General features: G+C 42.6%; 1 protein-coding gene across 1 annotated transcript; it reads right to left on the bottom strand.

The window, feature by feature from the left end:
- Positions 1–19,480: 19,480 nt before the first annotated feature.
- On the bottom strand, positions 19,481–27,344 carry LOC123396463. The gene is made up of 8 exons (XM_045091395.1): positions 26,788–27,344; positions 26,321–26,377; positions 21,400–21,486; positions 21,042–21,119; positions 20,870–20,926; positions 20,077–20,369; positions 19,895–19,994; positions 19,481–19,778 (listed from the first exon to the last, which is right to left on the bottom strand). The coding sequence occupies exons 1-6, from the start codon at positions 27,040–27,042 to the stop codon at positions 20,226–20,228; spliced, it is 678 nt and encodes a 225-aa protein (XP_044947330.1). The 5' UTR covers positions 27,043–27,344; the 3' UTR covers positions 19,481–19,778; positions 19,895–19,994; positions 20,077–20,225.
- Positions 27,345–72,089: the final 44,745 nt, after the last annotated feature.

The following is a 72,089-nucleotide window of genomic DNA, read 5'->3' on the forward strand; positions in this document are numbered from 1 at the left end:
TCGGCTAGTCGTGGAGTGTGATTGATCGGTGGTGGGGGACTCAAAACTTTACTTTTCTGTTTGGGAACCTCCTATAGCATGTGTAGCGTGGAAGATGGTGAAAACTCTTGGTCATTGCGTTGACAATGAAAGCATGCCACCCAAAATTATTATCCTTGTTTTCAAAAGCTTGAGCTCTGGCACCTCTGCAAATCAATGCTTCCCCCTGCGAAGGGCCTGTCTATTTATGTTGCTATTGAGTCATCCTCTTCTTATAAAAGCACCAATTAGAGAGCACCTCTGTCATTTTTATGCTTTGCTTTTGACTGATATTGAGTATGACTGTGACTGGATCTTCTTTGCCATGAATTACAATGTTTAGTCAGTCCTTGGTCTTTGAAGGTGCTCTGCATTTATGTTTTGCAGTCTCAGAAAGAGCTAGCGAGATACCATCTGTTCGTACTGCTTCATGATTGTTTTGATTGAAGTGTTGACATTTGAAACTTATTATTATTGCTCGCTAGTTGATTATGCCATTGATATGAGTTTCCCGTGAGACCTAGATGTCATTTGCTTATGTGGTTTGCTTGTGATCTTGCTAAAATTCTGGTTATGAGTTAGACATAGTTGCAACACCAAGATCAAACAGAGTTTGTAAAAGTTTTTCTTTTGTCTCTTTCAGTTTGTCAACTGAATTGCTTGAGGACAAGCAAGGTTTTAAGCTTGGGGGAGTTGATACGTCTCCGTCGTATCTACTTTTCCAAACTCTTTTGCCCTTGTTTTCGACTCTAATTTGCATGATTTGAATGGAACTAACCCGGACTAACGCTGTTTTCAGCAGAATTGCCATGGTGTTGTTTTTGCACAGAAATAAAAGTTCTCGGAATGACCTAGAAATTTAAGGGGATTTTTTGTGGAATATATAAAAAATACTGGCGCAAGAATCAACCGAAGAAGTGGAGCATGGAGCCCACAAGCCCACCAGGCGCCCCCCTGGTTGCGCCTGGCAGGCTTATGGGGCCCACGTTGCTCCATCGCCTCCAAATCCGGCTCTATTTAGTCCCTTTCATCCGGAAAATATAAAGGAGAAGAGTTCATCGCGTTTTACGATACGGAGGCGCCGCCACCTCCTGTTCTTCCTTTGGAGGGCAGATCTGGAGTCCGTTCTGGGCTCCGGAGAGGGGAGATTGTCGCCATCGTCATCACCAACCTTCCTTCATCGCCAATCCCATGATGCTCTTCACCGTTCGTGAGTAATCTCATCGTAGGCTTTCTGGACGGTGATGGGTTGGATGAGATCTATCATGTAATTGAGTTAGTTTTCACGGGGATTGATCCCTAGTATCCACTATGTTCTGAGATTGATGTTGCTACTACTTTGGCATGCTTAATGCTTGTCACTAGGGCCCGAGTGCCATGATTTCAGATCTGAACCTATTATGTTGTCGCCAATATATGTGTGTTCTTGATCCTATCTTGCAAGTTGTAGTCACCTATTATCTGTTATGACCCGGCAACCCCGGAGTGACAATAGCCGGAACCACTCCCGGAGATGACCATAGTATGAGGAGTTCATGTATTCACCAAGTGTTAATGCGTTGGTCCGTTTCTTTATTAAAAGGAGAACCTTAATATCCCATAGTTTCCATTAGGACCCTGCTGCCACGGGAGGGATGGACAATAGATGTCATGCAAGTTCTTTTCCCTAAGCACGTATGACTACATACGGAATACATGCCTACATTACATTGACGAACTGGAGCTAGTTACTTATCTCTCCGTGTTATAACTGTTGCATGATGAATACCATCCGGCATAATCATCCATCACCGATCCAATGCCTACGAGTCTTTTACTACTAGTCCTTGCTACGTTACTTTGTCGCTACTGCTGCTACTGTTACTCTGCTCCTACTGCTGTTACAGCTGCTGCTGTTACTTTGTTGCTACTGTTGTCACTTTGCTGCTACTGATGTCACTTTGCAGATACTGGTTACTGCTACTACTGTTGCTATCACACTACCTTGCTACTGATACTTTGCTGCAGTTACTAAGTCTTTCAGGTGTGGTTGAATTGACAACTCAACTGCTAATACTTGAGAATATTCTTTGGCTTCCCCTTGTGTCGAATCAATAAATTTGGGTTGAATACTCTACCCTTGAAAATTGTTGCGATCCCCTATACTTGTGGGTTATCAGTTGCCACTTCGATGAAAGAGGATCAGGACGGATTGGCGCGCCAGGGCGAAGGTCATCGTCGAGCCCACGACCGCGTCATGAAGACTGCTTTACGAGGCGAAGACTGTTGGAGGTATGACCTAGAGGCAATCATGTATGATGATATTTCCTATGTTTTTATGAACAGAGATCGTCCTTGGACATTATCAATGATGTGTATTAACAAGTACGTGACTTGTTTGTAAGACTATGCATTATGTGGTGACTGTCCTAAATGGTCCCTAGTCGAAAGGGTTGTGTGGACGTGCAACCAATTAGACTAGCATGTGATACAATGGATGGTCCAGTCTCATTGACCATGTAGAATTGGATGCTAGCAGGATAATATGGACAAAGAAAGATATGGTTGGATTCGACATAGTCGGATCCGAGTTCAGATAAGGTCTGAGTTGTACAGACCCAACTATGAGACGCATCGATATGTCATGTGTGAGTCTCTAGTACAACATATGTTCTATGTCCTAAGGCCTGAGCCGGCGCATGTACTCGGGATGGTGGAGACTTGCTTTGGGCTGACCAAACACTACTCTATGACTGGTTACTTACAAAGGTAGGTTTTGGGCTTGTACAAACCCATGCTGCAAGACGTGGTCGAGCAAGATGGGATTTTCCCCTTCGATCAGGAGAAATATACACTGGGCCCATCGGGTGATCCGACCTAGATAAGCATGGCCATATGATGAGGATTATGAGATAATCTAAAGTGTTGGTCGGATTCACAGATATGAGAAAGAGGTCCTTCTACAACAAGGATGACCATGTCGCCTTGAGCACGACAACATATATCATGTGGCAAAGGGAACAGAAGTGTGAAGTACATGTTCACCTAACCAGCTTCATCAGACACTTGGAGTCGACACGCTTTGCTAGAGACCGCTATCGACTAGCCAAGTCAGATGTGATCTGACTCGCGACCAAGTGAAAGAGAACCTAAGGGGTCGCGCATTCAAAGGAAGGAATATCTGGGCTTTAGGATCCGTGCAAGGCCCAAGAGTTTATCCCGCGATGGATGCCTATATGTAGTGGAGGTGTAGCAACCTTATTCAGTTGATAGCTTTGGTGTCGTCATTAGGGCTTTGCATGTGTTTAACTATCCACCTTCACACGCCGCCAATTGTGTGATCAAACCTAGCAGTCCATTGTACGGTGTTCCTCCTGCACACGCGGATACCATTAGAGGCGCTCCACTTGCGTCGCTCCGGTGAACCTGTACGTGGGATCCGGCGACCGGTTGTCCGAGGGAGATCGGACGAGAAGGAGACGGACCTCGCGGACGCGCTGCCACAACTCTACTTCCACTGCACGACATTGTGCGTCTAGTGATAATGATTTGCGATCCATCTCCATAACATGTTCTTGGTTGTTCTATGCGTAGGAATATTTTAATTTGCATGCTATGCACCTATAGTAGATCCCAACAGTGGTATAAGAGCTGCTATAGGTTTTGGTTTCAGATCTGATGTTTATTGATATGTGGAGGCGGCGGAAGAGATCTGGCGTCGTTCGTGAGATCGTCTATGTGCACGGTTGATGAGATCAACTCCACACGGGGATCATTATGGCTATGTTTTATATCAATCGGGATTGATGAGTCCGTGACACAACCTATCCCTACATGTTTGTTTTCTATCAATCGGGATTAATAATGAAACATAAATACAAATTGGATTCACGATGATGGATGAGATTGGTCAGATCAGAAAATTCGGCGTGATCGAAGTACAGATTCGATGTGTGATTTCTAAAAACGTCGGGTTATGCCCGCACCCGCGAGGGGCGCCGCCCCTTTGAACTGGTAGAATGTGATTCTAAGCATAACTTTGTTTGACAGGTTTGATGTGAATAGTATGTCTCATATGTATGTGATGTATGTGTGTAATTTAACATGACTTGCGTGTCATGATTGACAGCCGATAGGAGCCAAAGTGTTGTCATTATATTGTATAATGACTTGCGTGTCGACTTGTGATTCTCTGTAAAAAAAATCATTACTAGTTGTAGTACTTGGAGGACAGAGATCAAGTTTGAGGCTTTTGCGTCCCGATGGGACGAACGAGATGGAGTTTCGCCCTGGTCATCAGAGTTATAGCTAGCGTGGGAGGACGTCCATGAAGGAGCCATACTATTTCACACCTTTATGTTTATATGTGATTGATATTGCTTCTTATTTCTATGAATGTTATAATGGTAGAAAGATCCCTCATTAATATCAAGAATATTGCCATTCCGGATGTTGCACCTTCACACGTCAAGTACGTGCGGTAGTGGGCTCATAAAGTTGAGGTGCTACTAGGTGTCCTCGAACTGGAGGGTTCTAGTCGGACACGGACATGCACTGCATCAGGTTAACTTGACAAGGCTATAAAAATTGGTTTGTGCCTTGTGGAAAATAAGGTTGGGGCCAGGGTATAAGATACCTACCAGTCCGACAGGAGTCCTATAGAGATACGCTTAGCAAGGAGTTGCTTCCGGATAGGCAAGTTGGCTAACAATGATGCTAAAGCTCACTAATCTCTTGCGCTAGTCGGATCCTGAATCACTCGGAGTTTGCGGAGGGGTGCCGACTTCAGTGGGAGTAGTTATGTTTAAGGCTTGAATTACTCTACATAAACACATTTCTTAGTACTTAGTACGAAGTTTTGGCTAGCAAAAGGTTCTAAACAAGTTCCACATGTTGGAGGATCCATAACAATATAACTTCTATGCAAATATACCCAAACATAACCATTACGTTGTCTTCCTTGTCCAACTTCAACAATTTGATCAAGGTTCAAAATAATTAATGGGTATCCACAATCATAAAATATGTCCAAGATAATATATTTGTATGTCAAAGTTCTCTTTCTTATCCTAATTTTTCATGAATTGCTTATATGACCAATATTGTGATTGTGAAACTTCAATAGATTTTACTTTCTAAATCAAATGTGAAACTACTACTAAGTATAAAGAACATTGATAATTTTAGATTTATGATATTAAATTTATTCACAATTTACTCTTAGGATATAAGAGAAGCACAAGAGTAAACATCAAACTACCTTCAACAGATATAAGTGAAGAACAATGAGAAGTCAAACAATTAAGTAGCTAAGTGAGGACTCTCTCTTAATAAAGATTTTCAGATCTTAGAATTTTATTCAAACAACAAACTAAATAAAAATACACTCTGAGAATAGCACATACCACGTGGACAAATAAAATCATAGCCTCAACATAGGCTAACCGATATTTGTTGGCGAAGATAGGTGGGATGCGTAGCATCCCGAAGCTTAGATAATTGAGACTTCCCGGGTGGGGAGAGAGTCTTCCCCTTGGGATTCCTCCTCCATGGCCTCTACCTATATGGGGAGAGGTTCTTGTTGGGGAACGTCGCATGGGAAACAAAAAAACTCCTACGCGCACGAAGACCTATCATGGTGATGTCCATCTACGAGAGGGGATTTCTGATCTACGTACCCTTGTAGATCGCACAACAGAAGCATTAATAAACGTGTTTGATGTAGTGGAACGTCCTCACGTCCCTCGATCCGCCCCGCGAACTGTCCCACGAACCGTCCCGTGGTCCGTCCCACGATCCGCTTCGATCAAGTGCCGAACGGACGACACCTCCGTGTTCAGCACACGTACAGCTCGATGATGATCTCGGCCTTCTTGATCCAGCAAAAGAGATGGAGAGGTAGATGAGTTCTCCAGCAGCGTGACGAAGCTCCAGAGTTTGGTGGTGATCTATCTTAGCAGGGCTCCGCCCGAGCTCCACAGAAACGCAACCTAGAGGAAAAACCGTGGAGGTATCTGGTCGGGCTGCCCTAATACCTCCGTATATATAGGTGGGAGGGGAGGGGCCTTGCCTTGAGGCTCAAGGAGCCCCAAGGGGGTCGGCCGAAGGGGGGGAGGAGGAATCCTCCTCCAATCCTAGTCCAACTAGGATTGGAAGGTGGAGTCCTTCCCTTCCTTCCCACTTCCCCTTTTTTTCTCTTTGATTTTCCTTTAACATGTGCACGGGCCTTCTTGGGCTTGCCCACCAGCCCACTAAGGGCTGGTGCGGCACCCCTAAGGCCTATGGGCTTCCCCGGGGTGGGCTCCCCCCCCCCCCCAGGTGAACATCCGGAACCCATTCGTCACTCCCGGTACATTCCCGGTAATTCCAAAAACTTTCCTGTAATCAAATGAGGTCATCCTATATATCAATCTTCATCTCCGGACCATTCCGGAAACCCTCGTGACGTCCGTGATCTCATCCGGGACTCCGAACAACATTCGGTAACCAACCATATAACTCAAATATGCATAAAACAACGCTGAACCTTAAGTGTGCAGACCCTGCGGGTTCGAGAACTATGTAGACATGACCCGAGGGACTCCTCGGTCAATATCCAATAGCGGGACCTGAATGCCCATATTGGATCCTACATATTCTACGAAGATCTTATCATTTGAACCTCAGTGCCAAGGATTCATATAATCCCATATGTCATTCCCTTTGTCCTTCGGTATGTTACTTGCCCGAGATTCGATCTTCAGTATCCGCATACCTATTTCAATCTTGTTTACCGGCAAGTCTCTTTACTCGTTCCGTAATACAAGATCACGTGACTTACACTAAGTCACATTGCTTGCAAGGCTTGTGTGTGATGTTGTATTACCGAGTGGGCCCCGAGATACCTCTCCGTCACACGAAGTGACAAATCCCAGTCTTGATCCATACTAACTCAACGGACACCTTCGGAGATACCTGTAGAGCATCTTTATAGTCACCAAGTTATGTTGTCATGTTTGATACACACAAGGCATTCCTCCGGTGTCAGTGAGTTCTATGATCTCATGGTCATAGGAATAAATACTTGACACGCAGAAAAACAGTAGCAACAAAATGACACAATCAACATGCTACGTTCATTAGTTTGGGTCTAGTCCATCACATGATTCTCCTAATGATGTGATCCCGTTATCAAGTGACAACACTTGCCTATGGTCAGGAAACCTTGACCATCTTTGATCAACGAGCTAGTCAACTAGAGGCTTACTAGGGACAGTTTTTGTCTATGTATCCACACAAGTATTGTGTTTCCAATCAACACAATTATGGCATGGATAATAAACGATTATCATGAACAAAGAAATATAATAATAACTAATTTATTATTGCCTCTAGGGCATATTTCCAACAGTCTCCCACTTGTAGTAGAGTCAATAATCTAGTTCACATCACCATGTGATTTCAATGAATCCAACACCCATATAGTTCTGGGGTCTGGTCATGTCTTGCTCGTGAGAGAGGTTTTAGTCAACGGTTCTGAAACTTTTAGATCTGTGTGTCCTTTACAAATATTTATGTCATCTTTATAGATGCTGCTACTACGTGCTATTCGGAAATACTCCAAATATCTACTCTACTATACGAATCCGTTTCACTACTCATAGTTATTCGGATTAGTGTCAGAGCTTGCATGACGTAACCCTTTACGACGAACTCTTTAACCACCTCCATAATCGAGAAAAAAATCCTTAGTCCATTAGTTACTAAGGATAACTTTGACCGATGTTCAGTGATTCAATCCTGGATCACTTTCTGTACCTTTTAACAGACTTGTGGCAAGGCACACATCAGGTGCGGTACACAACATGGCATACTGTAGAGTCTACGGCTAAGGCATAGGGGACAACCTTCATCCTTTCTCTTTCTTCTGCCGTGGTCAAGCTTTTGAGTCTTACTCATATTCACACCTTACAATACAACCAAGAACTCCTTCTTTGTTGATCTATTTTGAACTCCTTCAAAAACTTGTCAAGGCATGCATTTCATTTGAAAGTTCTATTAAGAGTATTGATCTATCTCTATAGATCTTGATGCTCAATGTTCAAATAGCTCTATCCAGGTCTTCCTTTGAAAAACTCCTTTCAAACAACCTTTTATGCTTCACAGAAATTCTACATTACTTCTGATCAACAATATGTCAACCACATATGCTTATCAGAAAATCTATAGTGCTCTCACTCACTTCTTTGGAAATACAAGTTTCTCATAAACCTTGTACAAACCCAAAATCTTTGATCATCTCATCAAAGTATATATTCCAACTCCGAGATGATTGCACCAGTCCATTGAAGGATCGCTGGAGCTTGCATACTTGTTAGTATCCTTAGGATCGACAAAACATTCTGATTGTATCACATACAATCTTTCCTCAAGGAAATCGTCGAGGAAACAATGTTTTGACTTCCTATGTGCAATATTTCACAAATAATGCAGCAACTACTAGCATAATTCCAACAGACTTTTAGCATCGCTACGAGTGAGAAAGTCACATCATAGTCAACTCTTTGATCTTGTCGAAAACATCTTTGCAACAAGTCGAGCTTTTTCTTAATAGTGACTTATCACCATCATCGTCTGTCTTCCTTTTAAAGATCCATCTTTACTTAATAGTCTTACTACCATCAAGCAGTTCTTCCAAAGTCTACACTTTGTTTTATACATGGATACTCTCTCGGATTTTATGGCCTCCTACCATTTGTCGGAATCCGGGCCCACCATTGCTTCTCCATAACTCGTAGGTTCATTGTTGCTCAACAACATGACCTCCCAGACAGGGTTATCGTACCACTCTGTATTAGTACGCAACCTTTGTCGACCTACGAGGTTTGTAGTAACTTGATCCGAAGCTCAATGGTCACCATCATCAGTTTCCACTTCAATTGGTGTAGGCGCCTTACGAACATCTTCCTGCGCCCTGCTACACACTGGTTGAAGTGACGGTTCACTAACCTCATCAAGTTCCACCACCCTCCCACTCAATTATTTCAAGAGAAACCTTTCCTCGAGAAAGGATCCGTTTCTAGCAACAAACACTTGGCTTCTGGATCTGAGATAGGAGATGTATCCAACTATTTTGAATATCCTATGAAGATGCATTTATCTGCTTTGGGTTCGAGCTTATCAGACTGAAACTTTTTCACATAAGTGTCGCAGCCCCAAACTTTAAAGAAACGACAGCTTAGATTTCTCTAAACCTCAATCTATACTGTGTCATCTCAACGGAATTACGCGGTGCCCTATTTAAAGTGAATGCGGTTGTCTCTAATGCATAACCCATAAATGATAGTGGTAATTCAATAAGAGACATCATAGCATGCACCATATCAAATAGGTCACGGCTATGACACCATCACACCATGGTGTTCTTGGTGGCATGAATTGCGAAATAACTTCCACATTGTCTTAACTATGTACCAAAACTCGCAACTCATATATTCATCTCTATGATCATATCGTAGACAATTTATCCTCTTGTTACGACGAACTTCACTCTGAAACAGAATTGAACTTTTCAATATTTCAGACTTGTTATTCATTAAGTAAATACTCCTGTATCTACTCAAATCGTCATTGAATTAAGAACATAATGATATCCACTGCGTGCCTCAGCACCCATTGGACTGCATACATCAAAATGTATTACTTCCAACAAGTTACCATCTTGTCTCATCTCAATGAAAACAAGGCCTTGCTCATGTGGTATGATTTGCATGTCACAAGTGATTCAAAATCAAGTGAGTATAAAGATCCATCAGTATAGAGCCTCTTCATGCAATTTATACCAACACGACTCAAGCGGCAGTGCCACAAGTAAGTGGTACTATCATCATTACCTTGTATCTTTTGGCACCAATATCATGAACATGTGCAACACTACGATCGAGATTCAATAAACCATTGAAGGTGATTATTCAAGCAAATAGAGTAACCATTATTCTCTTTAAATGAATAATCTTATTGCAATAAACATGATCCAATCATGTTCATGCTTAACGCAAGCACCAAATAACAATTATTTAGGTTTAACACCAATCCCGATGGTAGAGGGAGCGTGCGACGTTTGATCATATCAACCTTGGAAACACTTCCAACACGTATCGTCACCTCACCTTTAGCTAGTCTCCGTTTATTCCGTAGCTTTCATTTCGTGTTACTAATCACTTAGCAACCAAACCGGTATCCAATACCCTCGCGCTACTAGGAGTACTAGTAAAGTACACATCAACATCATGTATATCAAATATACTTCTGTCGACTTTGCCAGCCTTCTTATCTACCAATCATCTAGGGTAGCTCCGCCTCAGTGACCGTTCCCCTCATAACAGAAGCACTTAGTCTCGGGTTTGGGTTTAATCTTGGGTCTCTTCATTAGCTCAGCAATTGTTTTGCTGTTTCACGAAGTATCCCTTCTAGCCCTTGCCTTTCTTGAAACTTAGTGGTTTTACTAACCATCAACTATTGATGCTCCTTCTTGATTTCTACTTTCGCAGTGTCAAACATCGCGAATCACTCAAGGATCATTGTATCTATCCTTGATATGTTATAGTTCATCACGAAGCTCTAGCAGCTTAGTGGCAGTGACTTTGGAGAACCATCACTATCTCATCTGGAAGATTAACTCCCACTTGATTCAAGCGATTGTTGTACTCAGACAATCTGAGAACATGCTCAACGATTTTGAGCTTTTCTCCTTTACTTTGTAGGCAAAGAATCTTGTCAGAGGTCTTATATCTCTCAACAAGGGCATGAGCATGAAATCTCAATTTTATCTCCTTGAACATCTCTTATGTTCTGCGACGTTTTTAAAACGTCTTCGGCGCCTTGCTTCTAAGCCATTAAGTATTGCGCACTGAACTATCACCTAGTCATAAAAAACGTGTATGTCAGATGTTCGCAACATCCACAAACGACGCTCGAGGTGCAGCACACCGAGTGGTGCATTAAGGACATAAGCCTTCTGCGCAGCAATGAGGACAATCCTCAGTTTTACGGACTAAGTCCGCAAAGTTGCTACTATGAAATTTCAACTAAATTTTCTCTAGGAACATATAAAAACAGTAGAGCTATAGCGCAAGCTACATCTTAATTCGCAAAGACCATTAGGCTATGTTCATGATAATTAGTTCAATTAATCATATTACTTAAGAACTCCCACTCAAAAAGTACATCTCTCTAGTCATTTGAGTGGTACATGATCCAAATCCACTATCTCAAGTCCGATCATCACGTGAGTCGAGAATAGTTTCAGTGGTAAGTATCTCTATGCTAATCATATCAACTATACGATTCATGCTCGACCTTTCGGTCTCATGTGTTCCGAGACCATGTCTGCACATGCTAGGCTCGTCAAGCTTAACCCGAGTGTTCCACGTGTGCAACTGTTTTACACCCGGTCATCACGTGGTGTCTCGAAACGACGAACTGTCGCAATGGTGCACAGTCGGGGAGAACACAATTTCGTCTTGAAATTTTAGTGAGAGATCACCTCATAATGCTACCGTCGTTCTAAGCAAGATAAGGTGCATAAAGGATTAACATCACATGCAATTCATAAGTGACATGATATGGCCATCATCAAGTGCTCCTTGATCTCCATCACCAAAGCACCGGTATGATGTTCTTGTCACCGGCGCCACACCGTGATCCCCATCATCATGATCTCCATCATTGTGTCGCCATCAAGGTTGTCGTGTATGCTATGCTATTACTACTAAAGCTACGTCCTAGCAATATAGTAAACGCATGTGCAAACACAAACGTTAGTTTAAAGATAACCCTATGGCTCCTACCGGTTGCCGTAGCATCGACGTGCAAGTCGATATTAACTATTACAACATGATCATCTCATACATCCAATATATCACATCACTTCGTTTGACATATCACATCACAAGCATACCCTGCAACAACAAGTTAGGCGTCCTCTAATTGTTGTTGCATGTTTTACGTGGTTGACATGGGTATCTAGTAGGATCGCATATTACTTACGCAAACACCACAACGGAGATGTGTGAATTGCTATTTAACCTCTCTCCAAGGACCTCCTCGGTCAAATACGATTCAACTAAAGTTGGAGAAACCGACACTCGCCAGTCATCTTTGAGCAACGGGGTTGCTCGTAGCGATGAAACCAGTCTCTCGTAAGCGTACGAGTAATGTCAGTCTGAGCCGCTTCGATCCAACAATACCGTGGAATCGAGAAAGGACTAAGGAGGGCAGAAAATCGCATATCACTGCCCACAAAAACATTTGTGTTCTACTCGATATAAAGTCTACGCATGAACCTAGATCTGATACCACTGTTGGGGAATGTCGCATGGGAAACAAAAAATTTCCTACGCGCACGAAGACCTATCATGGTGATGTCCATCTACGAGAGGGGATTTCTGATCTACGTACCCTTGTAGATCGCATAGCAGAAGCGTTAATAAATGTGGTTGATGTAGTGGAACGTCCTCACGTCCCTCGATCCGCCTCGTGAACCGTCCCATGAACCGTCCCGTGGTCCGTCCCACGATCTGCTCCGATCTAGTGTTGAACGGACGGCACCTCCGCATTCAGCACACGTACAGCTCGACGATGATCTCGGCCTTCTTGATCCAGCAAGAGAGACGGAGAGGTAGATGATTTCTCCGGCAGCGTGAGGAAGCTCCAGAGGTTGGTGGTGATCTATCTCAGTAGGCCTCCGCCCGAGCTCCGCAGAAACGCGATCTAGAGGAAAAACTGTGGAGTTATGTGGTCGGGCTGCCGTGGAAAAGTTGTCTCAAATCAGCCCTAATACCTCCGTATATATAGGTGGGAGGGGAGGGGGCTTGCCTTGAGGCTCAAGGAGCCCCAAGGGGGTCGGCCGAAGGGGGGAGGAGGAATCCTCCTCCAAGCCTAGTCCAACTAGGATTGGAAGGTGGAGTCCTTCCCTTCCTTCCCACTTCCCTTTTTTTCTCTTTGATTTCCCTTTAACCTGCGCAGGGGCCTTCTTGGGCTTGCCCACCAGCCCACTAAGGGCTGGTGCGGCACCCCTAAGGCCTATGGGATTCCCCGGGGTGGGCTGCCCCCCCCCCCCTGGTGAACATCCAGAACCCATTTGTCACTCCCAGTACATTCCCGGTAATTCCGAAAACTTTCCGGTAATCAAATGAGGTCATCCTATATATCAATCTTCGTCTCCGGACCATTCCGGAAACCCTCGTGACATCCGTGATCTCATCCGGGACTCCGAACAACATTTGGTAACCAACCATATAACTCAAATACGCATAAAACAACGCCGAACCTTAAGTGTGCAGACCCTGCGGGTTCGAGAACTATGTAGACATGACCCGATGGACTCCTCGGTCAATATCCAATAGCGGGACCTGGATGCCCATATTGGATCCTACATATTCTACGAAGATCTTATCGTTTGAACCTCAGTGCTAAGGATTCATATAATCCCGTATGTCATTCCCTTTGACCTTCGGTATGTTACTTGCCCGAGATTCGATCGTCAGTATCCGCATACCTATTTCACTCTCGTTTACCGGCAAGTCTCTTTACTCGTTCCGTAATACAAGATCCCGTGACTTACACTAAGTCACATTGCTTGCAAGGCTTGTGTGTGATGTTGTATTACCGAGTGGGCCCCGAGATACCTCTCCGTCACACGGAGTGACAAATCCCAGTCTTGATCCATACTAACTCAACGGACACCTTCGAAGATACCTGTAGAGCATCTTTATAGTCATCCAGTTATGTTGTGACATTTGATACACACAAGGCATTCCTCCGGTGTCAGTGAGTTATATGATCTCATGGTCATCGGAATAAATACTTGACACGCAAAAAAACAGTAGCAACAAAATGACACGATCAACATGCTACGTTCATTAGTTTGGGTCTAGTCCATCACATGATTCTCCTAATGATGTGATCCTGTTATCAAGTGACAACACTTGCATATGGTCAGGAAACCTTGACCATCTTTGATCAACGAGCTAGTCAACTAGAGGCTTACTAGGGACAGTGTTTTGTCTATGTATCCACACAAGTATTGTGTTTCCAATCAACACAATTATAGCATGGATAATAAACGATTATCATGAACAAAGAAATATAATAATAACTAATTTATTATTGCCTCTAGGGCATATTTCCAACAGTTCTCCCCTCTGGTCCTTGACCTCCATGGCGCCCGGAGGGACGAGACCCACTCCGAGATTGGGTCTCTCTCTCTCTCTCTCTCTTTGTTTTCTTGTGTGTTTCACTTTTGTTTTTTGTATTTTCATCATTTCATAAATATACGAACATCCATAACTCCGATTGGGCTGAAATTATGAGGGGATTCTTATCCAAAAAATATCTTTCTTGCGGCGAAAGAAGGGCTCCAACCACCTTATGGTGTGGTCCCAAGCCATGAGGGCGCATCCAGGGGGTGGGTGTGCCCTGTTAGCTTGGAACCAATAGGTGTCCCCCCTCCGGTGGTTCTTTGCTTCGGTGTTTTTAATATTCCATCAAAATCATTAAAAAGTTTCAGGTGATTTTGAGAACTTCTATCTTCTACCCAAAAAACAACACCAAGGTAATTCTACGGAAAACAACGTCACTCTGGGTTAGTTTCAATAAAATCATATAAAGTTCATCAAAGCCATATAAAAAGATGTAGATATAGGTAATAATGGCATTCATACTTCATAAATCATTGATACGTTGGAGACGTATCAGGGATCCATCACGGAGGGTCTCGACATCAACCTTGATGCTCCCATAGGGATGTGCGGGTGGTTTACCACAAACCTACGAGTCCGTAGTTAGTACCTAAATGGCTATCTTTCTCTCTCTATGTTCTTCACTGCCGAAATCACCGCGATTCTCATGGTGATCTATCTTATGTAATCACTCTTGTGCGGTGTGTTTGTTGGGATCCAATGAATTGTGGTTTTACGTTCGGATTATTCATGAAAAGTATTTGAGTCATCCCTTAACTCTTATGTGCATGATTATGATAGCTTCATATTTCTCTTCGATCTTTTAGTTTGGTTTGGCCAACTAGATTGTTTTATCTTCAGCGGGAGTTGTGCGTTGTAATGGGTTCAATCTTGTGGTGCCCAATCCCAGTGATAGAAAGGGACATGGCACGTATTTGTATTGCTTCCATTAAGGATAAAATTATGGGGTATATTCATATTAGTTGGATTTACTTTGTCTACATCATGTCATCTTGCCGAAGGCGTTACTCTATTTTACTTAATACTCTAGATGCATGCTGGATAGCGATCAATAAGTGGAGTAATAGTAGTAGATGCAGGCAGGATTCGGTCTACTTGCTTACAAAAGTGATGCCTATAGTTAATGAACATTGTTATGAATAAATATTACATAACTATATGCTTTTCTACCAATTGGACAACAATAATTTGTGTACCCACCGTATGCTATCTTCGATAGAAATGCCACTAGGGAAAACTATGTCCCCCGGGTCTTCAAAAATCAAATTGTAAAAGCACCAAAAATATTATTACCATTATTTACTTTCTTTTTATTTTGCATTTATACTTATGTATCTACCACTACTTATCTATTGCAAGTAACAAGTTCAAGGGGATTGGCAACCCTCTTCCCCGCGTTGGGTGCAAGTGCTTGCTCTTTTGTGTGCAGGCGGTGAAGACATGCGCTTGTGTGGTCCTCATATTGGTTCGATAACCTTGGTTCTCACTCAGGGAAATACTTATCTCTACTCTGCTGCATCTTCCCTCCTCTTCGGAGAAAATGTCAACGCAGTTTACAAGTAGCAGAGGCCAACTCACGAGCCGACACCATGGCACCAAGAACCCTTCACGACCTAAGATCATCTCTAACTGATCCCCTAAAAGGAGTTAGAGAAGTAAAAAAAAGGTTTTGCTCCTCTAAACCCCACCTAGTCGATCCCTTACTCGCGTTAGAGGAGTAAATCTTTACTCCAAGGTAGCCCCGACTCTTAAACATACTCACCCCCACCTATGGAATAAAAATTTTGCCCTCCACCCCGTGCATGTACCCTCCTCACCCCATGTCGCATCATAGTATCTATGGATCTGACATTCACTCTTTGACTTTGGATTGCCCGACTCTCATAATGAACAGAATGTGTTGTCGAGATCACTACTATTTGCGAGGCTTGTTGCCGGAGATGCTCTTCTTGCAGCTATGTTATCAATGGCTGCTAGTACACTATGGGTTACTACCTTGCAGATGGCATGTGTCCTCCATGGGCTACATTTTCAAAACAATCAAGCGTCCTCAAGGGAACACAATATCTCACTTTGCAACACATCAAGAGTTGACAATGAAGGATCTGGATCGAGATTTCACTCTGCTTCAGAAGTGCTTTGGCATTATTCGAGGCCCTACCAAAAATTTGAACCCCAAGGTCCTATGGCAAATAATGACATATTGCATCGTTTGCATAACATGACCACTCAAGATGAGAGAGGCATGCGAGGGAACTTTTTGTACATCTCCAATGGGCATCTCGTTGAGCCGGAGCATGATACAAAGATTCCTCACATCGCATCGAAGCATCACAACCAAGAAGTTTATACCCAACTCCAAGATGATCTTGTTGAGCATGAGTGACTACTCAATAGCACTTCATACTTGTGCTTTTACCTTACTTAATTTGAACCCTTCCGAATGTTTGACTTTGAATAATTTGGTTTGTAAATTTTAAATTTGTAATATTCAAGAATTGTATCAACCTTAATTGTTATGCTTGGATTTCATATGTGTTCAAATATCAAGTTGAAATGTACTAGTATGTAGGCAAGATATTTCATTTTTATGGAGTTAAATTTAGGGAATCGGCTAGGAACCGCTTTAGTTAGCGGAGCAAATATAAGTTATATAAATAATAAGAGTCCATATAGGGGCTAAATTATAAGGGATCGTTCAAATATGATCTAAGGAGCACAACAAATGCAACATCATCCCAAGCCTCAACAAATCCACTAAGTATTTTTTTTTTGAAAAGAAGGATAACCCCAGCCTCTGCATGAGGACGATGCATGCAACCATATGTTATTATTAGTGCAAAATCCAACGGCCGGACACCATCGACTTGCAAATAAAACAGAAAACAAACCCTGAGGCCATAGACCTGGCGATAGTACCTCCCCTACATAGCCACTAATCCCTATGATACAAGACACAACATAAACGGAAAATACACATCTCCTAGACTACACCCTTAAGAAGGAATTTCCGCACGTGCGTCGATGATGGACAGTCTACCACAAGGTTCAACTCTGGATTCTCATCCCCAAAGCCAACCTTCAATCCACCACCTTTCAGCAAGGACACAACATTGTCTGATCAAAGATCTTGTGTTTCCGCCGGAGTGCGTAAACTCGTCGTTGAAGCCGTCTGTACCCGCCCTTATCCATTACCGACACCTCGATATCCGGATACCTCTGGAGGAGACAACAGAAGACAAAGACGTCCCATACCGCGTGCCTCCTACTACTGTCGCACCGCCTTCGATTCGGCATCGACAGGCTAAACATGACACCTCCGCAAAGCTGGCGTGCATCACCTGACGGTAGCAAGCATGACTTGACGTCTCCATATAAGATGTCGTGCGTAGCACCCGCCGATAGCACATCCACCGGTGGCTTCACGTGTTAGCGACAGGCAATGCTCGACAACTCCGAATGAGGCACATGTGTCACCTGCCGAGCCGCATCGAACACGATCTGTTGATGGAAGGGACGTCCCATATCTCCACCAGCCTCAGAAGGATGTCACCACCTCGAGATCTAGACTCCGAATCGTCCACACGATCTCGGAGTCTGTCACCGTTGATGAAGAGGGGCCACCGCCCCGATTCCGGGCGCTACATGAAGCACCCACCATCGTGCCAGCCGTTGTCGTCGCTCATACAACAGCAACAGCCGCTGTGATCCCGCATCATGCGCCGTCGACGCCGGAGGAAGCTCTAGCCGCCAGGCACGTCTTGTGACATCTCCGGTGCGGGATCCCAAGGTCCGCCGCCGTCGGCGCCGCCATGAGGACCCACCATTTGGCCCGTCATCCCCGGCGAAGGGAATGCTGTCGCCGCCATGTTCGAATGCAGGCCGGAGTCGCTGCTCCGTCCTCCAAAACCGGATCCGGGTCGGACGCCGCTGCCGCCACCAGCCACGCCCAACCCCACCTTCATCCTCTTGGCATCTCACCCCACATCACCACAAACGCCTCCGGCAGAAGCCACTGCGTCGCCATGGATCGAGGGAGAGGTCGTACCTCCGTGGATCTGGCGTCCTCGCCACCGTACAGTCCAGAAAAGAGGAGCAGCCCTCCTCCGCTGCCGCCGTCGAACGCACAGGCTCTGCCCGGCGCTATCCCCGGGCGGCGGCGGAGGGAAAGGAGGGATGAGATCGAGGCGGCCGGGGGCGAGGGTTGCCCCCCTCGATTGCTGTGGAGGGACGAGCGACGAGGTGGTACAAGGAGTTCTGAGTCGTTACTTGAGTACACTCAGATATAGAACACGCGACAATCGGAACTACAGTACAACCCCTCGATGAACCCGGCTGTGTCTAGCCAAACTATGGCACCACCGCCCCAGGGTTGTCCCTGCGCCAAACATGAGTGTGCCACTCACCGTCAAGATGAACAAACACCAAAGGGGAGGCATAGCCACCATCTTCAACACCAATCACGAGCGCTTGCCCAATGGCCTCGTGCGGTAGAGAGGTGCAAAGGAAGGTAGCAGGAGCAAACCCTTAAGGGCCTCTTTGATTCGTAGGATTCTCAAAATGCAGGAATAGGAAAAACGTAGGAATAGAGTGGCATGTCTTTTACTATACTACAGGATTTGGAAGTGTGTTTGATAGCGCGGGAAAAACAAAGGAATTCTACAAAGAGGTTTGAATGAATGGAAATTTTCCTCCAAAATGTAGTACAAACAAATCCTATGGAAAAAATTCAAAGGATTTCAATCCTACGAATCAAACAACCATCATAGGAAAAAATCCTAAGGATCCAAATCCTCCAAAAATTCAATGAAATTCCTTTGTATCAAAGGAGCCCTAAGCCTTTTGTTCCAGCTTCAACGGGCTTCAAAACAACTGTGGATTAGCTTTGCCACTCAAGTACACCATGACATTTGTCTCGGAAAAAACGGTACACCATGACATGCTTCAGGAAAATATGCTGAAATGAGCTGAATCGGATTCGAGCTTTGCCACAGAACCTGATTCGAAATAGCTACTATTTGTTTCAGATTCAGCTTGTTCAAAGCTCAATTGTTTCCCCAAGGGCTTTAGTAGGCTTTGAGAAGACATGCAAGACATCCAAGTGTCTACTACTCCCTCCCTTTCTAAATACAAGTCCTTTTAGAGATTTCACTAGAAAGACTACATTCAGATATATATATAGAGAGAGAGAGGTCTTTTGAAGCATAGGTTCACTTTTTTTTCGTATGTAGTATATAATGGAATCAAGGATGAAGTAGTATGCATTCACCATCAAGGGTAGCCATAGCATTACGATATAATATCACAATCTGACAAAGGACTTGAGATGAGTTTCAATCTACATTAATAAAAACCAACTTCTATGCTACATGAGTCACTTCTAATTACACAACCAATTTTGCTTTGGTTGGGACTTGGTAGCGTGCACTTCAAGGGGCGATGGGTAGAATAGGAAGCATATACTTCACTTTCACATCCATGAAAGTGCTAGTGTTTATTTGTTTGGCTCCCGTTATGAATCATCTGGAGTCTTGGGCGCACCTGTTGCACGTGACGAGTAGCAACATTAGCTATCAATATAAACGGTGGATGGTTCACTTGTTCTTACTTAAACCATGGTGAAAAAGAAACAACAGGTGGTGCATATATATATTCACCTATGAGGTGGTGGCCTAGTGCCATTTTGCGTGTGCCAATCATCTTCAGAACACACGCTTTTGTACTCGCCACTGCATGTTCCAGCGTGGGCGCCAGAATCTGCATGATTCAAACATTAGGGGCCGTCAACCATCAGAAATATGAGGTGAAGATCAAAAGAGACTATTATCATCCTACATACCTTGTATAAATCAAGAAGCCCATGCCTGTGCGCCGAGGCAAGCTTATCTTTCAAATTGTTCATTTCCACCTGATACTCAAGGTGAGCTCTATCTATACCGGACTCATCTATCTTGTAATCCGAACAAGTATCTTTACTCCCGATAAGTGCTAGGGTATCTTGGACCAGTATGTGGCTTTTCGACGCCATACCTTGAAGCGCGCCAAGAAAGGAAAAGTAGTTTCCATTCTAACCTTCTTATGGTAGCTGTCCTCAGCGGTGCTAACAAAGACGCTCACATACGTCCGCATAGTCTATTTTAGGAATGGGGTTAGTATGTGGGGTGAGGGCTTTTGACGGTCGACCTCCATGGAGGTGGATTTTTTGAAAATTCCGATAATCATATTTTGGAGTTTCAAAAAATTCTGCAAATAATTCAACACATTCATATGGATGTATTCTACATGAGTATAAAGTCCAGCGATCAAATACGTAATGTTGAGAGCTACAAAAAAAAAGATAAAATCCAACATTTCTAACAGTGAACAGTTTCAAATCGTGATTTTGTCTTTTTTGTGTAGCTCTAACCATAATATATATCATCTTGAAAATTTGCACGCATGTAGAATACATCCATATGAACATGTATGGTTTTTTTCAAAAATATTTGAAGCTTTAAAATCTGTTTTTTGACTTTTTCAAAATAACCACCTCCATGGAGGTCGCCCACCATTAGCATTTTTCGTTAAGTATGTACTCCTATACCATTATAATTTTAAATGTAAATTGAGGAAAAAAAAAGATAGAGACTTGCCTGCTTTGTTGTATGCACAGAAATCTCATCCTTACCATGTCTTAAAAGCGCACAATCCTGGAATTATCTCAGAAGATAAATTAAATGGTATACTTGTGATGGGGACAATGGACATTACAAAAATGAGTACAAGGTAGGTGTGGGTATGTTCTTGGGGTTGAAATGTGCTTACCACCACCCTGGAAGCTAATACTGCAGCATGGTGAGCCTTCGAGCAAAGAGTCCATGACAATGATGCTGTTCCTGGATGCTGCAACTCCCGCCAAAATGAACGAAGAGAAAACACATTGAAGTCATGTTGAACTACATAGTGAGTAATTTTCTTCTGAGTTTAGCTTTTTCCTCATTGGATGAAACAAGAATTTAATTGTCAACACTAGTAATTCCCAACATAAATATACTAATGGTCATTGTTATCAAGCTTTTGAGCTTTTGCGTCCAATGCTAAATTACTTCTATGTGCTAAAAAGGAAAAATGAATCGGTGCTTCTTACAATTTACCACAACAATATATTAGGAACGAGACTTACCAAAATGCTCTTATCATAGAAGATCTCATCCCGAACCTTGTGCCAGTACTCACTAAGTATGTCAATCTCTTCACGAAATGGACGGTCCTTTAAGAAAAAATAGAACAAATAAAACCGCGTGAAAAAATGTTGGATTATACACCCTCCAACATAAAGGAGTATAAGTTTACGATGTTTTCTATGGACGTTTTACACGAGGTTTTCTTTATGGTTTTTCATCGCATTGTTACTTTTTCCAAGGTGCGACTCATGTGTTGATTACCTTAAACTTCATGATGCTAGAAGCCTAGAACAATAGTGGAGAATCTGTATCTCTACTACACTACTTAAAAATGATTAAGGTTCCGTCTTTCGCTCGTCCTTCGTCCGATCCCCACCCCCTACCAATCTTGTTCTTGGTTCTTTCTCATGTACATCCACACAAGCAAACGTAGAAAAACAGGAGACAAACCTCCCTCCACGCATGCAAACCGACAGTGCAAAAAAAAAAAAAACACCAGAAACCTATCTCCCATGAAACAAACCAGAACCCGAATTGTCAAGCACATCCACCGCCTCCCGTAACTCCTGATAATCGACATTTCCCATCCCCGTCTAAGCCACATCCCCCATCGCTCACGCCACCTTCCCCATCCGTCGAGCCATACCACGCAGGCAAGAAGAGGTTCTGCACGTGTGAGGCGGCGCTGGAGGCGTCGGCCATGGTGGTACTGGTAGTGCCCAGCACACTTGCCAGGGCCAAAGTGGACAGGGCTTCAATGCCGGGGCTGGCCAAGACAACAAGGAGCAGGGGAAAAGAGGTGGGTGCGTCAGAAAAGACGCCAATGTCCCTCACATGATCATTCCCCATCCTCGCCCACCGCCGGCTGCCACTGCCACCGTTGCTGACGCTTTTCTCCAAGGATCTCCATCCACGGTTCGCTCCTTCTAGCCTTCCCTTGCTGTTAAAATTCGTGCCAAGCCGATCAAAACATGGGCTCTGAACTCGTTGATCTTTATCCTTCGTAGAAGAGACGCGTGGGCACTCATTTCCGTGCATGGATGTCAGGCGTTGTCTGTTTAAGTACGCTACTACTGATGTGGCACAATCTGACGGCAATGAAGCAGCAGATGCCAAAACAAGTGTGTCTGAAGGTGCTATTTCTGTTTCCGTAACAAGCAGAGATACTTCTAAGCTCTTCCAGTTCCAGCAGGTCCGCAGTCAATCTCTTAGCCAAGCACTTGCAAAGGCAGTTGGCTACCCTGACATAAAGAAGAGATCTTTGCTTCCTTCTACACAGAGCTGTACTAAATTACATCGAGTGGCGGATCCAGGATTTGAAGTTACCCGGGGCGGACTTTTAAAGGAAACAAAAAATCAAAAGCCACGTTGCAATCAAACAAGACAATTAACACAACAAATTCATCAAGTACTCCCTCCGTTCCTAAATATAAGACCTTTTAGAGATTCCAATATAGACTACATACGGATGTATATAGCCGTATTTTAGGGTGCACATTCACGCGTTTACTCCGTATATAGTCCATATTGAAATCTCTAAAAGGTATTATATTTAGGAACGGAGGGAGTAGCATGTATTCAGACAAGGAATCAACATAGATAATTTTTCAAAATAGTGTTGTTCTCAGGAACAAGGTGAAAAGCATAAAGCACAAGATAAAAGAATTATACGAAGTCTAACTTGACTACCCGCTGATTGAATCTTCTATTCTTTATCCCAAATTTTCCAATCGTCCACTAGATACGAACATGTCAAAAAAATCCTATTGATAATCTGCTGGACATGGGCAGCGCATAGCTATGGCGGGGCGATGCTGCCGCCTCCCGTGCGGTCAACGCTTTGAGGAGGAACATATGGACTGCATTCTCCATCCAACACCCTCGATTAGGCTTGGGCAGCGACGCAACAAGGCGACGAGCCGGCGATGGAGGGCTTTATCCCCTGATGCGCTGATTATGATTGGAAGTAGGGATTGGGAACGTCCAGCCTCAAAGGTGTAGAGAAAGAATGGGCTCATGTTTAATCGGGTCTTTACTATTAATTTCTACGACTTACTAGCTGACCCATCTCATAAGCGAATCGTTATTTCTCTCCTCACCTTCCCGCTCGACCGAACATATAGGTTAGAACAGAACTCGCCTTGCCTTGCCTTGACTTCCCATAAAAAAAAAGAACATAGCTTGCCTCGCCTTCCATGGTGGCTACTGACCAAAGTAGTAGGGGAGGTACCCTAGGTTCAAATTTTTTACCTGGGGCGGCCACTCCTACACGACCCCATGCTGGTGCCGCCCCTGATTATATCTTCAGTGTGCCAGACGGACGTACACATCATCATTTGCTATTAGTACTTTGAAAAGGTCCATGCCAAAAGATAAACTTTCGGATGAACATGGTATAACCCTCACCTCTGATGGGAAGTATTTGATGTTCTTCAGGAGAGATTCAAGATTACATTCAAGGCACGGAGAATGCAGCCATGGTGGCACTTGATGAAGTGAAACAACTGTCAGCCTTGCAAGAGAGGGAGCAGTCAAAAGGATATCATCTATCTTATTAATTTGTTAAGTGTTTTGATGTGGTACGTTCTGAACATGGCCTTCATGACCTGAGCAATTGCTTTGTACATCTCTTATTTTTTTTTACTAGATCTTTATATGTTCCCAATGAATAATCCAACACAAACTATATCTGACATAATGTCTACTTATGTTGTTCCAACAGCGGTAGTATGGAATCCAGAAATGATCTAGTTATCCTTGTGCACAGTAACTTTTTAGACTAATGGTAGCGCCGATTTCAATTAGAGATTGCAAAGTTCTAAAATATGTTGAACAAAATTGTTTGTATACAATATATGCAAAATCTTCTCAATGAGCTTGAAGTACATACTAGTATGTGCTTGAATGGTATGCAAGCTATTGGTGCCATGCTCTATGAGTCTATGTGATACTTTCATGCTCTGTTCAAAACATTTTTTCAATTTTATTTTGGTTCATGGTTTAAGGTGACAACTTTTTATACTCAAAACTTCTTTGATATTGTTTTCTTTGGGGAGCAAAACCATCTAGGTTTGTTCAAAGATTGAATATATGTATCGATGTCTTTGAATTGACTCATCCAGGTGCTCAAGTCTATGCCGTCCAGATGTCGAGTTGAGGGTGAGATTGCCACGATGGTCATAGACAGGGGGCACCTGAATCTGAGCAAGTGAAACCTATGTCATGGAATTTGGTCCAACGACTGTTTTCTATTTTTCATTGCATCATATTCATTTATCCGTGCCTTCATTAGGTTGCAGTATGTCTATGTTTGTTGTTCAACGCACAGACAGTCCCTATAGTAAACTTAAGAGCCTAAACTAAATTGTGTGTATGTTAAGGGTCTATTCACACGTGCTTCAAAGGGAAAAAATAAGTCGTCTGAAATAAGTTAGGCCCCGTTCAGAATGCATGAACTCAAAATGAGACATGGGAAAACCGAAGAAATTGAAATGCAATGTAGTATCCTGGATTCTTACCAAAATCAAGAAAACATTAAAAGCCCCATTCTGAATACCTCTTACCAAAACAACAAGAAAACTCTGATACTATCTTTTGGATGTCATGGCGCCTATGTTTTCTTTTCTAGTAAATACACAAAAGGAATTTCTGCTGTAGAAATCCTACCCTCCGAAGTTAATACAATTCCCCCCCATATTTTCCAAATGAGGCCTTAGTGTCATCCACTCCCATTATTCATCAATGACACATTGTTATCAATAAGCTAACCATAATCTATACCTAATAATAAAGAGGCTATTGCTTCCGTCGGAAAACCCACCGCGACATTTTTATAAAAAAAAATCTATAACTTTTATTATTCAACCAGCGCTTCATCATTTATCTGCAACGCAAAAGGAAAAAACGATTCGCTGCAAAAATTATACCCGTACGCATCGTCTCCTCCTGTCGATCCTGGGCCACCCTGGCCTGTGCCCAGGCCGCCGCCACACCACTCGCCGCCGTAGCCGACCTCAACCGCCACCGCTGTCAATCTCAACCCACCCGCCTCCGCGGCCGTACCTCTCCCCGCTCACTGCCCCGGTTGCAGCGCTCGAGCGCATCGCGTCGACCCTGGTCCATCCTGGCATGTGCCCAGGCCGCTGCCACACCACTCGCCGCTGCGGCCGACCTCAACCACCACTGTTGTCGATCTCAACCCACCCGCCTCCGCGGTCGTACCTCTGTCTGCTTGCTGCCCCCGTTTCGGCGCTCGAGCACAGCTTCTGGATCAAATCAACGCGACAGCTACAGTGACTGGGGATGATGCGTCTGCTCGATGCAGAACGGCGGCGGCGCGCGGATAAGGCGCAGCGGAATGAAGTACTTGCTGTTGGAGGCGGGCCTCCATGGCTCACACGGGGAACTCCGAGGTTATGGCGTGGCAACGACGACTCCTTATGGCTAGATAGAGGCGCCTAACCCTTGCTCCCCTCATCGTATCTCCTCTTCCGGCAGGAACTCGTCATGTGGTGAGATCCCCTCCCCATGCCTCCAACCGTGTGCCAAGCACCGGTAAGAAATTTTATTTTGTGGGGATTTGTTTGCTGATGAATGAATGTATTGAATGTAAGATTGTATTGTTGTAGAGACACAGAATGGAACACCACCTTCAGTTTGTGATCTGATCCCACATTCTCTACCCCATGGCTAAAATAAGATAACAGTCCATTGATCAATTCACATAGCCTCTTTGTTTTGCTTTGTTTGTCCCGCTCAATTTCTCATCGTGGTGAAATTAACAATGGACGGGTTGATTTCTCAACAAAATAAATCAAAATGATTATAAAAAGATTAAAAACCTGTGGTATTTTTTTTCTCCCGCGGCAACGCACGGGCCCTTTTGCTAGTGAAAATAAAATGCAAGAAAATAATACTGACCGGTGGCCCCTTGGCAAGTTTGATGCATTCATCCCATATTTTCTGCTGTTCTGGAGTCTGAAATCGAATAATAGCAACAAATAAGAACCCGGGGAGTAGACTACATCTGGGCATGGGCAGCCCGGCCGGGCCGGGCCTGATCGTGCCATCGGGCCGGGCTCGGGCCTGAAAAGTAAGCCCGAAGATCAGACCGGACCGGGCTCAGGCTTGCAAAATGTATCTTTTTAAGCCTAGATCGGGCCGGGCCTGTCAGGCTTTACCGGGCTTTGCATGTTCGGGCCGGGTTCAGACCAGATTTGTTAGGCCCGACGATCGGGCCGGGCCGGGCTCGGGCCTAAGTTTTCCGTTCAGGCTTTTTAAAGCCCGGCCCGAAACACGGCCCGGCCCGGAATATGCCCAGGTTTAGAGTAGACTAGTACACAGAAAAGGCAGAGCAGGGAAGTGATGAAGAGCTGGATGTTACCAACCATGTACTTGCGCATGAGCTCCTCCGGGTCTGGCTTCGGGCCAAAGGGGTCACCGGCAGCGTCCCTGTGAGCGCGGATCCCGTGGTTGCTCTTGAGCAGAGTGCTGCTCCGGCCCGGCGGAGCGCGGCTGATCTTGAGCGTACTGTTGCTCCGGTCCAGCGGCAGAACAATACCGCGAGTGTGAGGTTGAGATCTGTCTAAGTTGGAGGAAGCAAGCGCGGTTATGATGGAGGGGCATGGCCGGAGGGCGGCCATCTCCACCGATCAAAGCCTGCGGTGGCTCGGAGGAGGCAGCTGCCTGGGGTTGGGAGGAGCAAGGGCAGGATGGATCGATTTTGTTTTATTTTTGGTTTTGGAAGAGAATCTCGATTAATAAATACTGTAATACCGTGGAAAAAGGAAAGGGAGTTGTGATTTCTCACGACTAGGGAAACAAATCCGAGTATCCAAAAATTGGCCCAGCTTCTCGTGCTGGTCATAAGGATTTGTGACGAGGGCGATATGCAACGGTATAATTGCTTGCCTCATTTTTAGTTTTTTTTTAGTCAATTATATCGGTGGTGTTAGAACTTGACGTAAGAGCATCTACAGCCAATCTTTCAAAACCTCATCGAACACACAGCCGGACGGTCACTGTTCGGTTACAAAAATCGATACAAATGGGCCTCTCAAACAGGCTTCAAATGCCCGGCTGACTGTTACTCCTCATTTTCAAGGCATTTCTTATTTGACGTCACAGGTGTCATTTATCGTGCATGTTTGTTAACTCGCGTTTGTGGCGTTTTTAATGAGCCAGCCCTCTAGGGTCATTTGATGTTGTTGTTTTTGTAAATTGTATGAACTTATTTGAATATTGATGAACATTTTTAAATTTCAACGAATATTTTTTCAAATTGATAAACTTTTATGAATATCAATGAATTTTTTTAATTTTGATGAACATCTTTTTGAAAATGGATGAATTTTTAAAGATTTATGAACTTTTTTCAGTTCAATGAACTTTAAAAAAATACATGAACTTTTTTGAATGTTTGAACTTTTTAAATATTTAATGAACTTTTCCTAAATTAGATGAATTTTTTTCATTCTCAATGAACTTCTTTTCAAATTGATGAACTTTTTTCAAAATTGATGAACCTATTTTAAAGATATTTTTTTTAATGGATGAATATTTTTTTCTTTAAATGTGTAAACCTTTTTGATTTCATATTTTTATTTTCGTAACCAAAAAAATAAAAAATAAACTGGGTAGCACTCTAATGGGCCGACCCATGCTAGTAGCACTACAAGCGTCGGATCGTTAACGGGCGCCTACAACGCTACATAGGAGGTCCCCTTTTCCAGCGCAAATATGGGGCGGATATTGGGGAGCCCGAACACGCCCACCTGGCCCGCATCTACCCCACATATATTCGTCCCCATCCGCTCGTCGTACCAAACCCTAGCCACTTCACTCCAGTCCCATCCGTCACTCAAGCTCACAACCGACATGGCTGGCAGCGGATCCGAGTCCTTCACCTCAAGACCCGTCGACCACGAGCTCGTCCCGAGCGGCCCAGAGGAGGAGATGGCCGTCCGGCTTGCGCTCCGCCGCTCCCGAGAGGTGGCCGCACGACGGCAGCTCTCGGACTCGCAATGTCGGGAATCCATTGCTTCCGCATAACGTGTGCTTGGATCCGGTGTTGCTGCCTCACCGGAGGCAGTGTGGTCTGTGTGGCATCCGAACGTCGTGGTGGAAGTGCAACCCTTCCGTTGGCGCACCGAGCACGAAGCATGGCCGACCTCGGATGATGTCATGGTGCGGCGTGCCCGTCGGGCGAGGCAGCGGTCACGGGATGCAGCGGAGGCCCTCGCGGCGGCGATGTTGGAGAGGCAGAATCACACTCTCCGGTGCCCCATAGGGTGCAATAGTGCGGTCAATGCAACCGCATAGTGGTAGACGTCGGCTCCTCCGAAGAAGGATCCGTCATCGACCTCACGTCGACTCGCATCGTCCAGATTACGGGCTCCAACGAGGAAGAGTAGGGCATGGGAGAAGGCGGGAGCTCAACTCCCGTGAGCTGGCTAGTGTCCCATGTACTATTTTACTTCGTCGGCGACCGGACCGACACTATGAGGGGAGCAGCCAGCCGGCGAACATGGGCATGACGGAGTCGGACGAGCTCTGCTTAGTATTAAGTCTAAGTTGCATGCAATGGTATGGATTGAGATTTGTAATTTGAGGTATCCGGATGTAGACTGCATTATTTGAGGCTTGACCGGTTAGTGTCCGCTGACGCGCCCGCGTTCGCGGACGTTTGAGGGGCCGGATTTGAGGAGGCCGGCTGTACATGCTCTAAACGGTCACTTTGGTGTTAGAAGTTGCGGTGTACATTAAAGCGATGCGAAAATTTATCTTGTAGGTAAGTGCTAATCTCATTGGTATATGGAATTTATGGTCCCAATGTCCGGCATTGGACCTTGGAGAGGAGGGCGTGTGCCTTGATGCTTTTCAAACCCCCTCTTAAAATGTATCTTTTTACAAAAAAATCCATAACGACGTGATATTCTTCATTTTTAACCAGTGGCCCATCAAAACTAACAAGGAAAATAGCCCGGACTCGAACTCGCGACCATGGCAAGAAAGCAAACCTGTCGAATTAGTGCATGGTTGCGGCATTTCCTATTTGACGCCACAGGCGCTAGTTAACATGCATATTTGTTAACTCGCGTTTGTGGCGAACTGGGCCGACCCATCTAGTCTTGTGACGCTTTTTTTTAGAAATCTATGAACTTATTCGAATATCAATGAACTTTTTAATATTTCAGCGAGTACTTTTTAAGATTGATGGGCTTTTTTGAATGTCGATGAACTTTTTTGAAATTTGATGAACATATTTTTGAAAATGGATGAACTTTTTAAAAATGTATGAACTTTTTTGTAAAAAACCACGAACTTTTTTAAACAAATATGAACTTTTTCCATAATTATTGAACTTTTTCAAAAATTTAATAACTTTTCCTAAATGGATGAATTTTTTTTCATTTTCAATGTACTTTTTTTCAAAATTGATGTCCCTTTTTAACAGATAAGATAGTTTTCAAATGGAGGAACCTTTTTTCTTTAAATCTGTAAACCTTTTTCGATTTTATATTGTTTTCATGACATAACATCAAAAAAAGGAAAACTGGACCGCATGGCAGTGGGCCGGCCCATCTTAGAAGCGCTGCAGGCGCCGGATCTTTAACGGACGCCTGCAGCGCTGCATAGGAGCTCCCCACTGTTGCCGTTATGACGTTCTCAATTGCTAACCAATCCTATATGTGTTTAACAGGTTTATTTAGCAACATTGTTTTATTAAAGAAACAGGTTTATTAAGCAACATTTGTTTTTCAGCAACATGTATTTAACAGGTACGCATCTGAAGTTTAAAGAGGCTGTAGATATTGCAGGGCATTTTTTAAATATATATATTTATAAAGATTCTCAAAAAACAAAATATCTATAAAGTGTAAGTAATAACAAATATGTTTAAATATTTGTAAGCTATAAATTTTATACAAACAAATGAAGATTGGTAATTAAAAATATTTAAATATACATCCATGTATTGTATAAAATATGTAGTTAATACAGACTTTTAAAATGTATATTAAATAAAAAAATTCATGTGTTATTGTCAAAACATTGGTACTTTTAAAAGCTACCGTGCATACAAACCAAGATGTACACATGTCAATAATTCTAGATATTATGTTCATCATGTAAATATGCACATGTCAATGATTATATATATTCAGTAAATATTGGTATTCATCATTTTAAAATTTAAATATAAGCCATAAGTGTATACTTTTTATTGTATTCATTAAACATTGTATGTAATATACATTTTAAACATCCGTATTAACTAAATATTTTGTAGGACTTCACTAGGGAGCGGCGCCGTATATTAGTCTTCTCATGCGGCGGCTCCCTTTCATCCATTTTTGCATGCATGCAACATGACATCATTACGTATTATTTTGATTTTGTATTTTAAAAAAGATTGATCTCTCAAACCGTTATCTCAATTAATGATCCGTTTTCACCACTGACTTTATCTTGACGAGATCTTTAAAACTAGATCCCATGTCGATATGTTTCGATAACTTTTGTTTTCGTCGGTATTTGCCAAATTATTATCACTTACTTGTCACATTATTTGTCACATAGTTCTCACATTAAATCAACTTGGTTACCAGGTTTTAAGAATGTCAATATACACCATAAAAAACTTGATTCATTGTACTTCTACTGGTTCATGCATTTACTTGCTTATTGTTAGTGCTTTAATAACCACTTTTTAGCTCCACATAACACTGCAATACTTAAAAAGTAAAAAATTATTGTCCCATAACTATGCATAATTTTTGTGACAACTGTACATCCGTAAAATGACAACTATAATGACATAAATGTGACAACTAGGAACGACGAAAAAATATCAACGAAACATGTCAACATGGGATCTTATTTTAAAGGTCTCGTCGAGACGAACCTAACGGTGAAGACGAATCTTTAATCAAATTATTAATCTATAAGATAAATCATTTTTAAAATTCAAAAAAGCATTTAATGCGATGATGTTATCATGGGATAGAAGGTTTTTGCATGCGCGTGTAAGCCGCCGCATGGAAGTGATGTGATGCGGCGCTTCTCCTTAGATTTTCCCTATTTTGTATGTACATGATATATATTTTAATATTTTTATTTACATAATGTTGATAACACACAAATATTGGAACGTAATTTTTATTACTTATGTTTTAAAATATCTTATAAAAATAAATTGTGCAACATGGACTGCAGATATTGCAGCCCATTTAAGCTCCACATACGTCCTTCATAATATTTATAGGGTTGTTATCGGTACTAAAAAAACAATCCGTTGTGTGAAGTGGTTGGCCTCTTGCTTTGGTATCTTGTGGTTGCGGGTTTGAAGCATGTACGAAATCCTTTTATATAAACTAGTTGATTGTCCGTGCATTGTCACGGAACAAGAAATAAGAGATGCGCAAACAAAATAGATAATTGGATTTGAAAGGTCCAAAGAGTGAAGTCGTTTACAATGTTTTGGACAGTTGCATGCACAGGGTGGCGTCTGGCGTGTGGTGCAGAAGGACACGGAGTTTCTAGAGTCTCAAATCTTCCAGAGAATAGTGAGGACGACCGAAGGCCAAAAATCTTCAGTGCGACTTCTGATTCCCTCTTCACGTCATGGGCTTACCCATTATATTTTCTTAGGAAGGCTATCACGTTTAGCTTTACTACAATCAAATCACAGTACATCGTCCACAATAGTGCAGGCTAAGAAATCTAGAGGATCATCAACCCAACGCACAAAAACAGAAATTGGCTAGCTCATGAGCTGTAGATTTAGGTGCATAAAAACAATGTTTAAAATTGACCTTCCCAATCATAGATGTCATGTCTACACGTTTTCCAAAGATTGTCGTCGTTCTATTCAACCATTGTGATTGACCGATACAGAAGTCGATCCCATTTTATGTTAGCTCATAAGAGATCCTCAATATGAATGACAACCTAACTATTTAAACATGATAATAAGATGGTGAACTTAATTAAATATTTTTTACACGGTACCCTATTCTCTACTCACTGGTCCAAAGCACAATCAAATGATAAACATGATTGAATGATATTTTTTGGACGCTCGTGCACTGCTAAGTAAAAAAATGGTTATAAAATGTTCGCTCTATTTCATGCACATATGCGTAGAGCTTTGTTTCGAAACACCAAGCTACGTACATTAGCGCCTTCTTGTACATCATACTTATGGTGAAATGTATCCTTCTAATAGAGGGACTCTTTCATATGTTCAATCAGTGATTTCATTAACTTGAACTCCTACGTGTGCCAATTAAAGAGATATATCAATGCTATCGACATATTTTATGAGACAAGGTCAACCAAAATAAAATCTCTTAATATTAGAAGTCAATTTCATTTTATCTTAAGCTGATAATTAGCTGAGTTGATGACCAACAGACTGAGATATTGTAGGACAAACTTTGATGCTTCTAAAATCACTAGCGAAATGGCCCGTGCGTTGCCACGGAAGAAAAAAAAACATAATCTCCAATGACGATGACCACATTATGTTCACATATCATCGCTTGATTTAGAAATTTTATGCACAAATGCAAGAAAATGTTTTTTCTTTTAAATTTATTCACAAGTTGAAGCAATATTTACATTTTCAAAAAATATATATCATGGTTGTCAAAAATCTTGGTAACTCACAGATTTATTCTGAATTTCAAGATTTTTTTTAGAAAACATACAATAATAATCCAGGCGATGGACCCGACTCTGTTTAACGCAGCCTGCTCTCCGTCAGAGATGACATGCAGAAAGGCGCGCAGCTTGCGCTTTAGCACCCTGTGCTGCTTGCTCCTCCATCACCTTGTACTTCTCCAGCAGGTGGCTGGACACCTTCTGCTTCACAATGGACAGCAGCGGCCCAACCACTATGGTGTACACGAGCTCTGCCATCAGACTGCTCAGAGCTCGTAGCTGCACACGCAGAACCACTCATACGGCGGAGGAGATAATGGTGGTGTGAGCAAGCTAGATCCTTGCCGCTGAACCTGGAGAAGAGGCTGGGAACCAAAGCTGAAGTCCAGCCATTTACTGCATGTTTGTGTGGATCAATTGGTTGTGACGAATAAGAATAGAGGAAACAGAGCATACCTGGTGTTCTCGACGGCAAGCAAGACCAAAACGGCTGTGACATCCAAGACGGTGAACCTCAACCACAACACCAGCGTTCTCCTTCACAATAGTTAATGACCAAACTTTAAAGATCTGCTAGGTGAGCCATAAAGATATATTACGATTTACAACACATAATTAGCAAATGGTCAAATGTTCCAACTAAGAGCAGTGAAGACACTTGATTCAGAGGATGTGAGAGATCCAGCAGAGTAGACTAAGAAAGACAAAAAATACTTACGAGGACGAAGGGATGCCATCATGCGCCTCCATCACCTTGTACTGGTCCAGGCTTCACAACGGACTGGCCACCAACTCTGCTATTGGAATGCTCAGAGCTCGTGACACACGCACAACACAAGGAAACACTATTGCATTCCAGTGTGGAAAAGAAAGTAGTGGAGTGAGCAGATGCTTGCTTATGAGGAAAAATGAAAGCCAATGCGAGTATTGACTTTCTGGGGAACAAGTGGGAGCGTTTGGTTGCTTCCATCGATCATCACAAATATAAATTCTTGGTTGTGCAAGTTAAAAAAAATGTTGATTGTGCAAGTTCAAAAAAGAAAATGTTGGTTGTGCTTAATAAAATACCTCTATGGAGAAGTAGAGCGGGATCTACACTTCTTGAGCTAAAATGCAAGTCAACTGTCCAATCTTGCAATAGCTCAGCACCGGATACTACTTTTAGACTGCACAATCAACTGAGCTTAAAACAAAATTATTCACTCCAGCTGACAGCACCTGCTGCAGGGCATTGTTAATTTTTGTGTTGATGCATAATAACAGGGACACCTAACTGAACCTTCCGACATCAATAAATTTTTGGGTTGATATAAAAAGAAAATAAATCAAATATATTTTTCGAGAAGATAAAGGATAACTGAATTCTCGCCTTAGTAGAGAAAGAATAATTAGATTAAGGATAGTTGGATGAGAAATATGCTTAGAACAATTTTGTCAGTTTAAAAGGAAGCACATACATATAGACACAAAATCAGCAAATGTGCTACATGAACACCAACAAATAAGTGATAATGATACTCAGACCAGCAAAGCCATATTTTGCAGAAATTAGGTGTAACAAGTGGGTTGGTCATAGACTCAAAGTTATTCAAATCTGTGCAAAGATTCATAGATCAAGTGTCAACAACTCTAAATTTCGTAAATCTTCTCATTAAAGCAGCCCTACTGCCTTAAAAAAAGTGCAAGTACACATGCAGATCATGAGGGCATTGGCTGATGGGTAATGGGTTGACCAGTAAAAATTCCATGTGCTGGTAACAAAACCATCTTTCCTGCCTTGAAGCCTAAGAAAGAATATGTATGCTGAGTACTTCGAGCGACAAATTTATTGATCCCCACTTTTTACTGATGCCCATGTGAAAAATTGGATCTGAAAAAGAAAAAAAAGAGCACATACCTTGGTGGCAGCTATTGCGGCCTACGAATCGAACAAACATGTCCCAAATTTGTAGTTTACTCAAAGATAAGAAAGGACAACACCGCAATAAGCACCTGAGTAGAGAATGACCAAAATGGAGCGCTCCATTTTCCTACATGACATTACTTTCTAGAAATGTCACAGGGTGCTTTTATAAAGACAACTACCATATGGGAGACTTGTTAAGAGTACAAAATAACATCTATTACCTTTAGGGTGTTTGGAGAACAGAGCTCACAACCATATGCATTTGATTGTACACCTAGCATTGATGATAGGAACTCATCATTGGGGTTCTAAATCAATTCCAAGAGGAAAGGCTTGTGCTTCAGCTCAAATCTCTAGTAGCTAGACACTTTTCTGCAAGCACAAAAAGAAATAAGACAAACATATAAATAAATGTGTTCTTGTTCTCAAAAGAATGTGTGCGATAGCTACCGTACCTGATGCTCTAGTTTAGCTGGATAGAAAGTTCCCACTATGAGGAAACAACTAATGATAGGGATGTTCACAGGCTCATGTCATTGCTTAGAAAGACTACTATCACAAAACATTGTTTTGTACATATAAAGGTCTTTGTCTGAGCCAGCAACGGCCAACACAATTTGTGACATTGTATGATCAAGTTATCTGCTTCCTCGCGAATTTCCTGGTCATCTCATCTAGCTTTACATGCATACCACGCCTAATGCAAAGCTGAAAAAACACGAGGAAATGATCAAGGAAGAGGTCAAATTATGAGGGCCTGGCAGAATTGAGCTCGTTGGCTCGACAACCTTGGTCTTTGTAGACATCTCCACTATAGCAATGACCAGCCGCAAATATTACTAATTATCTAACACTGCCCAGAATAATTGCACTACAAAAGCAATCTTTACACTACAACTTGTAAAGACTATAGCTCTCATCTGCTCTATTTAGAGGCATAGCTTACCACACTGTATTTTTTTGTCATTCCATCTTCGTCCAGGCAGCCTTCCTGATTGAATAGCAGATTCCATCTCATTGGACTTGGTGTACAGTGAGGCTGCTAAAGAACAAGAAAGAAATCAGTATAATGAGTTAAAAAATTAATGCACTCAATGACAATACACAACAATAATCAACCACATCTACTATTTTATTCTTAAATGTTTCTCGCTGAGAACAACAACTTACAGGCCATTTGACCGAGTGGTTAGCTTGTGCGTACAAAACCTCAACGGCGTGGGTTCGAATCCTGGTGGACAGCCATTCCTACGCACTATTCCTACGCACGGCCGGCGAAGATAATTAGGCCCATGCGTTTCATTTTTTTTCTCTTTCTTATTTTTTCGTATATGTTTAGTCCTGGAATTTTTATTACGCGCCTTCAGCGCCGGGAAACGCAACCGGCGCCCACAGCCGCGTCTAAATGGACCGGCCTAAGAACAGCGCGGCGCATAAAAATTCCATAAAAATGGCTGTCCACCAGGATAGTGCAGGCGCACTTTTTTCTAATATTTGTTTTCTAGATGAATAGTGTTCAGTTAGGAATAGTGTTTTCTCTTAAAAAACAAGTCAAGAAAATAAAATAACATTTTATATAGCCATGTTATATGTTAAAATTTTCAGAATACAATTTCCTAAAACATGAACATATTTTCAAGGCCAAATAAAATACTTTTAAAAAACATTTTTTGCAATAACTCCGAAATGAAAAGGAATTTGGATTTCAAAAAAATTGCATTTTAGAGTGTCATTTTCCTCCGCTCATTTTATTTGATTATCAGAGAGTTTTTTTAAGGATTCGAACTCAAAATTGAATAGGGATTCAAATGATTTTTTTGGGAAAGTCCTTTTATTCCCTCTCATTATATTTTCAAAAAGTTTCAAATTTCACTCAATTGCACACAATCAATCACACAACATCCAAGCAAAAAATCCTAATTATTTATTTAATATAACATTACAAAATTTAGAATTTTTGAATGTTACAAACTACCACCCTTCAAATGAATCTCGTCCTCGAGATTCAGAGAAGCTAGAAATAAAAGGTCAGGCTCTCGGATCTTCTTGAAAATCCATCTGCTATCGCAAGGCATGGGGTGCTACCACCCTTAGAAGCATGGCTACGGTTCCAACAAAACTCATGTACTCCATCCTTTGGGTTGAAAATGTCAGCCTTCTCACATCTTCGGTATGAATCCTTCACTAATGCTCTTCCGGTATAGACATACCGTTTTCCTCAAAATCTTGATTCCTCTCGTCACAATCCTTCACGAATGTTCTTCTTAGCTGGCAGGTCTGTTGCGAGTACTAAACAACTATCGAAAATCTCTTGGTGGTCAACGGTTTATGGCTTCACGTGCAGTAAATGGGTCTTGGTGGAATCTCACTGTATATCCCATGGTTGGCAACGGTTGCCTGGTACATGGAGCATTTGTCCTATCATTCTAGGGTTTAAACAAGGTTTTGACATTGTCGCCTTTCTACTATGGGTAAGTCACTCAGATTTACCATTCCAAATAGCAAGAGCAGGTGATAAGAGTAAGTCGGCATGGTGATCAATCCATTCCACACCCAAATCATTACCCTGTATAAGGTTTAGCGAATCTTGCATACTTACATTCGGGCATCCTCACAAGAATTTCGGAATATCTCTCGTCCATAAACTAAGTTCGAATATATCCATTGATTCTGCATGCCATACAAGACATCCATCGTTATCTTCACAACTCTCGGGTTTTCGTGCCCTCCTAAGAAAACGTCTATTGATCAATCATAGCTTCTTCCAAGTTTATTACTTCATCAAGGCAGTGCTTGACCCTTATTAATTCTGAGGTATGTGGGTTGTAGGCCCACTTCAACACTTGTATGACTTTAACTCATCCTTGGAGTTACTAACGTTTCATATTCCAACATTACACCTCTTTTAAATCCAATAGTGCTTCAGTCCTTCATACTCTTGGAGTAACCATCATATAAAAATAATAATTCATAGATTTATTTTGGTCCGAACTCTACTCGATGGAATACATTTTCCTTTCTATTGGTCTCTTTTCCATTAAAAGGTATTGGTTCATCCCATAAATCATATTTCTCATATCCTCGAAAATGGTCAAAATCTTCGTTTACCTCATACTCCCCCGTTCCTAAATATAAGTCTTTTAAGAGATTCCAATAGAAACTACATACGGATGTATATAGACATGCTTTAAAGTGTAGATACATTCATTTTGCTCCGAATGTAGTCCATAGTTGAATCTCTAGAAAGACATATATTTAGGAATGGAGGGAGTACAATACATATGAAATCATGACACCTCAATTTTATTGATTCATGAATTTATTACAATCCTCAAGACTTCCATTACATAATTTAAACTTCATATTCTCATGAATTATAGGAGTTCTTCCTACTACACTTATTACCATTATCAAAATCTCATTTACTTAGCTTTAGCTTTGTTCTTGTCGGGACACTCATTAGCATGGTGTACTGCCTCCTTGCAGCAAAAACAAATGATTTCTGACAAGTCTCGATGCTTCTTGGTGACTATGTAAGCTCGAGGGTTCTTGGCTTCTTTTCTAGGTAGTGATTGGAATAGAACCGGAGTCATTGCATTTGAAACACCTGATATGACTCAAGTTCTTCTCTCCTAAAATTAGGTTGTTTTGAGGATGTATTTGTTTTCTCTTCCTGGACTTCTTCGTTCCGATCAAACCTTCTATTTCCTGTGGATCAAACTCCACTTCTTCTATCGGGAAGTATCCCAGATACTCTTTTATTTCCTTGTTGCAATATTGTGAAAAATGTCCTTCTTCTCCACATGAATAGCATATATTGGAGTAAAATCTGATTAGGCCTTCTTCATCTGTATCTTCAACATCTTCCTTCATCACATGTGATACGTCTCAAATGTATCGACTTTTCCAAATACTTTTGCTAATGTTTTGGCCTCATTCTTGCATGATTTGAATGAAACTAACCCGGACTGACGTTGTTTTCAGTAGAGCTGCCTGTACGGTTTTCTTGTGTGCAGGAAAATGGATATTTACACATCCCGGGAAATTCCCACAAAAATAGAGAAACCCCACGCACCGGGAGGAACCTTGGGCCAAAAGATGGGCCAGAGGGGAGCCATAGGGCCCCAGGTGACCAGCTGGGGCGGGTTGCCCCCGGGCCGCGCCGGGAGGCCGCCTGGGTGGGGTCCACCCCCTATGGTGCCCTACTTTGGCTCCTATTTTTACCCGTGCGAGGAAATCCCAAAACAAAAGTCGTTTTGCAAGTTCTCAACGTGGAGCCGCCGCCACCCTCGGTTCTTCTTCGGGTGAGCTAATTTGGAGGCTGATTTGGCCTCCGAAGAGGGGAAATCGTCGCCATCGTCATCACCATCACCACTCCATCATCCTCACATGGCTTCTCCCATCATGTGTGAGTAATTCCGTGCTGTAGGTGAAGGGGATGGGAGAGATTGGATGAGTTAGATCATGTAACAGTTTGTCGGATTGTTGGGGGCATGTTGCCTATCATCTACTATGGTGTTTATCATCTTTGCCACTACTTGTTACTCTTAATGCTTGTCACTTTGGGCCCGGGTGCCATGATTTCAGATTTGAATTCATTATGTTTTCATGAATATATTTCTGTTATAGATCCTATCTATGAGGAGTATGCACCTATTATAGTCCGGAACCGACGATCCCAATGGTGACAGCTTGGGCACCAAAGGGGATATATTATAATTTGAGTATTCCATGTATCCATTGATTGTTAATGCTTTGTTCCGGTGCTCTTTGTCAGGAGCACCTTAATCTCCATAAGTTCCTTTTGGCCCCGTTGATAGCGGGATGGTAGGATAAAAGATGTTGTGCAAGTTCTTATTGCAAGCACGCACGACTACTTAGGATACATGCCTAATGTTTGATATATGCTTAGATGATCATTACTTTTCTATGTGCCTTGTCCCAAGTGAATACATGATACGCTACCCCATTGGTAGCTCTTTTGGTTACCCAGACTTGAGTGGTCTCAAGGAAAGAATTCTTGATGATGATTATATTGAACTTGATGATGATTTATGAAGGGAACTTACAGAGTGTGCTGACTCTGACCCTGCTTCTGTTAAGAAGCTCCTTGGAAAGCATTTTGTGAAGAACAAGTTTACTCCTGATCCTAAGTTGGCTTCATCTCCTATTTGTATTGAGGATGCTGATTTTGATTTCTCTGTTGATCTTTCACTTATATCCACAGTTGAAGTTGACCCCTTTTATGGCAGAGAAGATGATGATGCTATTGCACACCTTACCAAACTCACTGAGTTGGGTGGCTTATTCACTACAGAGGACAAGAAGAGAAATTATTATGTTACTAAGCTACTTACTTTCTCTTTGAAGGAAGATGCTAAAGCTGTTGGGGAACGTCGCATGGGAAACAAAAATTTTCCTATGCGCACGAAGACCTATCATGGTGATGTCCATCTACGAGAGGGGATGAGTGATCTACGTACCCTTGTAGATCGTACAGCAGAAGCGTTAGAGAACGCGGTTGATGTAGTGGAACGTCCTCACGTCCCTCGATCCGCCCCGCGAACAATCCCGCGATCAGTCCCACGTTCTAGTACCGAACGGACGGCACCTCCGCGTTCAGCACACGTACAGCTCGACGATGATCTCGGCCTTCTTGATCCAGCAAGAGAGACGGAGAGGTAGAAGAGTTCTACGGCAGCGTGACGGCGCTTCGGAGGTTGGTGATGATCTTGTCTCAGCAGGGCTCCGCCCGAGCTCCGCAGAAACACGATCTAGAGGAAAAACTATGGAGGTATGTGGTCGGGCAGCCGTGAGAAAGTCGTCTCAAATCTGCCCTAAAAGCCCCATATATATAGGAGGAGGGAGGGGGACCTTGCCTTGGGATCCAAGGGATCCCCAAGGGGTCGGCCGAGCCAAGGGGGGGAGGACTCCCCCCCAAACCGAGTTGGACTTGGTTTGGTGGGAGGAGTCCCCCTCCCTTCCCACTTCTTCCCTCTTTTTTTTTTCTTTTCCTTTGATTTTCTTATCTTGGCGCATAGGCCTCCTTGGGGCTGTCCCACCAGCCCACTAAGGGCTGGTGTGTCCCCCAAAAGCCTATGGGCTTCCCCGGAGTGGGTTGCCCCCCTCCGGTGAACTCCCGGAACCCATTCGTCATTCCCGGTACATTCCCGGTAACTCCGAAAACCTTCCGGTAATCAAATAAGGTCATCCTATATATCAATCTTCGTTTCCGGACCATTCCGGAAACCCTCGTGACGTCCGTGATCTCATCCGGGAATCCTAACAACATTCGGTAACCAACCATATAACGCAAATACGCATAAAACAACGTCGAACCTTAAGTGTGCAGACCCTGCGGGTTCGAGAACTATGTAGACATGACCCGAGAGACTCCTCGGTCAATATCCAATAGCGGGACCTGGATGCCCATATTGGATCCTACATATTCTACGAAGATCTTATTGTTTGAACCTCAGTGCCAAGGATTCGTATAATCCCGTATGTCATTCCCTTTGTCCTTCGGTATGTTACTTGCCCGAGATTCGATCGTCAGTATCCGTATACCTATTTCAATCTCGTTTACCGGCAAGTCTCTTTACTCGTTCCGTAATACAAGATCCCGTAACTTACACTAAGTCACATTGCTTGCAAGGCTTGTGTGTGATGTTGTATTACCGAGTGGGCCCCGAGATACCTCTCCGTCACACGGAGTGACAAATCCCAGTCTTGATCCATACTAACTCAACTAACACCTTCGGAGATACCTGTAGAGCATCTTTATAGTCACCCAGTTACGTTGCGACGTTTGATACACACAAAGTATTCCTCCGGTGTCAGTGAGTTATATGATCTCATGGTCATAGGAATAAATACTTGACACGCAGAAAACAGTAGCAACAAAATGACACGATCAACATGCTACGTCTATTAGTTTGGGTCTAGTCCATCACGTGATTCTCCTAATGACGTGATCCAGTTATCAAGCAACAACACTTTGTTCATAATCAGAAGACACTGACTATCATCGATCAACTGGCTAGCCAACTAGAGGCATGCTAGGGACGGTGTTTTTGTCTATGTATCCACACATGTAAATGAGTCTTCATTCAATACAATTATAGCATGGATAATAAACTATTATCTTGATACAGGAATTATAATAATAACTATACATTTATTATTGCCTCTAGGTCATAATTCCAACAGTCTCCCACTTGCACTAGAGTCAATAATCTAGCCCTCACATCACCATGTGAATTACATTGTAATAAATCTAACACCCATACAGTTCTGGTGTCGATCATGTTTTGGCCGTGGAAGAGGTTTAGTCAGCGGGTCTACTACATTCAGATCCGTGTGCACTTTGCATATATTTACGTCCTCCTCCTCGACGTAGTCGCGGATGAGGTTGAAGCGTCGTTTGATGTGTCTGGTCTTCTTGTGAAACCTTGGTTCCTTTGCTAAGGCAATGGCACCAGTGTTGTCACAGAACAAGGTTATTGGATCCAGTGCACTTGGCACCACTCCAAGATCCGTCATGAACTGCTTCATCCAGACACCCTCCTTAGCCGCCTCCGAGGCAGCCATGTACTCCGCTTCACATGTAGAATCTGCTACGACGCTTTGCTTGGAACTGCACCAGCTTACTGCACCCCCATTAAGAATAAATACGTATCCGGTTTGTGACTTAGAGTCGTCCGGATCTGTGTCAAAGCTTGCATCGACGTAACCTTTTACGGCGAGCTCTTCGTCACCTCCATACACGAGAAACATCTCCTTAGTCCTTTTCAGGTACTTCAGGATATTCTTGACCGCCGTCCAGTGATCCACTCCTGGATTACTCTGGAACCTACCTGCCATACTTATGGCCAGGCTAACATCCGGTCTAGTGCACAGCATTGCATACATGATAGATCCTACGGCTGAAGCATAGGGGACGGAGCGCATATGCTCTCTATCTTCATTAGTTGCTGGGCACTGAGTCTTACTCAATCTCGTACCTTGTAACACCGGCAAGAACCCTTTCTTGGACTGTTCCATTTTGAACCTCTTCAAAACTTTATCAAGGTATGTGCTTTGTGAAAGTCCTATCAGGCGTTTTGATCTATCCCTATAGATCTTAATGCCTAGAATGTAAGCAGCTTCTCCTAGGTCCTTCATAGAGAAACTTTTATTCAAGTAACCTTTTATGCTCTCCAAAAGCTCTATGTTGTTTCCAATCAGTAATATGTCATCCACATATAATATTAGAAACGCCACAGAGCTCCCACTCACTTTCTTGTAAATACAAGATTCTCTAACCACTTGTATAAACCCAAATGCTTTGATCACCTCATCAAAGCGCTTGTTCCAACTCCGAGATGCTTGCACCAGTCCATAAATGGATCGCTGGAGCTTGCACACCTTGTCAGCATTTTTAGGATCGACAAAACCTTCGGGTTGCATCATATACAACTCTTCCTTAAGGAAACCGTTAAGGAACGCCGTTTTGACATCCATCTGCCAGATTTCATAATCGAAAAATGTAGCTATTGCTAACATGATTCTGACGGACTTAAGCATCGCTACGGGTGAGAAGGTCTCATCGTAGTCAACTCCTGGAACTTGTGAAAAACCCTTTGCCACAAGTCGAGCTTTATAAACGGTCACATTACCGTCAGCGTCCGTCTTCTTCTTAAAGATCCATTTGTTCTGAATAGCCTTGCGGCCTTTAGGTAGTATCTCCAAAGTCCACACTTTGTTCTCATACATGGATCCTATCTCGGATTTCATGGCTTCTAGCCATTTGTTGGAATCTGGGCCCACCATTGCTTCTTCATAATTTGCAGGTTCATTGTTGTCTAACAACATGATTGACAAGACGGGATTACCGTACCACTCTGGAGCAGCGCGTGATCTCGTCGACCTGCGTGGTTCAACAAAAACTTGAACTGGAGTTTCATGATCATCATCATTAACTTCCTCCTCAACCGGCGTCGCAACGACAGAGGTTTCCCCTTGCCCTGCGCCACCATCCAGAGGGATGAGAGGTTCGACAACCTCGTCAAGTTCTATCTTCCTCCCACTCAATTCTCTCGAGAGAAACTCCTTTTCGAGAAAAGTTCCGTTTTTAGCAACAAACACTTTGCCCTCGGATTTGAGATAGAAGGTGTACCCAACTGTCTCCTTTGGGTAACCCATGAAGACGCACTTTTCCGCTTTGGGTTCCAGCTTTTCAGGCTGAAGCTTTTTGACATAAGCATCACATCCCCAAACTTTAAGAAACGACAACTTTGGTCTTTTGCCATACCACAGTTCGTATGGTGTCGTCTCAACGGATTTTGATGGTGCCCTATTTAAAGTGAATGCAGCTGTTTCTAATACATAACCCCAAAATGATAACGGCAAATCAGTAAGAGACATCATAGATCGCACCATCTCTAACAAAGTACGATTACGACGTTCGGACACACCATTACGTTGTGGTGTTCCAGGCGGTGTTAACTGCGAAACAATTCCACATTGTCTTAAGTGAGCACCAAACTCGAAACTCAGATATTCACCCCCACGATCAGACCGTAGGAACTTGATCTTCTTGTTACGATGATTTTCTACTTCACTCTGAAATTGCTTGAACTTTTCAAATGTTTCAGACTTGTGCTTCATCAAGTAGACATAACCATATCTACTTAAATCGTCAGTGAAGGTGAGAAAATAACGATATCCGCCGCGTGCCTCCACGCTCATCGGACCACACACATCGGTATGTATGATTTCCAACAAGTCACTTGCACGCTCCATTGTTCCGGAGAACGGAGTTTTAGTCATCTTGCCCATGAGGCATGGTTCGCACGTGTCAAGTGAATCAAACTCAAGTGACTCCAAAAGTCCATCAGCATGGAGTTTCTTCATGCGCTTTACACCAATATGACCCAAGCGGCAGTGCCACAAAAACATGGCGCTATCATTGTTTACTCTAACTCTTTTGGTCTCAATGTTATGTATATGCGTATCGCTATCGAGATTCAATATGAACAATCCTCTCACATTCGGTGCATGACCATAAAATATGTTACTCATAGAAATAGAACAACCATTATTCTCAGACTTAAAAGAGTAACCGTCTCGCAATAAACAAGATCCAGATATAATGTTCATGCTCAACGCAGGCACTAAATAACAATGATTTAAGTTCATCACTAATCCCGATGGTAGTTGAAGTGACACGGTGCCGACGGCGATTGCATCAACCTTGGAACCGTTTCCTACGCGCATCGTCACTTCGTCTTTCGCCAGCCTTCGTCTATTCCGCAGTTCCTGCTTCGAGTTGCAAATGTGAGCAACAGAACCGGTATCGAATACCCAGGCACTACTACGAGAGCCGGTTAAGTACACATCAATAACATGTATATCAAATATACCTGATTTTTCTTTGCCCGCCTTCTTATCTGCCAGATACTTGGGGCAATTGCGCTTCCAGTGACCCATACCCTTGCAATAGAAGCACTCTGTTTCAGGCTTAGGTCCAGCCTTGGGTTTCTTCGGCGGATTGGCAACAGGCTTGCCACTCTTCTTCGAATTGCCCTTCTTGTCTTTGCCGTTTCTCTTGAAACTAGTGGTCTTGCTCACCATCAACACTTGATGCTCTTTACGGAGTTCAGACTCTGCGACTTTCAGCATGGCAAACAACTCGCCGGGAGACTTGTTCATCCCTTGCATGTTGTGGTTCAACACAAAGCCTTTATAGCTTGGCGGCAGTGATTGGAGGATTCTGTCAGTGATAGCTTCTTGCGGGAGTTCAATCCCCAGTTCAGCTAGACGGTTTGAGTACCCAGACATTTTGAGCACATGTTCACTGACAGACGAGTTTTCCTCCATCTTGAAAGCATAGAATTTATCGGAGGTCTCATACCTCTCGATCCGGGCGTTCTTCTGAAAGATAAACTTCAACTCCTGGAACATCTCAAATGCTTCATGACGCTCAAAGCGACGTTGAAGTCCCGGCTCTAAGCCATACAAGACTGCACATTGAACTATTGAGTAGTCCTCCTTACGTGCTAACCAAGCGTTCTTAACATCCTGATCAGCCGTAGCGGGTGGTTCATCTCCTAGCGCAGCATTAAGGACATAATCCTTCTTTCCAGCTTGTAAGATTAGCTTAAGATTATGAGCCCAGTCTACAAAGTTGCTTCCATCATCTTTCAACTTAGCTTTCTCTAGGAACGTATTAAAATTCAGGATGACACTTGCGTGAGCCATGATCTACAACACAAATATATTCAAAGTGGACTTAGACTATGTTCAAGATAATTAGAGTTCAACTTAATCAAATTATATGCTAAACTCCCACTCAAAAAGTACATCTCTCTAGTCATTTGAGTGGTTCATGATCCACTTACACTATCCCAAGTCCGATCATCACGTGAGTCGAGAGTAGTTTCAGTGGTAAGCATCCCTATGCTAATCATATCAACTATATGATTCATGATCGACCTTTCGGTCTCATGTGTTCCGAGGCCATGTCTGCACATGCTAGGCTCGTCAAGCTTAACCCGAGTGTTCCGCGTGCGCAACTGTTTTGCACCCGTTGTATGTGAACGTTGAGTCTATCACACCCGATCATCACGTGGTGTCTCGAAACGACGAACTGTAGCAACGGTGCACAGTCGGGGAGAACACAATTTCGTCTTGAAATTTTAGTGAGAGATCACCTCATAATGCTACCGTCGTTCTAAGCAAAATAAGGTGCATAAAAGGATTAACATCACATGCAATTCATAAGTGACATGATATGGCCATCATCACGTGCTTCTTGATCTCCATCACCAAAGCACCGGCACGATCTTCTTGTCACCGGCACCACACCATGATCATCCATCAACGTGTTGCCATCGGGGTTGTCGTGCTACTTATGCTATTACTACTAAAGCTACATCCTAGCAAAATAGTAAACGCATCTGCAAGCACAAATATGTTAGTATAAAGACAACCCTATGGCTCCTGCCGGTTGCCGTACCATCGACGTGCAAGTCGATATTTCTATTACAACATGATCATATCATACATCCAATATATCACATCACATCATTGGCCATATCACATCACAATCATACCCTGCAAAAACAAGTTAGACGTCCTCTAATTTTGTTGTTGCAAGTTTTACGTGGTGACCAAGGGTATCTAGTAGGATCGCATCTTACTTACGCAAACACCACAACGGAGATATATGAGTTGCTATTTAACCTCATCCAAGGACCTCCTCGGTCAAATCCGATTCAACTAAAGTTGGAGAAACCGTCACTTGCCAGTCATCTTTGAGCAAAGGGGGTTACTCGTAACGATGAAACCAGTCTCTCGTAAGCGTACGAGTAATGTCGGTCCAAGCCGCTTCAATCCAACAATACCGCGGAATCAAGAAAAGACTAAGGAGGGCAGAAAAATGCACATCACCGCCCACAAAACCTTTTGTGTTCTACTCGAGAAGACATCTACGCATGAACCTAGCTCATGATGCCCCTGTTGGGGAACGTCGCATGGGAAACAAAAATTTTCCTACGCGCACGAAGACCTATCATGGTGATGTCCATCTACGAGAGGGGATGAGTGATCTACGTACCCTTGTAGATCGTACAGCAGAAGCGTTAGAGAACGCGGTTGATGTAGTGGAACGTCCTCACGTCCCTCGATCCGCCCCGCGAACAATCCCGCGATCAGTCCCACGATCTAGTACCGAACGGACGGCACCTCCGCGTTCAGCACACGTACAGCTCGACGATGATCTCGGCCTTCTTGATCCAGCAAGAGAGACGGAGAGGTAGAAGAGTTCTTCGACAGCGTGACGGCGCTCCGGAGGTTGGTGATGATCTTGTCTCAGCAGGGCTCCGCCCGAGCTCCGCAGAAACACGATCTAGAGGAAAAACTATGGAGGTATGTGGTCGGGCAGCCGTGAGAAAGTCGTCTCAAATCTGCCCTAAAAGCCCCATATATATAGGAGGAGGGAGGGGGACCTTGCCTTGGGGTCCAAGGGATCCCCAAGGGGTCGGCCGAGCCAAGGGGGGAGGACTCCCCCCCCCAAACCGAGTTGGACTTGGTTTGGTGGGAGGAGTCCCCCTCCCTTCCCACTTCTTCCCTCTTTTTTTTTATTTTCCTTTGATTTTCTTATCTTGGCGCATAGGCCTCCTTGGGGCTGTCCCACCAGCCCACTAAGGGCTGGTGTGTCCCCCAAAAGCCTATGGGCTTCCCCGGAGTGGGTTGCCCCCCTCCGGTGAACTCCCGGAACCCATTCGTCATTCCCGGTAACTCCGAAAACCTTCCGGTAATCAAATAAGGTCATCCTATATATCAATCTTCGTTTCCGGACCATTCCGGAAACCCTCGTGACGTCCGTGATCTCATCCGGGACTCCGAACAACATTCGGTAACCAACCATATAACTCAAATACGCATAAAACAACGTCGAACCTTAAGTGTGCAGACCCTGCGGGTTCGAGAACTATGTAGACATGACCCGAGAGACTCCTCGGTCAATATCCAATAGCGGGACCTGGATGCCCATATTGGATCCTACATATTCTACGAAGATCTTATCGTTTGAACCTCAGTGCCAAGGATTCGTATAATCCCGTATGTCATTCCCTTTGTCCTTCGGTATGCTACTTGCCCGAGATTCGATCGTCAGTATCCGTATACCTATTTCAATCTCGTTTACCGGCAAGTCTCTTTACTCGTTCCGTAATACAAGATCATGTAACTTACACTAAGTCACATTGCTTGCAAGGCTTGTGTGTGATGTTGTATTACCGAGTGGGCCCCGAGATACCTCTCCGTCACACGGAGTGACAAATCCCAGTCTTGATCCATACTAACTCAACTAGCACCTTCGGAGATACCTGTAGAGCATCTTTATAGTCACCCAGTTACGTTGCGACGTTTGATACACACAAAGTATTCCTCCGGTGTCAGTGAGTTATATGATCTCATGGTCATAGGAATAAATACTTGACACGCAGAAAACAGTAGCAACAAAATGACACGATCAACATGCTACGTCTATTAGTTTGGGTCTAGTCCATCACGTGATTCTCCTAATGACGTGATCCAGTTATCAAGCAACAACACTTTGTTCATAATCAGAAGACACTGACTATCATCGATCAACTAGCTAGCCAACTAGAGGCATGCTAGGGACGGTGTTTTTGTCTATGTATCCACACATGCAAATGAGTCTTCATTCAATACAATATAGCATGGATAATAAACTATTATCTTGATACAGGAATTATAATAATAACTATACATTTATTATTGCCTCTAGGGCATAATTCCAACAAAAGCATGGTATGATGCACTACCATGTGGTTCCATTAAGAGTCCTCAAGATTTATCTCAATCTTTTGTTGCTAAATACTTTCCTGCTCATAAGCAACATGCTGCTTTACAAAGAATTTATAACTTTAAACAGTTGCAAGATGAGCACCTCCTTAAAGCTTGGGTGAGGTATTGCACTTTGCTTAAGGCTAGACCGGTAGATGGAATCCCTAAGAATGAATTGGTTGATATATTTTATGTTGGTCTAACTGATGAATCTAGAACCTATCTGGATAGTTGTGCTGGTTGTGTTTTCAGGGAAAGAACACCGGACGGCGCCGAAGAATGAATGGGCAAGATAGCTAAGAATCATGATGATTGGTCCGTTCCTGAACCACCTCCATCACCCAAGAAGAGAGGTATGCTTTTCTAGAGCCTAGAAGTTATGCAAGAAGCCAAGAAGTCTATGAAAGAGAGAGGTATTAAAACTGAATATGTGAAGAATCTACCTCCTATTGAGAAATTATGTGAGCCTACCACACACCCACCTATGGTAGAGGTACACTCTCTTTTAGAATTAGATGCAAGTGACATCCCTCATGGTAAGCCCCCTGATCAATGTTTAGATGAGCTTGATAATTTTATTGTCAAGCAAAATCACTTTAATGAGAGGATTCAAAGCCAATTGCATGATAATTCCCTTGCTATCAAAAGTTTACTTGATGTTTTAAGTATAACTATCAATGATGTTAAAGGTCTTGTTAAGTATTTTCATATGGTTCAAACTCAGCTTGAACAAGTTTCTAATGTGCAAAAAGATTTTCTTGCTAACAATGCCAACCAAGTTGATACACATGCATATGGTATAAAGACCCGAGGAGGTACACATATCGAGGACCCCCTTTATCCGGAGGGGCACCCAAGCAAGATTCTCAATTGCAGGAAGAAGACGTTGTCAGCTCCCCGAAGAAGAAGAAGAGACACAAGGAAGCTGACAACTCCAATGATCGCATAATTGATGAAGAACCTATTGTTGATCCTAATAGTATATCTATTTCCTATGCAGAAACTGAAGACGATGCTGAACCTGATAAAGATAATGAGAAGATTGATCCTCCTGAGGTACAAGAAGAAGAAGCACCCGACAAGCGCAAGAGGTATACTAGGGAAGATTTTGTTGCAAGAAAACATGGGAAGGAAAGAGAACCATGGGTACAAAAATCAATGCCCTTTCCAGGTAAGTCTTTCAAAACCAAAGAAGAAGAGCATTGCAATAAATTTTATGAATGGATGAAACCGCTTTTTCTTCAAATTCCTTTGACTGATGCTATTAAGTTGCCTCCGTACTCGAGGTATATGAAAGATATTACTATTAATAAAAGAAAAGTTCCTAATGAGGCAATATCTAATATGCTTGCTAATTACTCTTTCAGTGGCAAGATTCCTGAGAAGCTTGGTGATCCAGGTATACCCACCATTCCTTGCTCCATCAAAAATAATTATGTCAGAACTGATTTATGTGATCTTGGTGCAGGAGTGAGTGTTATGCCTTTCTCTCTTTACAAAAGGCTTTGTCTAGATAAACTAATCCCTACAAATATCTCTCTTCAAATGTCTGATAAGTCAACAACCGTTCATGTTGGTATTTGTGAGGATGTTCCTATTGAAGTTGCTAATTGCTTTATCCTTACTCACTTTGTTGTGCTTGACATGCCCGAGGATGGGAGCATGTCTATTATTCTTGGTAGACCTTTTCTTAACACCGCAAGTGCTATTATTGATTGCAATAAAGGAAAGGTGACCTTCAATGTTAATGAGAAGGAGCACACGGTATATTTTCCGAAGAAGATCGATAAAAAGCATGGCCTTAATTCAATTGAGAATATTGAGACCGTGAAGGTTGGAGAGTGGGATTGTCCTCTACATGTGCACCACAAATACAAAACCATTATGGTGCGGACAATATCCATCGAAATAAAGGTACCATGATTACTTTATAAGAAGTGAAATTTTTTGCTCAAATATAACACCTATTTGGTAGTAAGACTTGATCAACCTTGCTAATAAATATGTTTTATATGAGTAAAAAGAGAAGCTTGTTATGTTTTCATTTCCTTTATCTTCCATCCTCCTTGTTGTACCAAAGTTTAATGTTTTTGAAGCTTCATATATTTAACCAGTGTTCGAGCTTTACGGAAGTTTTGCAGCTTTCAGTATTTCGAAAAAAATTTCAAAAGTGAAGTTGTCAGAAAACTTCCAAAAAATTTATAATAAAAGCCAGCAAGGGGGGCCACCCTTGGTCCAAGCAGCCAGTTGGCGTGGCCTGCCCCCTCGCCGCGCCCACAGGTCCCCTGGGCCCACCTGGGCTTTTTTCCAGGTACTTCTTCCTCCCTTCCCTCTCTCACTCCAAAAATCCCGATTTTTCTCCTGGAGCTCGAGTTCTTGCTGTTCTTGGTGGCAAATTTCAATCTCTCTCTACAGCCCATCATTTGCATTGAGAATTTGAGCATTTGCTCCCTGGTATGTGACTCCTCCACTCCTCCAATTTAAATTTTGATTGGTGGTCTTATTTGTGAGTATTTAGGAGTTCTTGGTGCTGTTCATATGAGTTTGCATGCATGCTTAGAAATTTATTTGTGAAGTTTTGATGCAAGCTTATGCACCAGGGAAGTGAGCAGAATAGTTTGCTCCAACTCATTTTTTCTTAAACCTCCATTTTTGTGTTGAACCAAAAATTTCAGAAATGAGTTTGTTTGGAAAAGCAAAAGGATGGCTTGGGAAGAAGAGACCCGAGCCTACCGACATACTAACTAGAGCTGCAACTTCATCCTCTACTGTGAGGGCAAGTTACAACGATGATATCGTGCCACCGGAGTTGTTCCACGAAACGGACACGACACGTGCCATGGCATACCCGTGTTCAGATTTCCTTATGGTGGTAGGTATTAAGGATGAATTTGATAACCTTTGTGCAGTTGCAGGTTTGACACATCTTGTAACACGATGTGTGCAACAATATCCAAAACTCTCCTATTATTTTGTCAACTGGTTTAGATATAATGATAAACTTCCATGATTGAATTCAGATTATATGAGGATGTCTTCACCATGTCTTTGGTAGAAGTTTGTGATGTTATAGGTGTGCGGAATGTCGGGAAGACGACCAAAATGAACGTTCAACCCTACGAGCTGAAATCCCTATTCGCTTCCCTTTGCAGTAAAGACCCGCAAGAAATTCACCGGGGGAAGATCTCCAGCATCTTGTTTCCCCACATCAGGTATTACGCATACTATATTGCTCGAGGGGTGCTAGCTCGTGACAACACAAGCAAAATTTTGGCTCCGGATCTCGCTATCTTGGCAGTCGCCCTCCTAGGAGATAACATGTATAATATTGGTGCTTTGATTGCTCGTCGCCTCGTCGCTAACAGCGGCAAAGGGCCTCACTTTGGTGGCATTTATGCCACGCTTATCCTTGAGCACCTCGGGCGCACCGTGCGCATGGATGATATGCCTTTTTCATTCATAAGCTTTGATCTTACCGCTATGAAGAGGCATGAGTTTGTTACTAGGACTTCCGAGTTTGGTAACCTTGTTTATATTATGAGGTTTGGCGAGCTAACAACTCGCGAGACCCGTCTACCTGCACCACTTTTGTTTGATTACACTAGCAGGAATGGGTGGTCTTTCACCTCGATTGAGCTGGACAAGTTCGTGATCCAGCAGCAGTTCCACAACCTGATGGAGGAGGTTGTTCGTGAGGAAGAAGAGCCTTCTCCTTGGGAGGCTAGCCGGGCATCGGTGTATGCGCCCGAGGCCTCGTATGATTCTTAAAGCCACCAGTACCACTCCGGAGCCGGAGGAAGCTCCTGGAGACCGTAGTAGCCAAGCTCAACTTAGGCCAAAAGCATAAGCTTGGGGGAGTACGTATCCTTCTCCCCTTTCATCATATCATCTGTAGTTTCCTTTTTAAGTCTTTTCTGAGTTTTTGCATGTTCTTCTTTGTTCTTTCTTTGCAAAAAAAAACAAAAAGATTTTTCTTTTCTTCTGCTTTCGTTTAACCTTTGGAAAACCCAAAAAGATTTCTTTTCTCTCTTTAGTTTGCTTTGTTTGTAGAATTCAACTCACGTGCATGGTTGTAATTGCACTTGATTATATCTTTCTACGTTCGATCGTGCAAGTGATGATGCAATAATGACGAAGATCGATGGAAGGAATGCAACAAGGAAAACCGGTATGAACTTTATTCGTTTCTACTTTTGTACATATGCGTGTACTTATGATCTAGAGACCAGCTTGTAGCGACATAGTGCTGTGATTACAATGCTCTCCCAGTAGTTTATGCTTTCTTTGTGACTAGTTTCAAATAGCTGGAGTGCATAATGTGTTATTGAAATGTTTAGCATGCATTGCATTGTTCATGGTTTGGCATATTAGAGTGGTATTTCCCTTCGGAGAGTTTTTGGATTGACTTGGCACATGCTTACACATGTTTATGACTAGAAGTCTATCAAGCCTTGACGATTTTTTATTTCAGAATAGTTATATCGCTTTCATGCCCGATTCAATGTTGCTTTGTCGCTCTGCATGATTATGACCGTTATTGCTCTCTTGTTGGCCGCTTCCCCGTCTTTTGCTAGCCTTCACATGTACTAAGCGGACTGACTGCTTGTGCATCCAAATCCTTGAAACCAGTTGCGCCATATGAGTCCACCATACCTACCTATATGCGGTATTTATGTGCCGTTCTAAGTAAATTTGCATGTGTCGTATTCTAAATTTTCAAAGAAATATTTTGTTTTGTATGCCTGAATCGCTCATGTAGCGACTAGGGGCTATCAGTATCTTCCATGCTAAGTAGGTTATTCTCAAGATGTGTGTTGATTCACTATCATTCACGAGAAAGTGGCTGGTAACCGGGATGCCCAGTTCCATGCTCAGTCAAATCAAATTTAATGAAACGAAACTCCCCCAGGATTGTTGTTTGTATGTATGGTACCCGAGGATTCGGCCCGCCATGGAGTGTGATCGATTGGTGGAGGGGGAGTTAAAACTTTACTATTCTATTTGGGAACCGCCTATGATGTATTTAGCATGGAAGATATTGAGGTCTCTTAGTTGTTACATTGACAATGAAAGCATACCACCCAAAATTTTGATTTATCCCTGTTTTAAAGCTCAAGCTCTGGCACCTCTGCAAATCAATGCTTCCGTCTGCGAAGGGCCTGTCTATTTTACTTTCCTGTTGAGTCTTCCTCTTCTTATAAAACGCACCAACTATAGAGAGCATAATTGTCATTGTGAGTGTAATGTGCATTGTCCCAAAGTATCACATTGTCTTCTGTATGATTGTGATATTACTTATTCTGAAATATTTATTTCTAGTCCTCTTTAAGACTCTGGAGGAGCGTCTGCATTTATGTTTTGCTACACTCATGGGGGCTAGCGAGATACCACTCTAGTATGTTCAAGTCATGTGCATTGTGATCTCGTTATGATTTTCAGTTACATATTATTCATTCTTAGTTGTTTGAAACTCTTCACATGATCGAAGGATTGCTTCGTGCATTGTCTTTGTAGCATTATTGCAATACTTGTTGGACTTGTTCGTAGTGCATGCTTATATACATCGGATGAAGCAAAAGAGTTTGTCAAAGTTTTCTTTGTCGCATTCAGTTTGTTGAACTGAATTTCTTGAGGACAAGCAATATGCTAAGCTTGGGGGAGTTGATACGTCTCAAACGTATCGACTTTTCCAAACACTTTTGCTATTGTTTTGGCCTCATTCTTGCATGATTTGAGTGAAACTAACCCGGACTGACGCTGTTTTCAGCAGAGCTACCTGTATGGTTTTCTTGTGTGCAGGAATATGGATATTTAGACGCCCTGGAAAATTCCCATAAAAATAGAGAAAATCCACGCACCGGGAGGAACCTTGGGCCAGAAGATGGGCCAGAGGGAAGCCACAGGGCCCCCAGGCGACCAGCTGGCGCGGCTTGCCCCTGGCCGCGCCGAGAGGCAGCCTGGGTGGGGTCCACCCCCTCTGATGCCCTACTTTGGCTCCTATTTTTACCCATGACAAGGAAATCCCAGAACAGAAGTCGTTTTGCAAGTTCTCGACACGGAGCCGCTGCCACCCTCGGTTCTTCTTCGGGAGAGCTAATCTGGAGGTTGATTTGGCCTCCAAAGAGGGGAAAACGTCGCCATCATCATCACCATCACCACTCCATCCTCCTCCCATGGATTCTATCATCATGTGTGAGTAATTCCCTGCTGTAGGTGAAGGGGATGGGAGAGATTGGATGAGTTAGATCATGTAATAGTTCGTCGGATTGTCGGGGGCATGTTGCCTATCATCTACTATGGTGTTTATCATCTTTGCTACTACTTGTTACTCTTAATGCTTGTCACTTTGGGCCTGAGTGCCATGATTTCAGATCTGAATTCATTATGTTTTCATGAATATATTTGTGTTCTAGATTCTATCTATGAGTAGTATGCACCTATATAGTCCGGAACCGGCGAGACTGTTGGAAATATGCCCTAGAGGCAATAATAATTAGTTATTATTATATTTATTTGTTCATGATAATCGTTTATTATCCATGCTATAATTGTATTGATTGGAAACACAATACTTGTGTGGATACATAGACAAAACACTGTCCCTAGTAAGCCTCTAGTTGACTAGCTCGTTGATCAAAGATGGTCAAGGTTTCCTGGCCATAGCAAGTGTTGTTACTTGATAACGGGATCACATCATTAGGAGAATCATGTGATGGACTAGACCCAAACTAATAGACGTAGCATGTTGATCGTGTCATTTTGATGCTACTGTTTTCTGCGTGTCAAGTATTTGTTCCTATGACCATCAGATCATATAACTCACTGACAACGGAGGAATGCTTTGTGTGTATCAAACGTCGCAACGTAACTGGGTGACTATAAAGATGCTCTACAGGTATCTCCGAAGGTGTTCGATGAGTTAGTATGGATCGAGACTGGGATTTGTCACTCCGTGTGACGGAGAGGTATCTCGGGGCCCACTCGGTAATACAACATCACACACAAGCATTGCAAGCAATGTGACTTAGTGTAAGTTGCGGGATCTTGTATTACGGAACGAGTAAAGAGACTTGCCGGTAAACGAGATTGAAATAGGTATGCGGATACTGACGATCGAATCTCGGGCAAGTAACATACCGAAGGACAAAGGGAATGACATACGGGATTATATGAATCCTTGGCACTAAGGTTCAAACGATAAGATCTTCGTAGAGTATGTAGGATTCAATATGGGCATCCAGGTCCCGCTATTGGATATTGACCGAGGAGTCACTCGGGTCATGTCTACATAGTTCTCGAACCTGCAGGGTCTGCACACTTAAGGTTCGACGTTGTTTTATGCGTATTTGAGTTATATGGTTGGTTACCGAATGTTGTTCGGAGTCCCGGATGAGATCAAGGACGTCACGAGGAGCTCCGGAATGGTCCGGAGGTAAAGATTGATATATAGGAAGTCCTGTTTTGGTCACCGGAAAAGTTTCGAGCTCATCGGTAGTGTACCGGGAGTGCCGGGAGGGGTGCCGGGGACCATCGGGAGGGGTGTCACGCCCCAAGGGGTCTCATGGGCTATGGGAAGAGATAAACCAGCCCCTAGTGGGCTGGAATAAGTTCCCACTAAGGCCCATAAGGTTTGAGAAGGAAAAAACACAAGGTGGAAAGAGTTTCCAAGTGGGAAGGTGGAATCCTACTCCAAGTAGGATTGGAGTAGGACTCCTCCACCTCCAATTTCGGCCAAACCTTGAGGGTTTGAGGCTGCCTCTTCCCTCCCCCTCCCTCCTATATATACTGAGGTATTAGGGCTGATTTGAGACAACTTTTGCCACGGCAGCCCGACCACACACCTCCACCGTTTTTCTTATAGATTGCGTTTCTGCGGAGCTCGGGCGGAGCCTTGCTGAGATTAGATCACCACCAACCTCCGGAGCACCGTCACGCTTCCAGAGAACTCATCTACCTCTCCGTCTCTCTTGCTGGATCAAGAAGGCCGAGATCATCGTCGAGCTGTACGTGTGCTGAACGCGGAGGTGCCGTCCGTTCGGCACTAGATCGGAGCGGATCGTGGGACGGATCGCGGGATGGTTCGTGGGACGGTTCGCGGGGCGGATCGAGGGACGTGAGGATGTTCCACTACATCAACCGCGTTTCTTAACGCTTCTACTGTGCGATCTACAAGGGTACATAGATCGGAAATCCCCTCCCATAGATGGACATCACCATGATAGGTCTTCGTGCGCGTAGGAAATTTTTTGTTTCCCATGCGACGTTCCCCAAGAGATCCCAATGGTGACAGCTTGGGACGCCAAAGGGGATAGATTATAATTTGAGGATTCCATGTATCCATTGATTGTTAATGCTTTTTTCCGGTGCTCCTTGACAGGAGCACCTTAATCTCCATAAGTTCCTTTTGGCCCCGTTGATAGCGGGATGGTAGGACAAAAGATGTTGTGCAAGTTCTTATTGCAAGCACGCACGACTACCTTGGGATACATGCCTAATGTTTGCTATATGCCTAGATGATCTTGACTTTTCTATGTGCCTTGCCCCAAGTGAAATACATGATACCTCTCATCCATGACCAACCATCCATCTCCCTAGCCTACAGTGTTTTAATACTGCTAGTTACAAGTTACTTTACTTTCGCCGTTTTACTTTCGTTGCTTTGCCACTATTATTTTCGTTGCCACCTTCAGTTCCATATCACCGTTGCTACTAATATTTCATTGCCAAGCAAGTATCTTTCAGGTGCGGTTGAATTGACAACTCAACTATTAAAGCTTATAAATATTCTTTGGCTCCCCTTGTGTTGAATTAATAAATTGGGTTAACTTACCTGCGAAGACTGTTGCGATCCCCTACACTTTTGGGTTATCAACATGTTCTTCTAAACTTTTGTTGAGAGCTTCCTTCATGCCTTCTTTCTGCCGCTTGATGACTTCTTGTACCTTGATGTAAATTTGGCATTGATCCACGTAATGAGTAGTTCCTTCACACAAGAAACATTTCACCTGCCTAGTTGGACATTCTCCCTCTGGGCGATGTTCTTCACAATTGGGGCATCCATCGTGGTGTTCTTCCTGGGTGTGTCCTTTTTCTCCGCATATCTTGCAAGCACAAGGTTTCTTCATCAGGTTATCACAATACTTCCGAATAAGAAGGGATCTTAACAGAGTCTTCTTGAATTCCTCCCAAGAATTTTCTCCATTCCATTCTTGTATAGCTTGATGTATATCTCGCCATGTTGCAGTACCTTGTGTGATGTGTCGTAGGGTGTATGGAACCATATACTCCCCTTCAATACGATACTCCTTCATGCGATCTTCCATGTTATGTATCCACTATGCTACTTCCACTTGTGTAATTGGTCCAGAGAATGCAAGTCCATCTTCATTCGTCATCTATAGGGTCCAACGTTTTTGGGATGAGATACTAAAGGAGGGTAGAGGGAGATACGCACAATACAAACAATATAGTTTTACATATAGGTTTTCTTTGTGGTTATCAAAGAACACACACAAATGACAGCTCACAAATCATCATCTCTAACATGAGTATATAACAGGTTCTTGGTCCTCAAAAGGTCAATTAAATATTGGAATGCTTCACGGTCTTCGAATTCTTCGGGTCTTCAAAATCTTCAACTAGTGTAGCTTAAATTCTCAAATGCATGGTGAAATCCTCTTTACTCTACAGTGGCCATCAGCTGTTTCGATATCTCGTCCTCCTCAAAGTGGTCTCAGTTGATCCTTCATGTGGTTAAAGGGGAAAGTGTATTGTCTAACTATTTGAGGTAAGAGAGAACATTTGATAAAATCAGAAGAGATGAGAAGTAAAGGATCTTTTTGGAAATAAAGTTTTAAAGAGATCCTTTCCTAAGGGCTTTCTAGTTTCTAGGGTCACGTCATACAGTCAACATGTGCTCTGATACCATTTCTGTAGCGACCTGACTGAAAATGAGTCAAGCCTTTGTGTATCCGTGCCATCCTTGGATCAGTATTCTCGCACACGTAGTACATTGATGTCTACTATGCAAACTTCTCCTTGTAGACATTGTTGGGCCTCCAAGTGAAGAGGGTAGTCGGACAGTAGCAATTTTCCCTCAAGTGGGTGACCTAAGGTTTATCAATCCGTGGGAGGCGTAGGATTAAGATGGTCTCTCTCAAGCAACCCTGCAACCAAATAACAAAGAGTCTCTTGTGTCCCCAACACACCTAATACAATGGTAAGTTGTATAGGTGCACTAGTTAGGCGAAGAGATGGTGATACAAGTGCAATATGGATGGTAGATATAGGTTTTTTTAATTTGAAATTACAAAAATAGCAAGGTAACTAGTAACAAAAGTGAGCACGAACGGTATTCTAATGCATGGAAACAAGGCCTAGGTTTCATACTTTCACTAGTGAAGTTCTCTCAACAATGATAACATAATTGGATCATATAACTAGCCCTCAACATGCAACAAAGAGTCACTCCAAAGTCACTAATAGCGGGGAACAAACGAAGAGATTATTGTCGGGTACGAAACCACCACAAAGTTATTCTTTCTGATCGATCTATCATAGAGTTCGTACTAGAATAACACCTTAAGATACATATCAACCAAGACCCTAATGTCACCTAAATACTCCATTGTCACCTCAAGTATCCGTGGGCATGATTATACGATATGAATCACATAATCTCAGAATCATCTATTCAACCAACACATAGAACTTCAAAGAGTGCCCCAAAGTTTCTACAGGAGAGTCAAAACGTGTGCCAACCCCTATGCATAGGTTCCCAATGTCACGAACCCGCACGTTGATCACCAAAACATACATCGAGTACTCACATGAATCAAACGTGTGCCAACCCATATGCATAGGTTCCCAATGTCACAAACCCGTAAGTTGATCACAATAGATAGACACGTGCAAGACATACATCAAGTGTTCTCAAAGACTCAATCCGATAAGATAACTCCAAAGGGGAAACTCAATTCATTACAAGAGGGAGAGGGGGAAGAACATCATAAGATCCAACTATAGTAGCAAACCCCATGGTACATAGAGATCAAGACATCTCAAGAACACGAGACAGAGAGATCAAACACATAGCTACTGTTACATACCCTCAGCCCCGAGGGATAACTACTCCCTCCTCGTCATGGAGATCGCCGGGATGATGAAGATGGCCACCGGAGATGGATTCCCCCTCCGGCAGGGTGACAGGACGGGCTCCAGATTGGTTTTTGGTGGCTACAGAGGCTTGCGGCGGCGGAACTCCCAATCTAGGTTTCTTTTTGGGGGTTTCTCAATTTATAGGAATTTATGGCGGTGGAATTACGTCGGTTGGGCCCACGAGGAGGTCACAAGCCTGCCCTGCGCCACCTAGGGGGTGGTGGCGGCGTCAGGGCTTGTGACTCCCTCGTGGCTCTTCTGGCCTTCTTCCAAAGCTTCGGGGGTCTCTTTTGGTCCAAAAAATCATCGTAAAGTTTCATTCCATTTGGACTCCGTCTGAAAATGGGCCAAAAACACGGAAAAAACACAAACTGGCACTTGGCACTGAGTTAATAGGTTAGTCCCAAAAAAGATCTAAAGTAGCATATTCATGCATATAAAACATCCAAAGTTGACAAGATAATATCATGGAACCATCAAAAATTATAGATACGTTGGAGACGTATCATACATCACTGTATATATCAAAGTGTAATCACATGTAAATAACGTATAACTGTTATAAACCTCAAGACTCTCAGCGGAAACAATCAAAAACAATCAAAAGGGAGTGGAGTCCCATCAACACCAACTGCGGGTAGAGTGTAGACCATAAAACTAAAATTGCAACTCTTACTCGTCGTAGAAATCGTGCAACATGGTACGTTGCAGCCGTGTAGGTCAATACATTGAATGTACGAGCAAGATCACAATAAGAGGAAGAAGATGATAAAACTATTCTATATGCAATAAGCCTTATGGCTTTGTGTATGAGTTTTTGCGTAAAAGCTAGTTTTATTTTCTTTTTCCTACAACAACGGAATTGTCAGGAGTTTTCACTATAGAGTTATCTAGTATGACATGGTTCCGCCAACCGATGCCCCATAGTCCACAAGTGTCATAAGTTGTCCACCATTAATTATCAATCTAGTGTTGAGAGTTCAGGAATAGATCAAAGTCCATAGGCTCAAATTGTCCGTAAGTGGGGACACAACTAATCGATTAGGTTTTTAGCTCTGCAGGGTGGTGTGCACTTGTTAGATCATATTTCTCCATATGTGTTGATGACAATCCCTATGGACTAATGGTTGCCTTAAGTCATAATCGAAGGATTTGTCCATAGGCACTTCTTGAAATACATCTGTTGGTTCCAAGGAGTTTATATGATGATCAAGGTGGTATTCAAAGTATTATCCAAAGATTGGTCATAAAGACACAAGGTTGATCAAGACTAAGCACAGAGTAAATCAAGATGATCAACACACAAAGAGTACAAGATGTACCGAGAAGGATCAAGTGATCCCATGGTATGGTAACCATTGTCCATAACGCTTTTGTGTCTAACCCATGTCTACGTGAGAGTTCTATGTGGAGTTAGGTGTATTTTCATGGGTTTGCGTCAAGAGGAAGATCTCATTCAACCTATGAAGGATGACATCAAGTGGTGATCGTCATCAATATTGCAGTGTGCAAGTTCAAGTGGAGCATCACGAAGATATCATGCTTGAAGCTTGTCGTCCATTGTCGTGGCAATGGACTTGTGAAGAATGTTCTGAAGAGTGGCTCACCCATAGTGAGTATGGGGGAGCAATCAAGAAAGGTGGTCCATCTTGAGGAAACCAAGATCATCATCATCTAGCTCAAGAGGACTAGGTGCAAGGTATAGGTTTGCCATTGATAGGTTTTTCTATTGTAGGATAGTTTGCCGTACTGTCAAGGGGGGCTCTCAAGTGAGTAGCTTGATCGTATCGTTCGTTGAGAGCTCAAACCATTTGCATCCTTGCATCATACCTTGGTTCTTGTTTGGTGTTTCTCCTTGTGAGTTTTAGAGCTTATGGTCATCTTCATGACAAGCTCGAGTTCATCGAAAACGGAGTCCATATGCATCTTCTATGATGTTTGCGATGTTGGAAGTTTTTGCTGGTTCTTCATTCATAGAGGTCTCACATATATATATATCATTGGCATTCTCATAACTGCATGTTCTTAAGATTTTATGTCGCTGTTGGATAGCTCTTGTCGTTGTGAACTCAACAAGCTTGAGTTTGCTCGATTCGGAGTTCGTATGCGAAAGTTATGGCAGTTTTAGTATCCAGCGGTAGTACCACTCCTGGTGCCAGCGGTAGCACCGCTCCTGGAGCGGTAGTACCGCCCCTAGAGGGGTAGTAATTTTTTACTACCGCTCCCTCGGATGCTCTGGCAGCGGTAGTACCGCTCGGGTCGGGCTGTGAGTGGGGGTAACAGTTGGATTCTTTCCCCCACAATTTGAAGGAGGTCTTCTTCCCAATTGGACCTTATCCATCCGTTGAGCTCACGTTCTTCCCCCATTGTTGACCTTCTTAGATCTTACTAACTCTCAATCCCTCCAATGATTCTTGCTAGTTCTTGAGGGAAAAGAGAGAGGAGATCTAGATCCACATCTCCACTAATCACTCTCTCCTCTATGTGAGGGGAACCCCTTGGATCTTGATCTTGGAGTTCTTTGTGAGCTCCTTGTTCTTCCTCTCATATTTCTCCATAGCTTTTGTTGTTGTGGAGGGATTTGAGTGTGAGGGACTTGACCACTTCCTGTGTTCTTGCCATTGCATTAGTTGCATTGGTTTGAGTTCTTCACGGTGATACGTGGAAGTGAGAAGTTGAGAAGCTTATTACCCTTGGGTAGTTGGTACCCCTAGAAGCTTGGTGGTGCCTGGGAGCTCAATCATTGTGGTGTAAAGCTCTGGGAAAGCGTCGGGGTCTCCAATTAAGTTGTGGAGATTGCTCCGAGCATTTGTGCTCACCTCGAAGCCATATGCCATTGTGGTTAAGGTTAGTGATGTTGTTGGGAGCCTCCAATTAAGTTGTGGAGATTGCCCCAACATTGTTTGTATGGGTTCGATGACCGCCCTCAAGGGTCCCTTAGTGGTATCAGATCATCTTGCATTGTGCGAGGGCGTGAGGAGATTACGGTGGCCTTAGTGGCATCTTGGGGAGCATTGTGCCTCCACACCGCTCCAAACGGAGATTAGCATCCGCAAGGGTGTGACCTTTGCGATACATCATCGTCTCCACGTGCCTCGGTTATCTCTTACCCGAACCCTTTACTTATGCAGTTTACTTTGTGATAGCCATATTGTTTCTTGTCATATATCTTGCTATCACTTAATTTTTTATCTTGCTTAGCATAAGTTGTTGGTTCACATAGGTGAGCCTAGTTGTTTTAGGTTTTGTGCTTGACGAATTAAACATTAGTTTTATTCCACATTTGTTCAAGCCTAAACCGTAATTATTTTAAAGCGCCTATTCACCCCCCTCTAAGCGACATCCACGTCCTTTCAGCACTTTACCCACAAGATTCATTCCCTCCTTGTAAGTCCTCGCACTGTCGGGTGTTTGAGAACAAGGCGAACGAAACAAAGTCTTTCAAAGAGTTTTTGTGACCACTGTCTGGTGCCCACCCAACCCTACCGTTCATCTACATTTGTCAGCACCGTCCCATCCAGAGTCACAACTAAGGTCAACCAAGCCAGACCCCATATTATCTTGTGGCTGGACAGTTAAGCTTCCGGGCATGAAGTATTCATCCGTCTCTTTGAGTCTAGTTGGAGCTTTCCGCATGATTACTCGCCTACTCTAGCTCACAACGCATCCACTGGGTTCTCCACGATGCCGCACAACCATCCTCCACCCGGTAGTGTGTATTGAAATCTTTTCTCGAGTCTTGAATTCTTGAGGTCTTGAAGATCCGGTCCTTGAAGATGCCATCATGGAGTTGTATTCATTCACGCAGAGTCCTCCTTCTCACACCACTCACGAACACTCATACCAACCATGTGTACTATAGTGTATCATAAAAATCAATAATGTCCTGGGGCTTGATAACAGGGTAGTGGGTTTTTCCTACCTCATGCACTCTACTCAACTACAAGATTCAATAACACTACTCGAGGAAGTGAAATGGTGTCACCAAATGCAATAAAACATAGGCATGAAAATATGGTCAAAGTGAACTTGCCTGGTATTACTTGATGAAGATTATAATGCTCTTAGAAATAACTTGATATAATTATTCGTCACTCCGAGCAATCTATCATAAGCAAATAACATCCAATAAACAACGATGCCAAATGAAGAACCAAAAGAATGCAAGAGCAAAATATTGCTTAGTGCAAATAGAAACAACATGCAAATGTTTAATAGATAAAAAATCTATTATGCTGATGTAAGGTGAAAGGTGAAAGGTGAAGGAATCAACTCAAAAGAGTTAATGGACGATGAACTATTGATGTATAGGCTTATGTTTGACATGCTTGGGAATAGGATCAAAATTGTAGAGAGAACAACATGAATGTTCTTTGACACATAGCATATGACATCAGAAATTGTTTGCAAAAAGAATCAATTGAAATGGAGCACTACAACAAAAGTTATAGCGAACTGAAGTATGAATGGAATTTTGAGTTCACAAAAGTTAAAAGTATTTGAATTTGAGCATGATGTCTATGAACAAAAACTACATAACACAAGTGTTCAGGTGCAAAAGGAATCAATTGAAATTGTGCTACGTTTGCAAGATATGATCAAATGAATGTTTGAATTCAAATTTGAATTACTCAAATTTGAAAGGTTTAGAGGTTGACACTAGTGATGTTACTCGATGTAGGAGGTCAATATGAACATGTACAAAAAAGAATTACTAGATTCGGGATAACATATCAAAAGATAAAAGTATTTCAATATGACATTGAATCTGGTTAGAACGTTGTGTGGCAACACTACTGTGGTCTAGTGGAGTAATCTGACTATGATCAAATTATATGTTAAAAATATAACACTATGATATGAATGACAAGATTACTTCAATATGAAGCTGACGCAATTGGATTCATCGGAAACGGAGTTACACATAAAAAGATATGATAAAAAAGTTTGAATATTAATTCAAACAATTTTGAAAATATGAATATTTCGAAAATTTTATTTGATAGGTTCGCTGGGTAGATGAACATAAGCGTTGGTTTCATCTAATTTGAATAAATGAATAAAAAGTTATGGCTACTTAAATAATCAGGACAAAATTGTTGTACGAAAGAAAAAGAGGATTCCTAAAAGAATCTTAGGACTAATGTGTAAATAGGAAGACCAATTAATAATCTAACTACTCTATCATACTAGTCTAGAAAAACTATTTTATAAATAATAAACTATGGGACAAAGAAAATACGAAAAAATACTTTCAGAATGCACACAAAAAATAACTTCATACCGGAGATGAATTCCACAATTCCCATCCGAAAAAAGAAAATATTTTTATTTTATAAGCACGGTCAAATCAAAAGATTGATTTAATCTAAATTAGATGACTTTTTTTGTTTTTATACGTCTATATTTATAAATGACTGAAAGGTCCAAAAGTCTAAAACTAGGCAAGGTCGGATTAAACATATACAAAAGGAGGGAAAAAAAGAAACACATGGGCCTCTAATTACCTCGGCCGGCCGCTCGTAGGAATAGTGCGTAGGCGCACTTTTTTAAATATATTTTTGTGGATGAATAGTGTTCAATCATGAATAGTGTTTTTGTTTATAAAAACAGTGAAGAAAAAGAAAGAAAGAAAATATTTTATATAGTCATATTATATATCAAAGTTTTCAGAATAAAATTTCCTAAATCATCAACATATTTTCAAGGCCAAATAAAATACTTTAAAAATAATTTTGCAACAACTCCAAAATGAAAAGGAATTTGGATTTCACATAAATTGCAAATAGTTTTTATTTTCAAATTTGAATCATTGTCTCTCATTTTGGAGTGTCATTTTCCTCCTCTCATTTTAGTTGATTGTTAAACAGTTTTTTTCAAAAGAACCAAACTCAAAATTGAATAGGGACTCTAATGATTTTTTTAGGAAAGTCCTTTTATTCCTTCTTATTAAATTTTCAAAAAGTTTCAAATTTCACTCAATTTCACACTATCAATCACACAACATCCAAGAAAACAATCATAATTATTTATTTAATATAACATTCCAAAATTTAGAATTTTGGGATGTTACACGGTACTTCTGCTATGTAATACGTCTGCTACTACTAGTTATTTTGATGGTTCTGTTGGTCTGCTCTTCACTCACGGCTATAGCATGGTAGTAGGATGGTAGTACCGCCCGCGTGGTACTACCGCTCTCTAGTACCGCTGCTACTACCGCTTATTTGTGGTTCTGGTCTCTTATTCGTCTCAGGTGTAGTAGAGAGGCACGAGGGAACGGTACTACCGCCGTGCTCTCGCTCGACTATCGATGTTACCTTGGTATTGCATCCCTAGCTGTAGTACCATTGGGTCGTCCGGTAGTACCACTCTAGTGGCACTACCGCCTCGAGGTTTCTATCGTTTGCATGTTTTTCTTGGAACTACTATGGTAAGCGGTAGTACCGCTTATGCACGACGAGTGCACATAATGGTTGGATTTGCGGGGAACCTATTTAAGGGGATCTTCTTCCCCAATGGTTCCCAACTCTTGAGCTTGTGTTCTTCCCCCATTGTTGACCTTCTTTGAGCTTGCTAAGTCTAAATCCCTCCAATGATTCTATCTAGTTCTTGAGGGAAAAGAGAGAGGAGATCTAGATCCACATTTCCACCAATCACTTTCTCCTCTATGTGACGGGAACCCCTTGGATCTGGATCTTGGAGTTCTTTGTGATCTCCTTGTTCTTCCTCTCATATTCCTCCATAGCTTTTGTTCTTGTGGAGGGATTTGAGTGTGAGGGACTTGACCACTTCTTGTGTTCTTGACATTACATTGGTTGCATCGGTTAGAGTTCTCCATGGTGATACGTGGAAGTGAAGTTTAAGAAGTTTATTACTCTTGGGTTCTTGGTACCCTAGAGCTTGTTCATCTTGAGTGATTTGGTGTCCTAGATTCTTGGTGGTGCCTCCGAGCTCAATCATTGTGGTGTAAAGCTCCGGGAAGCGTCAGGGTCTGCAATTAGGTTGTGGAGATCATCCCGAGCAATTTGTACGTGTACCGGTGACCTCCCCCAATGGTTGCCAAAGTGTACGAGTTCGGTGACCGCCCCCAAGGGTTGCCATTTGTACGGGTTCGGTGACCGCCCTCAAGGCCCCCTTAGTGGAATCATGGCATGTTGCGTTGTGCGAGGGCGTGAGGAGATTACGGTGTCCCTAGTGGCTTCTTGGAGAGCATTGTGCCTCCACACCGCTCCAAACGGAGATTAGCATCCGCAAGGGTGTAAACTTCTGGATACATCATCGTCTCTGCGTGCCTTGGTTATCTCTTACCCGAGCCCTTTACTTTGTGACAGACATATTGTTTCTTGTTATATATCGTGCTGTCACTTGGTTGCTTATCTTACTCAGCATAACTTATTGGTGCACATAGGCGAGCCTAGTTGTTTTAGGTTTTGTGCTTGACTAATTAAACATTAGTTTTATTCCGCATTTGTTCAAGCCTAAACCAAATCATTTTAAAGCGCTTATTCACCCCGCCCCCCTCTAGGCGACATCCATGTCCTTTCAGAAGCTAAGTGTGTGTGCATCCAACTTGCTTCCTGATACGTCCATTTTGCATCATGCTTTTCTGTTGATATTTATCGCTTTATGGGCTGTTATTACACTCCACGGTACAATACTTATGCTTTTTCTCTCTTATTTTACAAGGTTTACATGAAGAGGGAGAATGCCGGCAGCTGGAATTCTGGCCTGAAAAAGGAGCAAGTTTGAGATACCTATTCTGCGCAACTCCAAAAGCCGTGAAAATCAACGAGGAATTATTTTGGAATTTATAAAAAATACTGGGTGGAAGAAGTACAAGAGGGGAGCCACCAGGAGGCCACAAGCCTGCTAGGCGCGGCCTACCCCCTGGCCGCGCCTAGGGGGCTTGTGGGCTCCCTGTTGGCCCTCTGGCTCCCATATTTTACTATAATGAGGCTTTCATTCGAGAAAAAAATCAGGAGGAGGCTTTCGGGAGGAATCGCCGCCGCCACGAGGCGGAACTTGAGCAAAACCAATCTAGAGCTCCGACAGGGCCGTCCTGCCGGGGAAACTTCCCTCCCGGAGGGGGGAATCGTCGCCATCGTCATCACCAACACTCCTCTCGTCGGAGGGGACTCATCACCATCAACATCTTCATCAGCACCATCTCATCTCCAAACCCTAGTTCATCTCTTGTAACCAATCTCCGTCTCACGACTCCGATTGGTACTTGTAAGGTTGCTAGTAGTGTTAATTACTCTTTGTAGTTCATGCTAGTTGGATTACTTGGTGGAAGATTATATGTTCAGATCCTTGATGCTATTCAATATCTCTCTGGCCATGAACATAATTATGCTTTGTGAGTAGTTACTTTTGTTCCTGAGGACATGGGATAAGTCTTGCTATAAGTAGTCATGTGAATTTGGTATTCGTTCGATATTTTGATGCGTTGTATGTTGTTTTTCCTCTAGTGGTGTTATGTGAACGTCGACTACATAACACTTCACCATTATTTGGGCCTAGAGGAAGGCATTGGGAAGTAGTAAGTAGATGATGGGTTGCTAGAGTGACAGAAGCTTAAACCCTAGTTTATGCATTACTTCGTAAGGGGCTGATTCGGATCCACTAGTTTAATGATATGGTTAGACTTTGCCTTAATTCTTCTTTCGTAGTTGCGAATGCTTGCGAGAGGGGTTAATCATAAGTGCGATGTTTGTCCAAGTAAGGGTAGCACCCAAGCACCGGTCCACCCACATATCAAACTATCAAAGTAGCGAACGCGAATCATATGAACATGATGAAAACTAGCTTGACAGAAATTCCCATGTGTCCTCGGGAGCGCTTTACCTCCTATAAGAGTTTGCCCAGGCTTGTCCCTTGCTACAAAAGGGATTGGGCCATCTTGCTGCACCTTTGTTACTATTGTTACTTGCTACTTGCCACGAATCATCTTATCACACAACTATTTGTTACCGATAATTTTAGTGCTTGCAGAGAATACCTTGTTGAAAACCACTTGTGAGATCCTTCTGCTCCTCGTTGGGTTCGACACTCTTACTTATCGAAAGGACTACGATAGATCCCCTACACTTGTGGGTCATCAAGACTCTTTTCTGGCGCCGTTCCGGGGAGTGAAGCGCCTTTGGTAAGTGGAATTTGGTAAGGAAACATTTATATAGCGTGCTGAAATTTATTGTCACTTGTCACTATGGAAACTAATCCTTTGAGGAGCTTGTTCGGGGTATATTCACCTCGAACGGAAGCACAAAGAGTTGCTCCTCAACCTGCTGCACCTACTGAAAATATTTTCTATGAATTTCCTTCGGGTATGCTTGAGAAACTGCTGGCTAATCCTTTTACAGGAGATGGAACATCACATGCCGACTTGCATCTAATCTATGTAGATGAAGTTTGTGGTTTATTTAATCTTGCAAGTTTGCCCGAGGATGAGGTCAAGAATAAGGTCTTTCCCTTATCTTTGAGGGATAAAGCATTGACATGGTATAGGCTATGTGATGATACTAGATCATGAAACTACAACCGATTGAAATTGGAATTTCATCAAAAGTTTTATCCTATGCATTTGGTACATCGTGATCGGAATTATATCTATAATTTTTGGCCTCGTGATAGAGAAAGTATCGCTCAAGCTTGGGGGAGGCTTAAGTCAATGTTATATTCATGCCCCAACCATGAGCTCTCGAGAGAAATCATTATTCAGAACTTCTATGCTCAGCTTTCTCATGATAATCGCACCATGCTTGACACTTCCTGTACCGGTTCTTTCATGAAGAGAGATATTGACTTCAAATGAAATTTATTGGAAAGAATTAAACGCAACTCTGAAGATTGGGAGTTTGATGAAGGTAAGGAGTCAGGTAAGGATCTCAAGTTTGATTGCGTTAAATCCTACTTTTTGTGATTTTAGCGCTAAATATGGACTTGACTCTGAGATAGTAGCTTCATTGTGTGATTCATTTGGTGCTCATATCAATCTCCCTAAAGAGAAGTGGTTTAAATATCATCCTCCCTTAGAAGTCAATGTAGTTAAACCCGACTGAGTTGAAGAGAAAGTCATTGCTTATAATGATCCTATTGTTCCCAGTGCTTACATTGAGAAACCACCTTTCCCTGTTAGGATAAAGGATAATTCTAAAGCTTCAATTGTGATACGTAGAGGCTACATTGGAACACCTACACCCCCTGAGCAAATTAGAGTTGAACCTAGCATTGCTATTATCAAAGATCTTCTGTTCGACAATGTTGAGGGCCATGATATTCACTTCTGTGAAGATGCTGCTAGAATTGCTAAACCTCATGCTAGAGACAAACATAGGACTGTTGTTGGCACGCTGGTTGTTTCTGTTAAGATAGGAGATCATTGTATCATGGTTTATGTGACGTGGGTGCTAGTGTTAGTGCAATACCTCAATCTTTATATGATGAAATTAAAGACGAGATTGCACCTGTCGAGATGGAACCTATTGATGTCACTATTCAACTTGCCAATAGAGATACTATCTGCCCTTTGGGAATTGTTAGAGATTTTGAAGTCTTGTGTTGTAAAACTAAGTATCCTTCTGATTTTCTCGTTCTTGCTACCACACAAGATAGCTTTTGTCCCATCATATTTGGCATACCTTTCCTCAATACTATCAATGCTCATATTGACTGTGAGAAGCAAACTGTCACTGTTGGCTTTGAAGGTGTGTCACATGAGTTCAATTTCTCCAAGTTTGGTAGACAACCTCATGAAAAGAGTTGTCTAGTAAAGATGAAATTATTGCCCAAGCTTCTATTGATATGCCTCCTACTGATCCTTTAGAGCAATACTTGCTTGAGCATGAAAATGATATGCATATGGATGAAAGGAATGAGATAGATAGAGTTATCTTTGAACAACATCATATCCTTCAGAATAATTTGCCTGTTGAACTACTTGGAGATCCACCCCCAGCAAAGGGTGATCCTGTGTTTGAGCTTAAGAAGTTACCTAATACTCTTGAGTATGCTTATCTTGATGAAAAAGAGATATATCCTGTTATAATTAGTGCTAGCCTCTTAGAGCATGCAGAAAAGAAATTATTGAAAAATCTGAGGAAGCATCGTGCTGCTATTGGATATACTCTTGATGATCTTAAGGGCATTAGTCCCACTCTATGCCATCACAAGATTAAAACCGATCCTGATTCCAAACCAGTTGCAATCATTAACGGAGATTAAATCCTAAGATGAAAGAGGTAGTAAGAAAAGAAATACTAAAGCTCCTGGAAGCAGGTATTATCTATCCTGTTGCTCACAGTGATTGGGTAAGTCTGGTGCATTGCGTCCCTAAGAAGGGAGGTATTACCGTTGTCCCTAATGATAAAGATGATTTGATCCCACAAAGGATTATTACTGGCTATAGGATGGTGATTGATTTTAGGAAATTGAATAAAGCCACTAGGAAATATCATTACCCCTTGCCTTTTATCGACCAAATGCTAGAAAGATTGTCTAAACACACACACTTCTGCTTTCTAGATGGTTATGCTGGTTTCTCCCAAATACCTGTTGCACAATCTGATCAGGAGAAAACCACTTTCACCTGCCCTTTCGGTA

This window comes from Hordeum vulgare, chromosome 5H, assembly GCF_904849725.1.
Source record: "Hordeum vulgare subsp. vulgare chromosome 5H, MorexV3_pseudomolecules_assembly, whole genome shotgun sequence".
Classification (NCBI taxonomy): Eukaryota; Viridiplantae; Streptophyta; class Magnoliopsida; order Poales; family Poaceae; genus Hordeum; species Hordeum vulgare.

Excerpts from the sequence above, each read along its gene's own strand:
- LOC123396463 (XM_045091395.1), bottom strand. The coding sequence starts at position 27,042 with ATGGCCGCCCTCCGGCCATGCCCCTCCATCATAACCGCGCTTGCTTCC. Across the intron at positions 21,487-26,320 it reads AACTTGCCAAGGGGCCACCG|GACCGTCCATTTCGTGAAGA; the intron begins GTCAGTATTATT and ends TTTTTCTTAAAG. Across the intron at positions 21,120-21,399 it reads TCTATGATAAGAGCATTTTG|CATCCAGGAACAGCATCATT; the intron begins GTAAGTCTCGTT and ends CGGGAGTTGCAG.